This window comes from Rutidosis leptorrhynchoides, chromosome 1 (genome assembly GCF_046630445.1).
Source record: "Rutidosis leptorrhynchoides isolate AG116_Rl617_1_P2 chromosome 1, CSIRO_AGI_Rlap_v1, whole genome shotgun sequence".
In the NCBI taxonomy this organism is placed as follows: Eukaryota; Viridiplantae; Streptophyta; class Magnoliopsida; order Asterales; family Asteraceae; genus Rutidosis; species Rutidosis leptorrhynchoides.
The window spans coordinates 19,240,608-19,312,696 of record NC_092333.1 but is presented as its reverse complement, the minus strand read 5'-3'; the positions used below and the strand labels follow the sequence as shown (position 1 = coordinate 19,312,696).

Here is a 72,089-nt window from a genome sequence, read left to right as displayed (position 1 = left end):
TAAAGGACATAGTGATGATCGGAGGGCCATAAATCCTAAACCGTAACTCGGATTAAGACGAGTCCTATATGAAAAGTTATCTACTCGAAAAGATCTATTTGAAAATCATAATCACAACAGCCCAAGTCTAATGGTATGTTACAGAAACAGCAGAACAGTAGGTAGAAGACAGAAAGCAGTAAAATAATGGGTTCCAGTGAGTTTGATGCTTGATGCTTATCACGGTTCTCATCCTTGATGTGTATAGCTTCAAGTGTACAACTCGTTGATGTGTTTGCATCATCTTGACCAAGATTTGACCATCATAACCCAAGTGCAAGTCTAAGACATGAAGCACAACTCACTTAAGTGTTGCAAGTGTTTTGATGAACCAAAGTTACATCAAAGTCTTAGATCTAACACATACATGAACTTTAAAACTAATAATAAGTTACAAACTTGAAAATGAACTTATGAAATCAAGATATTAAGACGTAGAACATAGTTCTTAGTTAGATCTTGAAGATCCAAGACTCAAAAGTCTAGATCAAGCATAAGTATACAAAGTTATATTTAAAGAAAACTTATTTACATGTTCTTGAACTTTTAAGTTAACTTTTAGTTCCAAGAGATATGAGATCAAGACTAACTTGTAGTACTTGACCAACAACAACCAAAATCATAAAATTAAAGTGCAAGTAACACTAAATAAACAAGTAAATGAGTTCATGGGTTTCATATTTTAAAGATTCAAACCAAAGTTTGATCTTTAAGAAAGTAAACTTTAAAGTTTACTAACATGACTTACAAGTATGTTTTCACAACACATGAACTTAAGTCTTTGAAACTTTAAAAGTAGAACATAAACTAGTAAGTTTATGTTCTTAAATGTTCTTGTAAATACAAGATGAATGAAGAATCAAACTAGTAAGTTTGATCTTGTAACTAGTAAAGAACAACAACAACAAAGTAAGCAACTACAACTAACAATTATAAGTAAGTAAACAATAATCAAGTAACAAAAGATGATGATGATAAAGAGGTGTTGGATTTCGGTTTAGGGACAAAGAAAGAAGAGAGAAAACTTCAAGTTACTTACAACTTGAGAGAGAAATGAGAGAAAGAGTTTGAGAGCAAATGAGTGTGTGTGAGAAATGAGAGAAATGTGAGTGAAGTAGTAAACAAAAAATGAAACAAAACACTCCTAAAGGGAGCTTAGGGCTACGGTTTTTACAGCAGAAAATGGGGGGAAGGGTAAGGTTCAAAGGTCACTAGAATGTAAAGCTTCAAAAGTGTGGTTAATGGGTGTGTTTACATGGGAATGGCAAGTAACTAGATTCCAATCTTCCTTAATCAAACTAGTTCATTCTTAAAATGATACTTACATGTATGTATGGGCTAACTAGTCCACTTAAAATGTAGGGTGGGCTTATAAAGTCCAATAACACTAGTAAAAGCCCAAGTAGGTATGTAATTAACAAGTTAATCCAATTAAAAGCCCAAGTAATTAACTAATAGCTTTAGTTAATTAAAATGATTAATAAACTTAATCATGAATGTAAATAATACTCAAAAATATTATTCGTGAAAGTCTCGGGTGTCACAAAGACGTTTCGTGCAATTAAAGTCAAGTACGTGCATTCATGGCAACATGTAAATGTAATAACATACATTTGTTTTATCACAAGTATTAATAATAACAATTATTAATAAATAAACGTTGAAAAATCCAGGGTCGTTACATTACCCACCTGTTAAAGAAAATTTCGTCCCGAAATTTAAGCTGAGGTAGATGGAGGAGTCGGGAAAAGGTGAGGATACTTCCGCATCATTTGATCCTCTCGCTCCCAAGTAAACTCAGGTCCTCGTTTGGCATTCCATCGTACTCGGACGATCGGAATCTTGTTGCGTTTCAAAGTTTTGATCTCACGATCTATAATTTCATCAGGTTCTTCCACAAAGTGGAGTTTGTCGTCAATCGTAAGTTCTTCCAATGGTATGATAAGTTCAGGTGCAGCAAGACACTTCTTCAAGTTCGACACATGGAAGGTAGGATGAACTGAGCTCAATTGTGCTGGTAGATCCAAACGGTAAGCAACGGGTCCAACACGTTCTAAGATTTCAAAAGGACCAATGTATCGTGGGTTTAACTTTCCACGTTTTCCAAAACAGACCACACCTTTCCAAGGTGCAACCTTTAACATTACACGATCAACAACGTTGAATTCAAAGTCTTTACATTTAAGATCAGCATAACTCTTTTGGCGATCACGGGCAGTCTTAAGTCTAGCTTAAATCTGTGCAATCTTCTCCGTGGTTTCATGGACTACCTCAGGTCCGGTGATTTGCTTTTCGCCTACTTCAGCCCAACAAATAGGAGATCGGCACTTGCGGCCATACAATGCTTCAAAAGGTGCAACATTAATGCTCGAGTGATAACTGTTGTTGTACGAGAATTCGGCTAGTGGCAAATGCCTTTCCCAGGCCTTTCCAAAATCAATGACACATGCATGCAACATGTCTTCCAACGTCTGAATCGTTCGTTCACTTTGCCCGTTGGTCTGAGGCTGATAAGCAGTACTCATGTCGAGACGGGTTCCCATGGCTTCTTGCAAAGAACGCCAAAATCTAGAGGCAAAACGGGGATCGCGATCGGAGATGATCGATAAAGGTACACCATGATGAGATACAACCTCTTTGATGTATAATTGAGCAAGTCTTTCCATTGTATCTGTTTCCTTCATCGCTAGGAAGTGTGCAGATTTGGTAAGGCGGTCGACAATAACCCAAATGGTATCGCACCCGCCCACTGTCTTTGGCAGCTTGGTGATAAAATCCATTGTGATCCTTTCCCACTTCCATTGTGGGATCTCCGGCTGTTGAAGTAAACCAGAAGGTCTCTGATGCTCGGCTTTAACCTTCGAGCATGTCAAACACTTACCAACATAAGTCGCAACGTCCTTCTTAAGATTCGGCCACCAATACTGTTCTTTAAGGTCGTGGTACATTTTACCCGCTCCAGGATGAATCGAATATCTCGATTTGTGTGCTTCATCAAGTATCAAGTTTCGTAGATCTCCATAAAGAGGTACCCAAATTCTTCCGGCATAACATCGGAGTCCAGACTCCCTAACCTCGAATCGAGAGACAAGTATGTTCAAATGTCCGTGAGATATATTCTCCTCCTTGAGAGCCTCATCTTGGGCTACTCTGATCTGGCTGTTGAGGTTCGAATGGATGGTGATGTTCAGAGCCCTAACACGAAGAGGTGCCGTCCTCTCCTTTCGGCTTAAAGCGTCAGCTACAACATTGGCCTTGCCAGGGTGATAACAGAGTTCACGATCGTAGTCGTTGAGCGTCTCGATCCATCGACGCTGCCTCATATTCAGTTGCTTCTGATCGAAGATGTGCTGGAGACTCTTGTGATCGGTGAAGATAGTGCTCTTAGTTCCATACAAATAATGTCTCCACAATTTGAGCGCAAAGACAACAGCTCCAAGTTCAAGATCGTGAGTAGTGTAGTTCCGTTCGTGAATCTTCAATTGTCGAGAAGCATAGGCAATAACCTTTGATCGTTGCATCAGTACACAACCAAAACCACTCTTCGATGCATCACAATAAACAACAAAGTCGTCACTGCCTTCGGGAAGTGATAAGATAGGTGCGGAGGTTAACTTCTTCTTCAAAGTTTGAAATGCTGATTCGTGTGCGGGTTCCCAAATGAACTTCTTGCCCTTGTGAGTCAGCGCGGTCAAAGGACGCGCAATCAGAGAAAATCCTTCGATGAATCTTCGGTAGTAACCGGCGAGACCTAGGAATTGGCGAATATGCTTCGAAGTAGTGGGGGTCTCCCACTTGCTGATGGCTTCAATCTTGGTGGGATCTACTATGATACCCTGGTCGCTCACAATATGACCCAGAAATTGAACTTCCTTCAACCAAAATTCACACTTGGAGAATTTGACGTAAAGTTGCTCTTGTCTCAAGAGTTCAAGTACTAGTCGGAGGTGTTGCTCATGTTCTCCTTCGCTCTTAGAGTAGATGAGGATATCATCTATGAAGACGATAACAAACTTATCCAAGTACGACTTGCAGACACGATTCATGAGGTCCATGAACACGGCAGGTGCATTTGTCAAACTTAATGGCATCACGAGAAACTCATAATGACCATAACGGGTCCTGAATGCAGTTTTCATCACGTCACTTTCTTTCACCCTCAACTGGTGATAACCGGATCGCAAATCGATCTTTGAGTATACACTCGATCCTTGTAGTTGATCAAAAAGATCGTCAATTCGTGGAAGAGGATACCGATTCTTGATTGTCAATTTGTTGAGTTCACGGTAGTCGACACACATACGGAAGGATCCATCCTTCTTCTTTACAAACAGCATGGGTGCGCCCCAAGGCGAGAAACTTGGTTGGATAAACCCTCGGTCAAGTAGTTCTTGTAGTTGGCTTTGTAATTCTTGCATCTCGAAAGGTGCGAGTCTATAAGGTGCGCGAGCTACAGGTGCAGCTCCTGGCACTAAATCAATCTGAAACTCTACTGCTCTCTGCAGCGGCAATTCCGGCAATTCCTCAGGGAAGACATCAGAAAATTCGTTCACAATTCGAACGTCGTTCACGCTCTTCACCTCAGTTTCTACCGCTTTCACATGTGCTAGGACAGCAAAACGTCCCTTCTTCATAATCTTTTGTGCTTTCACGCAACTAATGAGGTTCAACTTCGAGGTACATCTCTATCCATAGATAACCAGTGGTTCGCCATCTCCTTGTGGTATGCGAAGTGCTTTATCTCCACAAATAATATCGGCCCTTAACTTGCTCAACCAATCCATACCGACGATCACGTCAAAACTTTCCAATTTGATAGGTATCAAGTCAATTTCGAAATCTGCTCCAGCTATGTTGATAATAGCTCCACGACTAATATGGTCAACCTTTTCAAGTTTTCCATTGGCGACCTCGACAAGCATACTCTCTTTTAACGGGACTAATGACCAATTAATCTTATCGCAAAAATGTCTACATACATAACTTCTATCCGCACCAGTATCAAACAAGACAGAAGCTAAAAGATTGTTGATTTTGAATATACCTGTCACCAAGTCGAGGTTATCGCGTGCATCCCTTGCATTAACATTAAAAGCTCTACCACGGGGTGGCCAGCCATCTTTTCGCTTATTTGAGCACGCATTTCTGAAATGGCCCGTCTACCCGCATTCGTAGCACTTTTTAGGTCCATTGGTGTTTGGCTTCCCATTCAAAGTGGTGATCTTGCAATCCTTTCCGATATGCCCAGACCGTTGACACTTCTCGCAGACAACATTGCAATACCCAGTGTGGTGTTTGTAACACCTCTTGCATTGTGGTAAGGTTCCCTTGTAGTTCGGGTTGGTGTTGGTGTTGTTGTTGGGATTAGGGTTTTCACCATTGTTGTGCCTCTTGGCGGGGGTTTGATCGTAGTTTCTCCCCCTGTTGTTGTTGTTGTTGTTGTTGTTGTTGTTGTTGTTGTGGTTGTTGTCCCATTTCCTCTTTTCGCTACTACCAACCTCAAACTTAGCCTTCTCCGGCTCATCAATAAGAATCTGATTCATCAAAGTAGGCGCCATGCGCATCGCTTCGGGAACATTTGGGGGTTTGGATGAGGTGACGTTTCCTTTGATGCTCTTAGGGAGTCCCCAGAAGTATCTCTCCATTCGTTTGAATTCTGGGGTGACCATTGTCGGACACATAAGAGCTAGTTCCAAAAATCTCCTGTTGTAACCATCAAGGTCGTTCCCAACGGCCTTTAGCTGCATGAATTCCATCTCCATCTTTTGTATTTTGGTTCTCGGACAATACTCATCAATCATTGCCGCTTTGAATTCCTCCCATGGCGTAGCATACGCCTCATCAATGCCTTTCGCTTGAGCTAACATGTTCCACCACGTTAGCGCGCCGTCAGATAGCATGCACGAAGCAAACTTGGTCTTGTTGTCCTCCGAACAGTTGCTAACTCAGAATACTAATTCAAGTTTCTCGAACCATCTGGTGAGACCAACCGGTCCCTCGGTTCCCCTGAAGTTATGCGGTTTGCAGCTCTGGAATTCCTTGTAAGTGTGACGACCCGGAAATTTTTGACTAATTTTAAACCAAACTCTTGATATGATATCATATTTCTGGCACGATATGAAAAGTCTGTTAGGTTGAACCTCAAAATTTTTGAACTGTTTCAGATGTCTATTTGACTTTCGACGATTCACGAACCACTATCTGTAATTATATATATATATATATATATATATATATATATATATATATATATATATATATATATATATATATATATATATATATATATATATTAATTTGAAATAGAAACTTATATGAGTTAGTTTATTTATGTAAATAAAATAATACATGACATTACTATAAATATATCTATATATGAAAAATACATTGAATATACATAATTTAGGATTTATTCAATAAACGCTCGTAGTACTCATTTATCATCTAGATGGTTATTAATCAAGTTAAAAACGAACTTATATGATTTTAAAATAAAAGGTGATCCGAAAATGAATTATATAAGTTATAGTCTTATTAAAAATATATTTAGGATCTAATTATTTAATTTTAACATTTTTATATTTCACCCATAAATGAGAGGGACAGTTAATGTAATTTTTATTTAATAGTTAATGATTGAATTTTATATCATAATGACCAAAATAAATAAATATAGTTAATTTAAAAATATAGGGTTTTTCTGAATACTTTTATCTGCCACTAATTAACAATGGAATACGATATAATATTCAAAATAAAACTGTCGGTGTCATTATAACAAGAAATATTCACGAGATGCATTGAACCAATAAAGGTGTTTACACGTTTAAAAATCTTAAATATTTAATTAATATAATTCAATAATATTTTCTCAATCTAATCAATGTTATCTACCAGTCAATTACTGTTACTATCTTTATATATATGGACGTACTTGAGAAGTTTTGAGACCACCTTTCATCATTCTAAACTCACATACAGAGATAAATTAAACCATCCTCCCTTTTTATCTTTTTAATATCTCTATTTACAAACATATATATATATATATATATATATATATATATATATATATATATATATATATATATATATATATATATATATATATATATATATATATATATATATATGAATATGTATATATATGAGATATAGGTTTTATACAAACTACCACCTTCATTATTCCTACTTGATCTCCACCCCATCTATCACCACCCAATCTCGATCACCTTTTATAACCACACCCACCACCATCATATCCAATAAACCACCACCATGTCACCTTTGAAAACCCATGTCACCCTCATCCATGATCAACTCAACCATCACCATATTCAGACCGACACCCACAACCTCTTCTCTCTTTTTATATCTCTCTTCTCTCCCCCTCCCTTGCTTCTATTCTGAAAAACCCAACAAGAACTTAAAACAGATATTGCGTACATTTTTTGTGGCCGACATCTAATGATGCATGAGACCCTTATCAAAGTAGTTAATATAATAAAGTCTCATATTGACTAATGCAAATAAAATTGTTGCTTTTGTCCCATATTCCTTTATCATTAATGGCTGACATTTAAAAGAATAAAGTGGGACAATACAAGATTCGTTGGCAGACAAATGGGAAAACAAAGTCTCGGATGAGATGTGATATTTGTTTTCTTTTCCTTGTTCGATTTCTATTTGAAAAGTACCAGACAACCACAAATTGTGTATATTGGACTTTGTTAATTATTTCTTGGGTCAACTTGTTTTGGACTGCAAAATGTGATCGGGTTTCGATTAAACTATTTTGTATTGTGGGCCGAGGCCTGTTGAATCTTTTTCTGATTGGTCTGTTCTATTTTTGGAACCGAGTCATTTAACAAATGATTTGGAACGTGTTCTATTTTTTTTTAAAAAAAAAAACGAAGGAAAGTGATAATCAAGATGATGACTAGCATGATGTGGTGAACAAGGATGTTGACACGAAGTAGAATGATGATGATTGCCTATTTTTTTTTTTACACTTCTATTGCGGTTCGAATTCAGTTAGGCCACAAAAGCTATTGGGTTTAATGAATTGATAAATGGGTTCCCATATAAATAAACAAGTTGGGCTTATGAAATTGTTGCGTTTATGAAACTGTTTTGGGCCTGGTTCCTTTCTTGTTTCTGCTGGGCCGAGATTTTTTTTCCTGGTGGGCCGTACTTGTAACAAAACTATCGAATATGTCTGGTTCTCGTTCTTTTGCAAAACTAACATACACATTAGAAGGTTCATGAATCCGAGGCCAACCCTATACTTGTTCAATGTCGTCCTATGTATTTTTACTACAAAATACAGTATGGTGAGTTTCATTTGCTCCCTTTTTAATTGCTTTTGCAATACACTTTTGGGCTGAGAATACATGCGCTGTTTTATAAATGTTTTACGAAATAGGCACAAGTACTAAAACTAATTCTATGTGGGTTTAAACCAGAAATATACCCTTAGCTTGGTAACATTAAACTACTTGTCTATGTACGGTAGGCGCGAATCCTAAAGATAGATCTATTGGGCCTGACAAACCCCATCCTGACTATGGGATGCTTTAGTACTTCGAGGTTATTTTAAACACACCTGATCTGGTGTACTTCAGAGGGTAAAACATGAACGTTAAGGCTTGTTACCGGGTGCCTACAACTTATAGAATACTTTTATACACTTGCGAGTGTACATATATTTATAAACGGAAATCTTGTGGTTTATTAATATATTGAAACGATTGTTATGATAAATCTATGAACTCACCAACCTTTTGGTTGACACTTTTAATCATGTTTATTCTCATGTACGAATTAAGTCTTCCGCTGTGCATTAGCTCATTTTAAGGACAGTACTTGGAGTCGATCATCGCAATGGGACCAAATGTTGATGACTTCGTCCAGGTGGATAAGGACGGGGTATTACATATGGTATCAGAGCGTTGGTCCTAGCAAACCAGGTCTTGCATTAATGTGTCTAACTGATAGTTGTTAGGATGCATTAGTGGGTCTGGACTTCTACCTTAGCTGCATATTATAAGTTTTGTTTATCATTCCTTGTGGAAAACTTCCTGCTTAGCATTCCTAAGTCTAGACACATCTTACTGCCTTTATTGCATAGATAATGTATAGACAGATTCATATCTTAGCATATCTGTTACTATAAACTTTGCCTGACAGCTTCCGAAGATTCCTCCGTGACTTATGGGATTCTGGTATTGTATATACATATGTAAGTTATGTATTGAAGCATACCAAACTAAATTCTATAATCTATTACCTATCGAAAATACTTTATCTGACCGTGCAAGATGAAACCCGCAACTAGTTCAAATTCCTCAAATTCCGACAGCTATTCCGACATGGATGTTCACCTAAGCTCCGAAAGCAGCGTCACCAGAATGAGTCAACCAATCAGCCATCCCCAACTCATCTGATAGGTTCGTAGTCGACTTAATCAATGGAGATGAGAAGAAGACGATCCTCTCTACCCACTATATTGCCCTATTGGCGAAGAACCTGAAGCCCTTACCAGTGAACCTATCCGAAACACCATTTTTAGCCTCATCTCCAGGGTAGCTCGTCACAATTATCTTCTATCTAAAATTTTAAACTTTATTCATCCGCTCATTCCAACCGACAACCATCCCGGAATAATAGAAGAAGTCAACGAACTTCGCGCTCGAGAAATCAATTTGGAGAATATGGTGCAAAATTTACCAGCTTCAGCAACATCACCGACACCAACATTACCATCAATAACAACACCAGTACCACCAACAACCCAAGTTTCAACATCACATGCCTCAACATCTCATTCCGTACCTCGAGCATAATCATCGTTCTACGTATCGTTCTATCTATACTTTATCTTCGTTCTACATATCATTCTACATCGATTATCTTCGCTCGACATGTCGATTATGTAATTTCTAAAGTTTTAGAGATTATGTAATCTAGTACTAACGATAATTCAAATGAGTTTAATATCTTATTGACTCATTAAATCCATGATTATATCTGAAGAAAATATATATGTATGTATATTTTCATAAATATTGTAATTGGAAATTCTTTCGTACAAATTGTTAATGGTGAAAATATTTTAACGGGTAGGTAATACCCGAGGAATATTTAGATTTTACATTAATGAGTTACACTGTACATTCTTCAATTCAGATTCAGCAGTCATTAACAATACTGCTCAAATCTACATATATACGTATCCGTTCACCAAAGAACAACTATTTCCATTCAAATTCAATTTCATATTTGGATTTTGACCTATCAAAATTCAACAAGTGGCATAATGAAGAAAACATTGAACAAATAAAAATTTATTAGAAACAAACAAATTAACTACGAGAAAAATATTGTTAAGAATCCACGCTAACTGTTCCTAGCTAATTGTTCCTAGCTAACTGATTACATTTTATTTACCGCAATTTATTTATCGCAATTTACATTCTCGCAATTTTATTTATCATCATTTAATTTCTGTTATTTACTTTACGCACTTTATTTATCATCATTTAATTTCTGTTATTTACTCTACGCACTTTATTTATCGTCATTTAATTTCTGTTATTTATTTTTACGCACTTTAAATATCGGGACACGTATACAAGGTTTCGACATATCATATCGACGCATCTATATATATTATTTGGAATAACCATAGACACTCTATATGCAGTAATGCGGGAGTTAGCTATACAGGGTTGATAATGCTAAAAACGAACATATATTTCATAGCATTATTCCCCAAGAAAGACAAGATTTTAGTTGGTATTGTTCGATTTACAAGCAATATTCGTTTAAATATTAAAAAAGTGTAGACAAAAGGCAGATTCGACAAATTGAAGACAAAAAGGTCCAAAGAGCTAAAAAGTACAAGATACAACTAAAAAGGTTCAAAATATTGATGAGGAACGTCTCAAAATGACAAGAGTACAAGTTACAAGACGCAAAGTACGCGATTTAAAATAATACGCGAGGACGTCCGAAAATTCGGAACCGGGACCTGAGCCAAGAAGAAACGCCCGACGCAACGGACCAAAAATATCTAGTCTACTATGCACAAGAATATAATATAATATATATATAATTATATATAATTATATATTATTTTATATATTATTATTATATTACGTCGGCAAGAAGAAAACAAACCAATTTGGCTGGATCCAGGGTGGCCATGCGACTCGCATGGCCAAAGGCACAAATCCATGCGAGTCGCATGGAGTGAGATTGCTGGTCAGGTCCTATATAAAGCCAGTTTTGTGCCGAGTTTTATATCTATCTTTTTTTTCTTCCTCTTCATACGTAAATATATTTATATTTATAATTTATATTTTAATTTTAATTATAATTCTAATAATAAGGGTATGTTAGCGAATGTTGTAAGGGTGTAAGTCGAAATTCTGTCCGTGTAACGCTACGCTATTTTTAATCATTGTAAGTTATGTTCAACCTTTTTATATTAATGTCTCGTAGCTAAGTTATTATTATGCTTATTTAAAACGAAGTAATCATGATGTTGGGCTAATTACTAAAATTGGGTAATTGGGCTTTGTACCATAATTGGGGTTTGGACAAAAGAACGACACTTGTGGAAACTAGACTATGGGCTATTAATGGGCTTTATATTTGTTTAACTAAATGAAAGTTTGTTAATGTTAATATAAAGATTTACAATTGGGCGTCCCTATAAATTACCATATACACTCGATCGGACACGATGGGCGGAGTATTTATATGTACGAATAATCGTTCATTTAACCGGACACGGGAATGGATTAATAGCCACTAGAATAATTAAAACAGGGGTGAAATTACATTCAAGGGTAATTGGTGTAATTGTTAACAAAGTAGTAAAACCTTGGTTTACACGCAGTCGATAACCTGGTGTATTCATTAAACAAAGTATTAAAACCTTGTTACAATTCGAATCCCCAATTAGTTGGAATATTTATCTTCGGGTATAATAATAATTTGACAAGGACACTTGCAATTTATATTTATGACTGATGGACTGTTATGGACAAAAACCAGACGGACATATTGAATAATCCAGGACAAAGGACAATTAACCCATGGGCATAAAACTAAAATTAACACGTCAAACATCATGATTACGGAAGTTTAAATAAGCATAATTCTTTTATATCATATTTAATTTCCTTTATTTTATATTTAATTGCACTTCTAATTATCGCACTTTTATTTATTTTATTTTATCGCACTTTTAATTATCGTACTTTTTAATTATCGCAATTTATTATTCGCAATTTCATTATTGTTATTTACTTTACGCTTTAATTTAAGTCTTGTATTTATTTTATATTTTACATTAGGTTTTAACTGCGACTAAAGTTTTAAAATCGACAAACCGGTCATTAAACGGTAAAAACCCCCCTTTATAATAATAATATTACTTATATATATATTTGTATTTTTATAAAAGTAAACTAATATAGCGTTGAGCTTTGTTTAAAGATTTCCCTGTGGAACGAACCGGACTTACTAAAAACTACACTACTGTACGATTAGGTACACTTCCTATAAGTGTTGTAGCAAGGTTTAAGTATATCCATTCTATAAATAAATAAATATCTTGTGTAAAATTGTATCGTATTTAATAGTGTTTTCCTAGTAAAATAATAACTATTTTATATTCACCTCGCTTCGCATCAAGTATATTTTTGGCGCCGCTGCCGGGGAACGCCGAAGCGAAACGCCATATTTTTAATTTTTAAGTTATAATTAGTTTTTGTAAAATTTATATTTTTGTTTAAAAATTAAAAAATTAAAAAAAAAAAAAAAAGCTTTTAAAATTGAAAAAAAAAAGAGTATTTTAAATATATTTTTAAGTTTTTCTTTTATTTTTACAAAATTATAAAGTATTTTAAGTACATTTTTAGTTTTTAAAATTAAGATTTATTTTAATTATATATATATTTATCTTTTAAATATAAAACAGAAAAATATAAATAAATAATAAATATTACGTGACCTGTCATTTGAACCAGTCCAATTGAACCAGTTCAGGGTGTCCATGCGAGTCGCATGACCCACCCCCTTAAACCATGCGACTCGCATGAGGGGTCTGACAGGGCCACAACCAAACCCTAATCACGCATTTATTACGGATAATTTATTATTATTATTATTATTAAACCCTAATGTTTTTATTATTATTATAATTAAGTTTTTACTTTATTTTATTTATATTACTTTTAAACTAGTTTTATATATTATAAACTTAATACTTTTATTATAAAATATAAAAATAATATTTTTATAAAAATTATATTTTTACAACTTTTTGTATATTTTTATATTTTGTCCCTTTTTAATCGTTGTAGCGTAATATTTGTATTTTTTAGCTCATAATTAATTTTAAACTTAGTTTTTGCTATAGTTATTTTTACTCCTAGATTTTTAGGCTTTGCCGTAGAATTCCTTAAGTGCTTTTTCTTTAGACTAAGATTTAGGTGCTTTAGAATTTTGCGACGCCTTTTTAAGTTTTAGTTTCTTTTTAAGTTATTTCCATTTGGGATTTAGTTTTTCCTGTAAGCTTTAATATTTTTAGACACCTTTTACTATGTATCTATTATCATTTCAATTAGTAATATCAATTTGCGATTATAATTTTAAGTTAGTTGTAGTAATAAGGTTAGGTTAGTAAAGTATTTTTAAGTTTTTATAAGTTTCTTTTATTTTTCCGTCACCTTTTATTTTTCAACCATTTTTTCTTTTTCGACCTTTTTTGACGAACTCTTTTTCTCTCTTATTTCTCGCCATTCTAGTTTTTAGGACTTAGAATTTTTTTTTCTACTTCTTATCTAAATTTCTTAAAATTACGAAAATTTATTTTAAGTGGTTAAATTAATAGACATCAAAATTTTCTGGTTCGTAGTAATAGTTGGATTTGTACGTGGACCGGGTTATTGGAGCCAAACAGTCCTCAATTATATTGAGACCAAACGAATCCTGCCCCTCTGCTGCATCTTTTGGCTATTCGAAACGTGGGCAAAATCAGAAAAGTCTATTGATTGGATAACTTATTATAATTTTTCTTTCCTTTTAAAAACTAATAGGATATTCAGTGAATGCACCGAGCAAGACGTTCATCACCTTTTGTACGTTCACCACCTGTAACTCGATCAAGACATCGTTTAACAAATATAACCGCCGTTGATTTTTCTTTAGAATCGTCATCCAGTCAACCAAGTACTTCAGTTCAAATTTCCGATAATCCATTTTTTGAACCCGACCTCACAATTGAGAATCCGGAAAATATTCAGGAACGGTTCGTAGATCCTGAACCATTAAACTTTCCTCCGGAACCACCAATCATTCAAACAGAGATTGTTGAGGAACGAACCATTAAATCAGAATCATCTAGTGATTCCGATTCAACAAATTCAATTATGGAGAATCTGGAACCTTTAAGTATGGAAGACCGAATGAGAGCTAAACGCACTGGCCAAGGTCACGCAATTACTCATCCAGACATTAATGCGCCAGATTATGAAATCAAAGGACAAATTCTACACATGGTGACTAATCAATGCCAATTTAGTGGTGCGCCGAAGGAAGATCCAAATGAACATCTACGTACCTTTAATAGGATCTGCACACTATTTAAAATACGAGAAGTGGAGGATGAACAGATATATCTCATGTTATTTCCCTGGACTTTAAAGGGAGAAGCCAAAGATTGGTTGGAATCGTTACCTGAAGGGGCGATCGATACATGGGATGTTTTAGTTGACAAATTTCTTAAACAATTTTTTCCTGCATCTAAAGCCGTAAGACTTCAAGCAGAAATTGTTACGTTCACACAAAAACCAAATGAAACTCTATATGAGGCGTGGACAAGATATGGAAAGTTGTTAAGAGGATGTCCGCAACATGGTTTAGACACCTGTCAAATAGTACAAATATTCTACCAAGGATGCGACATCACTACAAGGAAAGACATAGATATAGCAGCTGGTGGTTCTATTATGAAGAAAACCGAAACTGATGCTTACAAAATTATTGATAACACTGCTTCCCACTCACATGAGTGGCACCAAGAAAAAGATATCATTAGATCATCTAAAGCAGCTAGAGCCGATTCTAGCCATGACTTAGATTCCATTTCGGCAAAGATAGATGCTTTCGAGAGACGAATGGAAAAGATGACTAAGGATATTCATGCTATACGAATTAGTTGTGAGCAGTGTGGAGGACCACATTTGACAAAAGATTGTCTCAGTATTGAATTAACAATGGAACAAAGAGAGAATATTTCATACATAAACCAAAGGCCTGGAAATAATTATCAGAATAATTATCAACCGCCAAGACCGATTTACAATCAAAATCAGAACTATAACCGAAATATTCCATACAATAACCAACAAGGTCCTAGCAATCAACAAGTATCCAATAATACTTACAATCAGCAAAGACCTAATTTTCAAAACAAACCACCACAACAAACCGATGATAAAAAGCCGAATTTAGAAGATATGATGACGAAGCTAGTTGAAACTCAAACGCAGTTTTTCACATCTCAAAAACAAACCAATGAACAAAATGCTCAAGCATTTAGAAATCAACAAGCTTCTATTCAAAATCTGGAACAAGAAGTAAGTAACCTAGCAAGGTTAATAGGTGAAAGAAAACCGGGAAGTCTACCAAGCGATACTAATGCTAACCCCCGGAATGAAACAGCTAAAGATATTACCACAAGAAGTGGTACAACACTTAAACCACCGGAAATACCTGTAACTTCTGATGAAACCATTCCTACTCCACAAGAACCACAACCTGATCAAGATAAGGAAAAAGAACCGGTAGTTGAAAAGGTTAATGAAGATAACACAGTTAAGGATAAACCTTATGTTAAACCATACCAACCACCACTTCCTTACCCGAGTAAAATGAAGAAAGAAAAACTTGAAGCCGAGCAATCCAAATTCTTGGATATGTTTAAACAAATAAATGTAAATCTTCCTTTCATTGATGTAATTTCAGGAATGCCTAGATATGCTAAATTCTTGAAAGATCTAATCACGAATAGAAAGAAAATGGAAGAACTCTCGGCTGTTACTATGAATGCTAATTGTTCAGCAGTGCTGTTGAATAAGATACCAGAAAAATTATCTGATCCAGGAAGTTTCACAATTCCATGTTTTCTGGGTAGTCTTAGTTCAATAGAAGCATTGGCAGACTTAGGTGCTAGTATAAATCTAATGCCGTATTCACTATACGCTAAACTAGACCTTGGAGAATTAAAACCAACCAGAATAAGCATACAACTAGCCGATAGATCAATAAAATATCCTAGAGGGATAATGGAGAACATGCTAGTTAAAGTTGGTACTTTAGTATTTCCAGTAGATTTTGTTGTTTTGGACATGGAAGAAGATTCTCAAGTTCCTCTCATATTAGGAAGACCATTCTTAAACACGGCTAAAGCAATGATAGACGTGTTCGGTAAGAAACTGACCCTAAGTATAGAGGATGAGAGTGTTACCTTTTCAGTTGATAGAGCCATGCAACAACCACAATCTGCAGATGATACATGTTATTATATTCAAACTATAGATGCACATGCAGAATTATTAGAAGAATTTCCAGAATTACAAGGAACGGGAGAATGTTCTTTAGGAGAAGGTAATGAACCAATTGATGAAGCTGAAATGTTAGCTACACTTATAGCTAATGGATATGAACCAACAACAGAAGAAATTCAAATGCTAAAAGAAGAAGACAGATATCGATATAAATCATCGATAGAAGAACCTCCAAAATTAGAGTTAAAGCCACTTCCAAACCATTTGGAATACGCTTATTTACATGGTGAATCTGAATTACCTGTAATAATATCGTCTTCTCTTACTGAAAATGAGAAATCACAACTCATTTCTGTGTTGAAAGCTCATAAACCAGCCATTGCATGGAAGATTCATGATATTAAAGGAATAAGTCCTTCGTATTGCACACATAAAATCCTTATGGAAGAAGGTCATAAAACGTATGTGCAACGTTAACGAAGACTAAATCCTAATATGCAAGATGTAGTTAAGAAAGAGATTATTAAACTGCTAGATGCAGGTTTGATATATCCAATTTCTGATAGTCCATGGGTAAGCCCAGTTCAATGCGTGCCTAAGAAGGGTGGCATGACTGTCATTACAAATGAGAAAAATGAGCTTATTCCTACTAGGACTGTAACAGGATGGCGTGTATGTATTGATTATAGAAAATTAAATGACGCCACCAGAAAAGATCACTTTCCCTTACCTTTCATAGATCAAATGTTGGAAAGATTAGCCGGAAATAGTTACTATTGTTTTCTAGATGGATTTTCCGGATATTTTCAAATTCCAATAGCACCCGAAGACCAAGAGAAAACCACATTCACGTGCCCTTATGGTACTTTTGCTTACAAACGCATGCCATTTGGACTTTGCAACGCCCCTGCAACCTTTCAAAGGTGTATGATGGCGATTTTTCACGACATGATAGAAGAATGCATGGAAGTATTCATGGATGACTTTTCAGTCTTCGGTGATACATTTAAATCATGTCTAGTTAATCTGGAACGAATGCTAATTAGATGCGAAAAATCAAATCTAGTACTTAATTGGGAGAAATGCCATTTCATGGTTAAAGAAGGCATCGTTCTTGGACATAAAATTTCAAAAGAAGGAATTGAAGTGGATAGAGCTAAAGTAGATGTAATTACTAAACTTCCACATCCCACCAATGTTAGAGGAGTTAGGAGTTTTCTAGGGCATGCCGGTTTTTACCGACGTTTCATAAAAGATTTTTCTAAAATTGCCACTCCTATGAATAAACTCCTAGAAAAGGATGCGCCATTCATCTTTTCAGATGAGTGTATCAAATCTTTTAATATTCTTAAAGAGAAACTCACTAATGCACCGATCATGATAACACCAAATTGGAATCTACCATTTGAACTAATGTGCGATGCAAGTGATTTTGCAATGGGAGCCGTTTTAGGACAAAGGATTGAAAAACGATTTCAACCTATATATTATGCTAGTAAGACATTACAAGGAGCACAAACGAACTATACAACTACTGAAAAAGAACTCCTTGCTATTGTCTTTGCTTTTGACAAATTTCGATCATATCTCGTTCTAGCAAAAACGGTGGTCTATACCGACCATTCTGCTCTTAGATACCTATTTTCAAAACAAGATGCTAAACCAAGATTAATCCGTTGGATCTTACTCTTACAAGAGTTTGATATTGAAATCCGAGATAAAAAAGGAGCAGAAAATCTCGCCGCTGATCATCTTTCTCGTCTTGAAAATCCCGAATTAGAAGTTCTGAATGAATCGGCCATACAAGACAACTTTCCTGATGAATATCTATTGAAGATAGATTATAAAGAAATCCCATGGTTTGCAGACTATGCAAACTACTTAGTTTGTGGATTCCTTGAAAAAGGATTATCGTACCAAAGACGAAAGAAATTCTTCAGTGATATAAAACACTATTTCTGGGAAGATCCACATCTGTTTAAAAGTTGTCCCGATGGAATAATACGCCGATGTGTATTTGGAGATGAAGCTAGTAAAATTTTAAACCATTGTCACACAGGACCAACAGGAGGGCATTATGGGCCTCAACTAACAGCAAGAAAAGTTTATGAAGCTGGATTCTATTGGCCTACAATTTACAAAGACGCACACCTTCTTTGCAAATCCTGTGATGCATGTCAAAGGGCCGGAAAAATAAGTCAACGTGATGAAATGCCACAAAATGTCATCCAAGTATGTGAAGTATTTGACATTTGGGGTATTGACTTTATGGGTCCATTTCCAAAATCTCATAATAATCTATATATACTCGTAGCCATTGATTATGTATCTAAATGGGCGGAAGCACAAGCTCTCCCAACTAACGATGCACGAGTTGTAGTCAACTTTTTAAAACGTCTTTTTGCAAGGTTTGGAACACCGAAAGCTTTAATAAGTGATCGGGGTACTCATTTCTGTAATAATCAACTTGAGAAAGTTCTTAAAAGATATGGAGTAACTCATAAAATCTCCACCGCATATCATCCACAAACAAGTGGACAAGTTGAAAATACCAACCGAGCTTTAAAACGTATTCTAGAGAAAACCGTAGGATCAAATTCGAAGGAATGGTCCATTAAATTGGAGGATGCACTCTGGGCTTTTAGAACAGCCTACAAAACTCCAATTGGAACCACACCTTTTAGACTTGTGTATGGAAAAGCATGTCATCTTCCAGTAGAAATTGAACACAAAGCATTTTGGGCTTTGAAAACATGTAATCTTGATTTACATGAAGCCGGACGTCTACGATTAAGTCAACTAAACGAATTAGAAGAATTAAGACATGAAGCATACGAAAATTCGTTAATCTATAAAGAAAGAACGAAGAAATGGCATGATAAAAGAATCAGAAGTTCAAAAGAATTTAAAGAAGGAGACAGAGTTCTTCTTTTCAATTCACGATTCAAGCTATTTCCTGGAAAATTGAAATCAAGATGGTCTGGACCATTCATAGTCAAAAGAGTTTTCCCATACGGAACAATAGAATTGATAAATTCAAATGGGATTGAATTTAAAGTTAATGGTCACAGAGTTAAACATTACATACATGGTCCGATGGAAGTCGACAACGAAGTTAATCACAATTTCGACACCACAGCTAACTAAGTGTGGGGAGAATCAAGTCTTTAAAGGATAATATATATTTCTGTTAGAGTTAAATTGTCTGTTTTCATGTAGTTCTCGAAAATGGAACACGTATGGTCTTTCCCTAGCAGACCCTAAAGAACTAGTCTTCTCCCCCCATTCTGAATTTTTATTTTTTTTAGGTTTTTACGTAATGAAGACTGCCTGTGAACTAAACCATGGTCTAATGCTACACGCTTTGATCACTAAAAGAAATAATGACATACTACCGAGTGAATTAGTATCAGTAATCAGAGAAAGAATGGACGGAGTTAGAAAAGGATCCAGATGCGAAGATAATAAGTTACAATTTGGTAAAGGAAAATCAAAATCCGCAGCGAAAATAAGAGCACGACACCTAGAACGATGTCACAAATGCGGAAAATGGTCACATGGAGGTAAATGTTCAAATAATCAAACCTATTCAAATACCGAATTTGTTACTTTATGCAGAGACGGACCGTTCATATGTTTAGAAGAAAAGACAATGAATGCTCGAGGTTACGCCTATGCAGCCATGGAAAACCAATTAAACCGACTATCTTATGAATATAATAGATCATATAACTAAGAAATCTATTTCACAGGTATGTCTGTACAGTTTTTATTTTTATTTTTATTTTTAACCTTTTGATAATAAACGCTAATTTGTTCGCTAAAAAGTATTAAATTGGTATTAAATAAAATTAGGTTTGGCGACCGAAATTATTGATATCATTCAAAAATTTATTACATCACTGCGAAATTTAACGTTTATTCTTAAGGTATAAATATCTTTAATCAATCAACCCAAAATATTTCAAAAATTCGTCATGAGTTAAATTAGGTCTTGGAACCGAAATTACTTTACCGAAAAGAGGGGCGCATATTTTTGATAATATTTGATTGATTAAAGTGGGATAAAAAGACAAAAAGATTTTTAATTTTATTTTTACCATATTTTTAAAATTAATATTTAAATCTTAAATTAATATTGTAAATTTTGTAAAAATAATATATTTAAAATTGTAAATATTTGAAAAATTAATATAAGTTTGGTATGAATTTATAATATGAATTTTTAAATTAAGTTTGGTGTGAATTTTTAATTTTTAAAATATGAAATTTTAATTTTATGCATTTCAAATTTTTAAGTTTGGTGTGATTTTTTTTTAGTATTAATTTTGAATTTTATAATTGTATGAATTTAAAAACAAAAATTTACTTTATCTCATTAAGTTAAAAATATGATTTTTAAAATTCGTCGTAAGTTGAAGACTAGGTCTTTGAACCGAAATTACTTTACCCGAGGGAGGGACGAGAACTTTTATTATCATTATTTTTAATCTTATTGATTTAAAGTATGCCAAAAACATTGAAAAAATCCAAAAATCTAAGCTTTTAAAACAATCGCTTGAAAATGACAAAATTTTAAAATTTTGTCGAGGGACGGACTAGGGCATCGTCCCGAAACGACCTCGTCCTAAAAAGAAACAAAATTTTTAAAATTTTATTTAATTCTATGTTTTAAAAGTATAAGGTTTTTATAAAAAAAAAAAAAAAAAAAAAAAAAAAAACCCTGGAAAATACCCCCATGCGAGTCGCATGGGGATGGGCACAAAACCATGCGACTCGCATGGATCAAAAAAACTGGACAGGATCAAATTTCCAGTCGACCTGCTTCTTTCTCACAATACACATACACAAACACGAAAACCTCCCAAACTCTCTCAATTTTTCACCAATTTTCACCAAATTTCTTGCAAAAATTTCACAATAATCATGCCTAGATTCAGTAGTCTCAACCCCTTCAGGAGAAAGGTAAAGATTTCACCCATAATCTCTTTAAATTCGAATTTTTGTGTTCTTGAGCTAGAAATTTTATATTTTGATTTTGTTAAATTTAGGTGTAATTAGAGCTAAATTGTTGTTATATTATGCATGTATATCCTAGAAAGAAGCTATTTAACATGAATTGAAGCTAAAAACTTCAAATTTTTAAGAATCTAGGGTTTGTGTTCTTGAGCAATTTGGGGCTTTTTGATATAAACAGGTTATGGCCGATTTTTGTCATGAATTATTGCTAAATTGAGTAGTGTAACATGTCTAGGTAGTTAATTGATCCAAACTTTGAGCCTAAACATGTTTTTGAGAATTAAAGTGGACTTTTTAAGTCCAAAAATTCATGAACTTGGATAAATTGATATAAAGGCCATTTGAAACTTGTTTCATTGCTAGTAGTGATTATTTTGGCATGTTATTTGAGATAAATGCTTATGAACCTGATGTACATTTTTCGTATATGCTTATTTGATAAAGTGTAGACTTGACAAAAATATGAAAATGAGCACTAGTTTGATTTGAATGCCATGTAACAAGTGTTTAATTGCTATAATGATTATTGTTGACATGTTTAAGAGTTTAAATGTGATAAAACATTGTATACATTTTCGTATGTAAAAATGTAGAATTGTTATTGTTAAGAAAATGTGTATAAAATGTGTTATGAATTGAACATGTCATCATAATTGTTTCAAGTTATTATTTTGCTAACACTAATGCATATTTGGATGCACAATTTTTGTGTTTAATGTGTTTTACAGAAAGCCGATACTGGAGGTTCAGGAGCATCATCGTCCAGACAACCAGAGCCCGAACCGGAAATGTTTCATGAACAAGAACAACATATGCAACAAGAAGAAGAAGAACATGAGGAGCAACATATTCCTTATCACGATCAAGATCAATTATTCGTGAATCAGTTTCGTCAATTCGCTCCACATCAAAGGATTCTGAGCTTAGACATTAATGAAGATCAGTTACACCCAAATCTGAGATTTGATCGATGTTGGATAGAGTATCCAGATTATCAAAAGAACATGCACATTCTCTACTTTAAGGTTGTTGAAATGCCAAGGGCAATTGACTGGGTACCTTTGGAAACAGTTGACCTTGCCGAACCGATTCGGGAATTATTGGTGCAAAGGTATGGTAATTCTCAGTTTAACGATTGGATGCGCCTATTTTCCATTCGTAGAACCATATATAGGGAATGGTGTATAGAATTACTTAGTACTATTAAGTTAAACAGTGATGTTAGGAGGATAGATGATAGAAGCTTTATTAGATTTCTGTTAGGTGGACGCATGTACAGAATGTCCATGATAGATTTAGCTAGGGCCTTACAGATTTACACCCCTGCTGAACTTTTGAGCCCCGACTGTAATAGCCTGATTGCCCAAGGAGAAAGGGTAGATAGGGAATTTGATATTAACGCTGTCTGGAGGCGTATGTCCCACTTTAATGAATTTCACGCCAGTGGAAATCATACATACTTAGATATAGACAGAGCTGAACTCCGGGTGATTCATAGATTCTTAGCAAACACAATTACACAAAGGGGAAGAAATAAGGAGAAATTGACCGTAAACGATTTGTTCTACCTCAAGTGTATTAGAGACCCGAGGAGTTTCGTTAACATTCCCTATTGTGTTGGTTATTATCTCGCTAATGTAGTTTCGGGGATGAAATCGGGGAGTATTATAGGTGGTGGTATTTTCATTACTCTCATTGGAGAGTATTTAGGTGTAGATAAGCACCAAGGGGGTCCAATGAACGAAATAGAGGACGGAGGTGAAACTATAAGTTCAAACCTTTATCACGGTGCAAGGGTATTATTAATGAGACGTGGTCGGGTATATCGATACGAGGGACCTCAGCGACAGGTAGAAAGAGGTTCGGATGACGAGATGGAGGATGCGAACAACATTATAGGAGTTGTTCGGGAGACTGCTCTTGATTTAGGCGTTCGTATGGAGGATGAATACATGACGAACTATGATAGGCATATGCAGTACGAGGCATGGCAACGTCGGAATGACTACGAGCATTCCCGGCAACGAGAGCATGGCCGATGGGATTATCATCAGCGCCAAATTATAAGCCAGTTGCAGCCTGGCGAGATGTATTATCCGACCCGACCCGCATACTATCCCGCACATCAGCCAGAAATGAGACCACCCTATGATTCATATGATTATGACGCAGCATACCAGTTCACCTATAATCAGCCATGGAACCCGGACGCGAACATGAATTGGGATCCCTATCCTAATTATCCTCCTAACCCACCTCCTGATCAGTAGAGATAAGTTGGTAATTTTTATTTTTATTTTAAACGCTTAACATTTTATTACGTTTATGTAATGTTTGATATTCTTATTATTATTGTGTACTAATATTTTTCTTATAGTTTGAAAGTGGGATGCCAAAGTTCCATTTCAAATTGCATGTATGATTATATTTGTATTGTATGTATTCTATTTTATGCACAAAACAGGGTAAAACAACGCATTTTCAAAGACTGGCATTAAGTTCAGCAAAAGCAAGTAATTTTGACGACAATGATGCAAAATGTATGTGAAATAACAACAAGACGGAATGAACAAATGACGTGCACCATTTATCATTCAGCAAACAAACGCCAATATATTTGGAAACTTTGGTAAAAATTTAATCATTTTCACACTAATCACCCTCAATAAATTAAATTGTTACTGATTTCTTGCAAATGAGGGCATTGCAAGATCTTAAGTGTGGGAAGGGGTTAAATTCTTTCGGATTTTAAAATTTTTATATTAAACACTTGGTTACTATTAAAAATACTAGTAAAGCAGTAGTTGTATTAGAATCTAGTGCTCTCTGATAAAAAAGAACAGCCCTAGTCTTATATACTGACTACCCAATTCTAGTAAAATTTTTCAAAATTTTTAATTAAATGAATTCAAATCATGTTTATACATATTTATGAACGATAAAACTAGGTTTTAACACCGAAATTATTGTTACCTCGGAAAGGACATAAATTGAGAAACAAACGAAAATGTTAAAATTCATTTAAAAAGGAATAGAGGACGATAAAAAGGAAAATAAAAGCCAAGTGTGGGAAAATTTACCAAGTTATTTTAAACATATGTCACATATATCTGTAACAAATAACTAAAAATACTTTTGCTTTGGACTAAACTAAACTGTTTTACCCGATGAAAGAAAAGAAGAGATGGATCTACACGATGAATCAATTCCATCACTAAAAGGAAGTAAAGTCTTCCGAAAAAGACACGCGCTTCTTGATTTAGGTCATGAAGTTGTCGTCCAGACCAGCTGTAGGTTGACGAAAAATCTAGAAAAGTCATCACTAAAATCAGCAGGAAATCCACGGACCTCAGCATTAAACAGGGTCGCCAAGTGGTCAGATTTATCCTAACCATGAGAAGGATTTATCTCGTACAATGGGGGGGCACCATGCAAATTAGCTGGATAAGACTAATGAATCAGATCCCCAGAAAGGATAATCTCCTTAAAGATTAAAAATCAGCTTTTAAGACTGATATTACTCAATCCTAGAGATTGACCTTAAAGATTGAGAATTACAAACTCATGGAATTCAATGATATCTAAACTCGAGCTTGAACGAGAAAATATTTTGATCAAAAATACAAACCGATTTGTTTTCTGAAAACCCTATTTTCAATGCGTTCATTACCATTGAACGTAAAATCCTAGGAATTCACCTAGAATTCATTAGGTCACCTGAACTAAATCGGGTGTCAACCGTAAGAACGGTGGTTGCATAACATGGTCAAAGACAGGACCTTGTGCCAGACCGAAAAATTATAAGGGTGAGCTTTACTATTGCTCCTACCAAGGATAGTAATTGCGTCCGACACGTTATAGACCATAATCAAAAGCATGTCACGGGACATTGCCTTAACAGTTGCTTGTTCAACGCTTTCCTTTACAACCGGACGGTAGTTTGCCGAAAGGTAATATACGGAACAAGTAAACTGGACGTGTTGCTTTCCTAATACAAGGTTAGCAAGTGGGTGACACAAAACCGCAAGTTTTGAGCTAAAATTTTCAAATTTGAAACCCACCAAACCCACAAAAATATTTTGCAAACACCGGTAAAGGGTTATTCCGGAAAACTTATCTAGGGTAAAAACTAGATTTAATTTTCAAAAAGATCAAATGTTTTCATAAAGATCCAATTTCCTTAATGGATCTAAATTTTTATAGTCATGTGGAACTGTAAACCATATCGTTACTACCATTGTTTATACTGCCGTATAGAAATCACTGATGTACAAAGTGTGAAGAATAAAGAAGTGATTCTAGTATTTCAAGACAATATTGCTTGAGGACAAGCAACGCTCAAGTGTGGGAATATTTGATAATGCTAAAAACGAACATATATTTCATAGCATTATTCCCCAAGAAAGACAAGATTTTAGTTGGTATTGTTCGATTTACAAGCAATATTCGTTTAAATATTAAAAAGTGTAGACAAAAGGCAGATTCGACAAATTGAAGACAAAAAGGTCCAAAGAGCTAAAAAGTACAAGATACAACTAAAAAGGTTCAAAATATTGATGAGGAACGTCTCAAAATGACAAGAGTACAAGTTACAAGACGCAAAGTACGCGATTTAAAATAATACGCGAGGACGTCCGAAAATCCGGAACCGGGACCTGAGCCAAGAAGAAACGCCCGACGCAACGGACCAAAAATATCTAGTCTACTATGCACAAGAATATAATATAATATATATATAATTATATATAATTATATATTATTTTATATATTATTATTATATTACGTCGGCAAGAAGAAAACAAACCAATTTGGCTGGATCCAGGGTGGCCATGCGACTCGCATGGCCAAAGGCACAAATCCATGCGAGTCGCATGGAGTGAGATTGCTGGTCAGGTCCTATATAAAGCCAGTTTTGTGCCGAGTTTTATATCTATCTTTTTTTTCTTCCTCTTCATACGTAAATATATTTATATTTATAATTTATATTTTAATTTTAATTATAATTCTAATAATAAGGGTATGTTAGCGAATGTTGTAAGGGTGTAAGTCGAAATTCTGTCCGTGTAACGCTACGCTATTTTTAATCATTGTAAGTTATGTTCAACCTTTTTATATTAATGTCTCGTAGCTAAGTTATTATTATGCTTATTTAAAACGAAGTAATCATGATGTTGGGCTAATTACTAAAATTGGGTAATTGGGCTTTGTACCATAATTGGGGTTTGGACAAAAGAACGACACTTGTGGAAACTAGACTATGGGCTATTAATGGGCTTTATATTTGTTTAACTAAATGAAAGTTTGTTAATGTTAATATAAAGATTTACAATTAGGCGTCCCTATAAATTACCATATACACTCGATCGGACACGATGGGCGGAGTATTTATATGTACGAATAATCGATCATTTAACCGGACACGGGAATGGATTAATAGCCACTAGAATAATTAAAACAGGGGTGAAATTACATTCAAGGGTAATTGGTGTAATTGTTAACAAAGTAGTAAAACCTTGGTTTACACGCAGTCGATAACCTGGTGTATTCATTAAACAAAGTATTAAAACCTTGTTACAATTCGAATCCCCAATTAGTTGGAATATTTATCTTCGGGTATAATAATAATTTGACAAGGACACTTGCAATTTATATTTATGACTGATGGACTGTTATGGACAAAAACCAGACGGACATATTGAATAATCCAGGACAAAGGACAATTAACCCATGGGCATAAAACTAAAATTAACACGTCAAACATCATGATTACGGAAGTTTAAATAAGCATAATTCTTTTATATCATATTTAATTTCCTTTATTTTATATTTAATTGCACTTCTAATTATCGCACTTTTATTTATTTTATTTTATCGCACTTTTAATTATCGTACTTTTTAATTATCGCAATTTTATTATTCGCAATTTCATTATTGTTATTTACTTTACGCTTTAATTTAAGTCTTGTATTTATTTTATATTTTACATTAGGTTTTAACTGCGACTAAAGTTTTAAAATCGACAAACCGGTCATTAAACGGTAAAAACCCCCCTTTATAATAATAATATTACTTATATATATATTTGTATTTTTATAAAAGTAAACTAATATAGCGTTGAGCTTTGTTTAAAGATTTCCCTGTGGAACGAACCGGACTTACTAAAAACTACACTACTGTACGATTAGGTACACTGCCTATAAGTGTTGTAGCAAGGTTTAAGTATATCCATTCTATAAATAAATAAATATCTTGTGTAAAATTGTATCGTATTTAATAGTGTTTTCCTAGTAAAATAATAACTATTTTATATACACCTCGCTTCGCATCAAGGGTTGAGGTTGATTCTACAATCATATATATAGTTTGAGTTGTGATCGAGTCTGAGACGTATACGGGTCACGAAACGTATTAATTAATTCGAATATTATAAATTAAACTATATATGAATTATTGGACTATTAACTGTGGACTATCGACTGTGGACTATCAAGATTGGACAATTAAAAATGAATTAAAATATTGATTATAACATATGAAACTAAACAATTCTTCAAGTTTGCCACTTGATTTCTTCTTAAACCTCATCTGAATCTTGACGATTCCAATCCATGTTCAAATCTTTCATGATTCTTAAAAACACCTCAATTAATAGGATGAACCAACTGCACTTCATCTACGAAAGAAAAGGTTGATACATATAGTATTGCACCTGGAAAACTCTCAAAAACTGAGTAAACGTTTAACACATAGCTGTGCTAATTCCTTAGTGTTATTATTAACCAAAATAACATTTCCATTTTTTTTTTTCAAATTAGACAATTTTGTCACAGCTCCAGCAAGTCAATTTCGACTTTTCATTCGAAACAACCTTATTATAACCTTGATGTATATGCGTGCTCTTTTATTGCTATTGGAGAACCTTTTATATTCCACCATACTACCATCAGCATTTAATCATCTAAAAAAAAAAAATACAATTCTCCTGAAAATACCTCGATTTGATAATCAATGATCCAGATCCGTTAACTTTGAAAATGCTAACGAAGCAACATGTAGTAAATGGTCTTAATGGCCAAGAGTTGATGATCAAGAATGGAGTGTTGGAAACACTCAATAGGAAATTTAGTACCGAAAAATGGATTATGCAAAACTATGAAGGAAGCCATGGACAAATCACAAAGAATAAGTTGGACTTCAAAGAATCCAGGTAATTGATCTGATGAAATCTTTAGAAAATACCTTGCTCCGAAGTCATGTTAAAATCTTGCGAAAAATTTTTCCTCATCAACTTTCGAACTTAGAAACTCCAAAATATCATCATAAATATCTTCGATATTTCTGAGGATATTTAATAGATATTCTTGTCCGAAATTTTCTACCTCTTCGTGCTTTCTGTATTCCATTATATTGGAAACTTCTGTAAAATCTAAGTATAAATTATGAATGAATTGTGGATAAGTGTTGGGAATTGAAGCATGGGTTAGTATAATATAATGACGCCCGACCAACGTGATTATATTACAGTAAGTCATGCTGAGTTTCTAATGAAACGTGATGATGGTTCACAGTAGATCATACCATTATCATGTGCTATGTTACATAACTCTTTCATTCTACTTAACTTCTGAACATATCAAGGAAGTATAATTTTGATAGTTCTATCCTCAGTGATTCTGGTATTTTGACAAATCAAATCGTGCTATTACGTTCTTTCTTGCTTAGAACATTAAGTTCATTCGAAACTCCATAGTTACAAATTATGGACCATTATTCGCTTGACTTGAAGTCGGGAAGAGAAAACAAGAGCTTGGATCTCCGAAATATAAGGGAGAATATAAAGCCCGACAACAACACCGAAATTACAAACCTTGTGTATCAATGTTTATCGCAACATAAAGACACGGGAGAATTAAAAACATGATAACCCCAAGGGCGAAGTAGAAGAAAACAGATTCCTCCGGTGGTAATTGGAAAACGAGAATGATTGTTGCGATAGTCAGAATGAGAACAAGGATTAGAACTAGATTAAGTATTTTCAAAATCTTTTAGAAGTATGAACTAAGAAAGAAAGTATAGGAATGGTGAGAATAATGAAACGGAAAAGTTTAATTTATAATGGAAATACCAGACAGAGCAATCAAGGCAGATCTCCGCATTTAATTAGAGAGATCCTGATTTCCTTATTCATCGAAGAATCAGATCTTATAAATTTTCAAAGATTTTCTTCAAATCCCTTAAATTTCGGAATTCAACCAAGACAACGTCAAGAGTTAAGACGCATCTTATTTTCTAAATTCAAACGTGACTACGTCAAAAACTAAGGCGAATCTTTATTTTCTCATTTCACTCTTTTGTGACAGCTTCACTCTTATGCTTCACAAAAATCGAATCGTTATATATAGATATTACTCAATAATGATGAAATTCTATTCATCAACTCATATTTGTCATGAAAACATTTTTATTGTTAGCCATGACGACCTCGATCAAATTTCGGGACGAAATTTCTTTAACGGGTGGGTACTGTGACGACCCAGAAATTTTCGACTAATTTTAAACCAAACTCTCGATATGATATCATATTTCTGGCACGATATGAAAAGTCTGTTAGGTTGAACCTCAAAATTTTTGAACTGTTTCAGATGTCTATTTGACTTTCGACGATTCACGAACCACTATCTGTAAATATATATATATATATATATATATATATATATATATATATATATATATATATATATATATATATATATATATATATATTAATTTGAAATAGAAACTTATATGAGTTAGTTTATTTATGTAAATAAAATAATACATGACATTACTATAAATATATCTATATATGAAAAATACATTGAATATATATAATTTAGGATTTATTCAATAAACGCTCGTAGTACTCATTTATCATCTTGATGGTTATTAATCAAGTTAAAAACGAACTTATATGATTTTAAAATAAAAGGTGATCCGAAAATGAATTATATAAGTTATAGGCTTATTAAAAATATATTTAGGATCTAATTATTTAATTTTAACATTTTTATATTTCACCCATAAATGAGAAGGACAGTTAATGTAATTTTTATTTAATAGTTAATGATTGAATTTTATATCATAATGACCAAAATAAATAAATATAGTTAATTTAAAAATATAGGGTTTTTCTGAATACTTTTATCTGCCACTAATTAACAATGGAATACGATATAATATTCAAAATAAAACTGTCGGTGTCATTATAACAAGAAATGTTCACGAGATGCATTGAACCAATAAAGGTGTTTACACGTTTAAAAATCTTAAATATTTAATTAATATAATTCAATGATATTTTCTCAATCTAATCAATGTTATCTACCAGTCAATTACTGTTACTATCTTTATATATATGGACGTACTTGAGAAGTTTTGAGACCACCTTTCATCATTCTAAACTCACATACAGAGATAAATTAAACCATCCTCCCTTTTTATCTTTTTAATATCTCTATTTACAAACATATATATATATATATATATATATATATATATATATATATATATATATATATATATATATATATATATATATATATATATATATGAATATGTATATATATGAGATATAGGTTTTATACAAACTACCACCGTCATTATTCCTACTTGATCTCCACCCCATCTATCACCACCCAATCCCGATCACCTTTTATAACCACACCCGCCACCATCATATCCAATAAACCACCACCATGTCACCTTTGAAAACCCATGTCACCCTCATCCATGATCAACTCAACCATCACCATATTCAGACCGACACCCACAACCTCTTCTCTCTTTTTATATCTCTCTTCTCTCCCCCTCCCTTGCTTCTATTCAGAAAAACCCAACAAGAACTTAAAACAGATATTGCGTACATTTTTTGTGGCCGACATCTAACGATGCATGAGACCCTTATCAAAGTAGTTAATATAATAAAGTCTCATATTGACTAATGCAAATAAAATTGTTGCTTTTGTCCCATATTCCTTTATCATTAATGGCCGACATTTAAAAGAATAAAGTGGGACAATACAAGATTCGTTGGCAGACAAATGGGAAAACAAAGTCTTGGATGAGATGTGATATTTGTTTTCTTTTCCTTGTTCGATTTCTATTTGAAAAGTACCAGACAACCACAAATTGTGTATATTGGACTTTGTTAATTATTTCTTGGGTCAACTTGTTTTGGACTGCAAAATGTGATCGGGTTTCGATTAAACTATTTTGTATTGTGGGCCGAGGCCTGTTGAATCTTTTTCTGATTGGTCTGTTCTATTTTTGGAACCGAGTCATTTAACAAATGATTTGGAACGTGTTCTATTTTTTTTTTAAAAAAAAAACGAAGGAAAGTGATAATCAAGATGATGACTAGCGTGATGTGGTGAACAAGGATGTTGACACGAAGTAGAATGATGATGATCACCTATTTTTTTTTTTACACTTCTATTGCGGTTCGAATTCAGTTAGGCCACAAAAGCTATTGGGTTTAATGAATTGATAAATGGGTTCCCATATAAATAAACAAGTTGGGCTTATGAAATTGTTGCGTTTATGAAACTGTTTTGGGCCTGGTTCCTTTCTTGTTTCTGCTGGGCCGAGATTTTTTTTCCTGGTGGGCCGTACTTGCAACAAAACTATCGAATATGTCTGGTTCTCGTTCTTTTACAAAACTAACATACACATTAGAAGGTTCATGAATCCGAGGCCAACCCTATTGTTCAATGTCGTCCTATGTATTTTTACTACAAAATACAGTATGGTGAGTTTCATTTACTCCCTTTTTAATTGCTTTTGCAATATACTTTTGGGCTGAGAATACATGCGCTGTTTTATAAATGTTTTACGAAATAGGCACAAGTACTAAAACTAATTCTATGTGGGTTTAAACCAGAAATATACCCTTAGCTTGGTAACATTAAACTACTTGTCTATGTACGGTAGGCGCAAATCCTAAAGATAGATCTATTGGGCCTGACAAACCCCATCCTGACTATGGGATGCTTTAGTACTTCGAGGTTATTTTAAACACACCTGATCTGGTGTACTTCAGAGGGTAAAACATGAAGGTTAAGGCTTCTTACCGGGTGCCTACAACTTATAGAATACTTTTATACACTTGCGAGTGTACATATATTTATAAACGGAAATCTTGTGGTCTATTAATATATTGAAACGATTGTTATGATAAATCTATGAACTCACCAACCTTTTGGTTGACACTTTTAAGCATGTTTATTCTCATGTACGAATTAAGTCTTCCGCTGTGCATTAGCTCATTTTAAGGACATTACTTGGAGTCGATCATCGCAATGGGACCAAATGTTGATGACTTCGTCCAGGTGGATAAGGACGGGGTATTACAGTAAGTACACCCATTTCGAACGGGTGGGATAACTGGTGGTGGTGGCGGTGGAGCTTGGTGATTTCTTTATGCTAGGGCTGCAGCGACACGTTCTTGGATCATCTCTTCAATTTGAGCAGCAGTAGGTGTAGATCGACCGTTAGCCATGATGTTCTATACAAACATTTTGACTCAAGTCAAAATCCAGCATTCAATATAGTAATAATATAGTATATAGTAACCAACATGGAATCAAAACATCACATGCTATTAAATAACGCATCTAGGTACAAATACCACAGAATCATCGTACAGTAATGTAAATAGAACATCGTGCAAGAATTAAATAACGCAAAGTTCCATTCATTAATAATAAGTTTCATACATCTGAATAAGTTCGTACAATACATAAGTAATACAAGAAGCTACAACTAGATTACATCATGAAATCTAATACAAAAGTCCTACGGTGAAGGTGGGTGTAGGATGTCCAAAACCTGAGCTAACTGCTCCTCGAGCTCAGTAACCTGAGCTCGGAGGATTCCCACCTCCCTTGTCAATTCCTCGACAGTAGGAGTTGGTGGGGCAGGCGGTGCTGGTGGTGCTGGCGGTGCAGGTGGTGCCGGTGGAGCGGGTGGTGCTGGTGGAGCGGGTGGTGCTGGTGGAGCGGGTGGTGCAGACCGCACGAAGCGGGGTGCAGATGTCCCGGCTCCAGAAATAGTCAGCACGTAACGAGGTGCCTTACGTATGAGTGGGTCGGCAGGGTACGGCACAAGCCGCTTACGGGCAGTAACCCTTCGACGCCGACCAAAAGCGTCAGTGAAAGCACGACCTCCATTCACCCCTGGAATGACGGTGCCATCAGGACGGTACCGCTTCTTCGGTGGGGTGGAGGGTGCCTGTATAGGTATATCAGCAGGCTCCTCGTCGTCACTGGAGTCTGATGAAGAATCGACGGATGATGAGTCATTCGAATCATGTGGTGGTGACACGGGTGGCTGAACTGGTAGTCCGAAGGCGGCCAACATCTGTCTGTGTCTGCCTGGCGGAATCGGCACTAAACGTCCGTCGGGAGTTCGTCGGCAAGGCGTGCACATATGGTTACGAAATGGCCCTTCCCCGAACTCCGCGGGAATCTCAATCCCACCGATGCGGGGCTGTGACCCCGAGGGTCCGGGAGCAGATGGAGCTGGAATCTCCGTAGGGTCCACGTGTCCATCAGAAGTAGCCACTGGTGCAGGAGGCTGGCTCCTAGTCCCGGAAGATGAAGCGCTGGGGTCACTCGTGCGTATCGGGATCGGTGGATCGGCAACGGTGGTAGGTGGTGTAGCTGAAGAGTCTAAATTGCCCAAAACGCTAGCAGGTGGTACATCCGACATCTGAACAAGGAAAATAAATTTTCCATGTCAGTAAGTCATAAAGCAAGCACGTATTAGGCCAACAGTTTAAATCATGTATAATAATAAGTAGCATGGCAATAATAACGAATCGTACGGAAGTATCATGCAATCGAAAGCAAGTAATATCATACGGTAGTGAAATCATGTAGTAGCATACGGCATATAGCAGTAACAGTAAGCAGCAGCATGCAGTAAGTTCAGCGGAAACACGTAAACTAGCAAGTTGTAGATTAGTCCTATTAGTGAATCCTACTCGGGTCGGTCTTAGACTCACTAATGCAACCTAATTCCCTACAACCAACGCTCTGATACCAAATGTGATGCCCCATACAAAACCATCGTGTACGAATCATCAACAACAGGATCATTACAAGGTTAAGTACTATATGCGTTTTCAAAAGAGTTTGCATTCATAATAAAGTGATGTCTAAACCAACATCGAATGTTTTACAATCCAAAAGCATGCTTCACTAAGTAGAAGCAAATAATAAGTGTATATGACCACAATGGTCGTTACAAGTCATAGTTCAAAAGTACTAAAGTTTGAATGCAAGGTAAAGTAGCTCATGCGATGACAACTCTAAGCAGCGGGTGTCTACAGCACGACTAGTACACAGCGGAAGCTAACCTCAAGCACCTGAGAAAAACATGCTTAAAACGTCAACACAAAGGTTGGTGAGCTATAGTTTAAGTATAACAGTAAGTAAGGTAGGCCACGAGATTTCAGTGCTACAAAGAGCGTTTCAAAATAGTATGATAAAGTATATGTTAACCGTGGGCACTTGGTAACTAACTTAACGTTTATACCCCCTGAAAGTACACTTGGAAAGTGCGTATGTTTACGAAGTATTAAACACTCGTTAAATGCTAGCGCTACTAGCCCGAGTGGGGATGTCAAACCCTATGGATCCATATCTAAGATTCGCGTTCATGGTTCAAAAACCAATGATTAAACGTTACCGAGCTAAAGGGAATGTTTATGCCGTTGTATAATCCACACATATATAAGTTTAAGTACTCGTGCCTAGTATGTAAAACATAAAATCCGCATGTATTCTCAGTTCCCAAAATAAGTTAAAGTAAAAAGGGAATGCTATAACTCACAATGATAATGTAGTCGTAAAGTCGGTTCGGAAAAGGTGTGCAAGTAATCGGTCCGAAGGTCCTCAACCTAAGGCAAATAGTACTAAGTCAGTAAATCGTCTTAATAGGTTTAAAAGTATGTAAATAAGGTCTTAAGGGTCATCATCATTCATCATCAAACAAAAGGCGTAAAGTAAGTTTCGTTTATGAAAGTAGTTTAAAACAAAGGCTGACTTCAGTCAGTCACCACGGCCTCTACCCTTACTGAATTAAGGTGAGACCAGTGGCCATGGCTCCGTATATGAGTCCTTTAAGTGTGGTAAAATTTAAAGAATCAAACTCGTCTTCGTTTGACCATGGCGACAGTCTAAGTGCGAGTAGGTCAGAAATTTCTGCACAACGTTGAAGGACATAGTGACGATCGGAGGGCCATAAATCCTAAACCGTAACTCGGATTAAGACGAGTCCTATATGAAAAGTTATCTACCCGAAAAGATCTATTTGAAAATCATAATCACAACAGCCCAGGTCTACTGGTCTATTACAGAAACAGCAGAACAGTAGGTAGAAGATAGAAAGCAGTAAAATAATGGGTTCCGGTGAGTTTGATGCTTGATGCTTATCACGGTTCTCATCCTAGATGCTTATAGCTTCAAGTGTACAAATCGTTGATGTGTTTGCATCATCTTGACCAAGATTTGACCATCATAACCCAAGTGCAAGTCTAAGACATGAAGCACAACTCACTTAAGTGTTGCAAGTGTTTTGATGAACCAAAGTTACATCAAAGTCTTAGATCTAACACATACATGAACTTTAAAACTAATAATAAGTTACAAACTTGAAAATGAACTTATGAAATCAAGATCTTAAGATGTAGAACATAGTTCTTAGTTAGATCTTGAAGATCCAAGACTCAAAAGTCTAGATCAAGCATAAGTATACAAAGTTATATTTAAAGAAAACTTATTTACATGTTCTTGAACTTTTAAGTTAACTTTTAGTTCCAAGAAATATGAGATCAAGACTAACTTGTAGTACTTGACCAACAACAACCAAAATCATAAAATTAAAGTGCAAGTAACACTAAATAAACAAGTAAATGATTTCATGGGTTTCATATTTTAAAGATTCAAACCAAAGTTTGATCTTTAAGAAAGTAAACTTTAAAGTTTACTAACATGACTTACAAGTATGTTTTCACAACACATGAACTTAAGTCTTTGAAACTTTAAAAGTAGAACATAAACTAGTAAGTTTATGTTCTTAAATGTTCTTGTAAATACAAGATGAATGAAGAATCAAACTAGTAAGTTTAATCTTGTAACTAGTAAAGAACAACAACAACAAAGTAAGCAACTACAACTAACAATTATAAGTAAGTAAACAATAATCAAGTAACAAAAGATGATGATGATAAAGAGGTGTTGGATTTTGGTTTAGGGACAAAGAAAGAAGAGAGAAAACTTCAAGTTACTTACAACTTGAGAGAGAAATGAGAGAAGGAGTTTGAGAGCAAATGAGTGTGTGTGAGAAATGAGAGAAATGTGAGTGAAGTAGTAAACAAAAAATGAAACAAAACACTCCTAAAGGGAGCTTAGGGCTACGGTTTTTGCAGCAGAAAATGGGGGGAAGGGTAAGGTTTAAAGGTCACTAGAATGTAAAGCTTCAAAAGTGTGGTTAATGGGTGTGTTTACATGGGAATGGCAAGTAACTAGATTCCAATCTTCCTTAATCAAACTAGTTCATTCTTAAAATGATACTTACATGTATGTATGGGCTAACTAGTCCACTTAAAATGTAGGGTGGGCTTATAAAGTCCAATAACACTAGTAAAAGCCCAAGTTCAAATAAAAGCCCAAGTAGGTATGTAATTAACAAGTTAATCCAATTAAAAGCCCAAGTAATTAACTAATAGCTTTAGTTAATTAAAATGATTAATAAACTTAATCATGAATGTAAATAATACTCAAAAATATTATTCGTGAAAGTCTCGGGTGTTACAAAGATGTTTCGGGCAATTAAAGTCAAGTACGTGCATTCATGGCAACATGTAACTGTAATAACATACATTTGTTTTATCACAAGTATTAATAATAACAATTATTAATAAATAAACGTTGAAAAATCCAGGGTCGTTACACAACATGTCTACTATATCAACATGTACGGCGAGTCCTACAATTTCATCATCATTCAATCAGCTTTATTTTAAATGTATTTGGTGTAAATTAGCAACAAACTTGGTGTATAATTTTGTTATGAGTCAAAGCTAATAAAAGTATCCATGAAGAGTGATAGAGTGCTTATTAGAGGTGTTTCATTTATTCAGATTGAGTGTTGTTATGATGCATAAAAGGTGTTTGATGAAATGTCCAAGAGAAATAAAGTTACTTGGTATGATTTATGTTACACAGTTCGCTTAGTTTAAGATTTATGAACTTTTTTGTTAAATAATCCCATGTGGGTATACACCTTATTTCTTAAATGAAGTTTATGTGGATTTGTTGTTGCGGGCTATTCATTTGCTGGCTTTTATTTTGATTCATATCACATGCCTACCTTATTCTTTACAGCACCTCAATCCTCTATATTTCAAATTTCAGGTAATTTTAGTTTCTAGGGTTCTTTTTTTCATAACTTTATATAAGTTTTGAATTGATATTCTTTATTTTCTTGTGTTTTTCTGTCATTAATTTTATGGTTGTAGTTTACGATTGAATACAAATCAAGGGTCTGTAGCTTTTGGAGATTCCAAATTTTTATTGTTATATTTGTATTAGGTGACAACATATCCATTTAGAAGAGGATAATGAGAATTTTGATAAGATCTTGACAGTAAGTATCTATCTTAGTTATGTTAATGTATGCTATTATGTTTTTATCTAGAGTTGCCTTGATCAAACCTTTAATTTCATTATTACAGTGTAACTTAAATTATTATCTCTTACGTTGAGTACATGATTCACATCTTCGAGTTTGTTACTACATATCTTTTAACTCAAATATATGGTTGAATTGTTTCTGCTTTGAGTCAATTCTTAGTACATATCTTATAGTGTTGGTTAGACCTCTTTTTGTATCAAGATACTTATTGACATATTTACTCCTTGTCATACCATCTGGCTAACTTTATATTCAAAATAGAACCTGAATACTAATAAGGATATTATAACTCAAACCGGTAAAGGAGTATAATGAAAGAAGCTCATTAGATAGCTACATTATTAGGAAAAATTGTTCTTTTTTTATTGTTCATAGTATCATATTAAATCAGTTATATATTAATGCTACATTGTGTTGTTAGGTCCATGTTGGAGGTGCAAATCAAAGTCCCACATCGGTCATGGGACAAAACAATGTATGTATATAAGTCTAAGGGGAAGTTCCTCTATCACCAATTGGTTTTAGAAAAGGATGAACTCTTGAACTTATATTGCAGGACATTGTGTTTGGGCTATACGATCCTTACAAGTGGTATCAGAGCTAGGCTATAGCCCCGATGTGGTGGACAGCGCAGTGGGCGCACCCCTTAGCGCACGCAGCGACGTGGCGCGACCCTAGCACGATGAGTTGATCCTGGAAGCCTTGTATCGAAATCTCCTTGCCCTCCCACCAGGTTGAGAGTTCCGAGTTGGCGGCGGTAATGGTTGGATCCGCACTATCGTTGGAGGGGAGGCCCAGGTGGACTTGGGTTTGAGGGGAGGTTTGTTGGAGGTGCAAACCAAAGTCCCACATCGGTCATGGGACAAAACAAATGTATGTATATAAGTCTAAGGGAAAGTCCCTCTATCACCAATTGGTTTTAGAAAAGGATGGACTCTTGGATTTATATTGCAGGATATTGTGTTTGGGCTATACGATCCTTACAGTCCATTAGTTAATATTATTCTAAAAAAGGTCCATTGGTAAATGTTATACGGAGTAAGTAGCAATACGGGTGGATCATAAGGACTAATTAATTGTTCAAAGCATTGGTATTGGTTATGTGACGTGTGGTTCTGTGTTTAACTGTATTTTTAACCTTAGCTTTATTTAAGTTCTTAAGGGTCCAATGGGTTAAGAAACCGTGAAGGAGGCGTGATCTCTATCCAAGTAAGTATTCAAATTAAATTTGGTTCAAGGCTTGATAAATATGAACACACTACACATGAAGATGGTCAAAATAACTTTTTTCTCAACGTGATTTAAATCCGGTTTAAATTTGATCTACTGTTTTTCTTGCTTTATGTTTTTATGTTGATTTGTACGTTGGATTTGGTTTTAAAAATTTAATTCGTATTTGTGTGTTTCCTTTAAAGTTAGCCACTTATTTATCTACTTCGAGTTTGATAAGTTCCTACATTTTAGTGATCAACATGGCAAATACTCCGTGGTAGTTTTAGTTCTTTTTTACCCATTTGACCTTAATGTAAAAATGATATATTCTGTTTGGAACTAGGTTAGGTGGTTTATACCGTATATGTATTAATGTTGCTATGACTTATATAACGTTTTTGCTGTTTTAAGATTTTGTTTTTATATAGTTTATTTATCTAATGTCTCTTTTGGTATAGTTGCATGTATGGTTTGTGGTACATGTCTTCAAATGTTTGCTTTTATACTTGAGTGAGTGACTCAGTGCCACTAGTATTTAATTTGTAGTGTTGGTAGTTCGTCATTATTAAATCTCAACTTCTTTTTCTTATCAAATTTTGTGGTGGCATTTTATGAATTGATGTATTAATATTATGAATTGATGTATTAATCGTTGAGCATTACTTTGGTGTATAATTTAAGCTTGTAGTTATAAATGACCCTAGATTTGTAAAATTATTTGAAAATTATATTAGCAATATGTGTTTCTTTGACAAGTTTCATAGGACCATAAATCTTTTTTCTAATGGGCAAAGAAATTTTCTTTGTTGAAATATGTTCCCTGAAGTCATTGTAAGTGCACCATATACTCTTTATGCATGTCTTTTGATTTATGACTTTATGTTGACTTTTTGTTTTTCATTTGTTGTCAACTCTTTGACCCATGATAATTTCTATCTTATGTGTCTTTAATGTGATCCTCTATGTTATGGGTAGTTTATGCTCCAATAGTCACCACACATTTTTGAATCACTTGGGTTATTTGTTGACAGATTAATACTTGCAATGGTTTTTACTATGGCTATTTCTATCCCAATTCTCAACGGAACTTTCAAACTAAAAATGTGGACGGAAGCATGGACAAAATGGCAACTTCTTCATCAACATGATACCTTCTGTTATATTCTATCGGTTGAAGACTTGATATATTTAGTGTCTAACTTTATGCTCTTCATAAATCGTACTATATGTATTTTCATGATGTGGTAATGGACTACACGTATCTTCTTTCTCTTGGACACCATAAAGAGTGCACGACATACCTATCTAATTTTTGTTTATCACTTCATTGGAATACACATTAATATTTATTCTTTATAGAGTACTAATGAAATCTGTTTTTTGATTAACTTTTTTAAGAAATTAAATCATAATTTGTTTCATTGACAAAACCGTTGAATTTTGCATTAGCTCGACTATATGTTTTACATGAGATCAAATACAACACACAGGAGGTTGCACAAGAGGATGTTTGATTGATGATTCTATTTCAACTTGTAGTATTGATTGAAACTTGCTACGAATGATGACACCGTAGATGAACTACCATTCTTGCTAACAAGAGAATCAAATGTAAAAATATACAAGAAAAGGGCATTATCAAAACATACTTTCTAATATCTATCTATTACACATAATTACATTAATTTAGATTTTTACAAACCAGTGATTTCACGGGTCAATAGTCCAATAATATAAACCCAATTATAACATAACGTGTGTATATGTGTATCTATATCTATATTTATATGCATGTATGATTTTGCCTTTTGGGTTGAGAGTTACACGTGGTTGAAGAAATGAACTCTATTCTAGATAGAGGAAGAATTGTCTACATTTCAACTCTTTCGTACCTAAATGTCTGTATAATAATTAGGACTGTTTAACCTATCTTAGAATAATGATAGGTTAGTTAACCCCAAGTTATATCAACATAACCCGACAAGTTCCTCTTGTTTATGGCTATGTTCATTCAATAAGACATGTCGTTATTCAATCGAAAGATCGATAACGAGGGTTAGGACTAGAATATAACCGTTAACTCGAACTAGTGGCCTTACTTAGGAAAACCTTCTAGGTTTAGTTACACTTCAAATATACGATCCTAGTGACATATCTGTCTTTTTTTTTCTTTTTTTTTTGGTAAGCGAGGAAAACCTCCTATAAACGAGCACATTGGCTCCCCCATAGAAGGTAAAACCTCGGGTAATCAAACCCCCTGAGCGCGAGATCTGGTACCGGGTGAATTGCGCATTATGCGCACCCTCTAGTCACACTCCCTTTTTGTACAATTTGGCATAGCCAGGAATTGAACCCAGGTGGTGTACTTCATTGAACAACTCGGTGTGGTTAGTTTTTGTTATATGAATTTGCCTTTTGAACTATAATTATTTTTCATTATATATATCTATATATATACACATGTGCTTTTTGGACATTTCTTTTTCATATCTTTAATCATAACCTAAACCACAAGTTTCTGCATGAAATATATATATAAAAAGCAAAAGCAAACATGACTTCCCACATAAAGAAAGATGACTCGATCACATTGCATGAAACACTGGACATTAATCAGATGTTCCTAAAAATCTATCTTTTTAAACAAAATTACATCTTTAATACTATATAACATTTTAATCCATATAACTTACACCATGAAACAATCATTTTTATTCTCGATGTCTAATTATATAAAAAAATTTCATTTTTATATACGCATAAGTCCTAAAATACAAGTATTTTTTTTTTTTTTTTTCCCAACACGCCCAATCATACATTTTCCAACATATATACTCAAATCATCAAACTTTATGTACATCAGGAATGTTCCAATCATGATTTATATAATTTCACTAACAATATAATTTAATATCTGGGTGAAAATGGCTTGCTAGAAACGTTTGTCCAAGAATCTAATAAAGTAAAAAAAGATAAAGAGAGACTATTCAAAGATATGCAACTTTGAATCTATACAGACTCATAACACATATAGAAAACCTGTATATAAGTGTGATCAAATCATTACTTGTTTTGCCTGATCAAATTAAATAATAAAAATGGCGCCAGTTGGATTACCTCCAGGTTTCCGATTTCATCCGACCGATCAAGAGCTTGTAAACTATTATCTTAAAAGAAAAATACATGGCCAAGAAATTGAACTTGATATCATCCCTGAAGTTGATCTGTATAAATGTGAGCCATGGGAGTTAGCAGGTTAATTTGCTTTCTTAATTCTCTTATATATCATATACGCATTAAGATTAGTGTGTGTTTAGATCATCATATCAATGTATATGCTATCAAAGTATTGATTATGTGCTTCATCGAGTTGTTACATACTTACATACGTTACTGATTTTGGAAACCATATAACAAAGTAGTTCTTATACTCTCTTTACTTTAATGATGTGGTGTCATTTTGTAAACCGATCTTTACAAATGTTGAAATTTTCGTGATAGAATTATCATAAATTAGAACTTATTGTGTCCTAGTCCGACCAAGGCTACATTGGTGCATACCTCGTATCAAAACCTAGCTAGGTTAGCCAGCTTTTTGTTCCTTGAACTTAAAATTTTTGGTATAATCAAGACATCCTATTCAGGCTTGCTGGAGATTATCATGTTACCGTTTTCAACCATATATCCTGACCACCTATAAGATATGTTGTTAATAATGTTCAAATCTCAAACCACTAGTGCGGATATTAAGACCCAATCGTATGGTTATTTTGGGATGAAAGAAATAAAACCCGATTTATTGGGACATATCATAAGTAAACCAGACGTCCCGGTAATCACAAATCAGGTTGTGTTCCTTTCATCAGATAGAATTTGTATAACTTCTAATAATCAATATATATATAAATTTACTGATGAGCAGAAAAGTCATTTTTGCCAAGTCGAGATCCGGAATGGTACTTTTTCGGACCACGAGACCGTAAATATCCAAATGGGTTCAGAACAAATCGAGCAACAAGGGCTGGATACTGGAAATCAACAGGTAAAGATCGAAAAGTTACAAGCCAAGGTCAAAACAATGCGATTGGAATGAAGAAAACATTAGTGTATTATCGCGGACGTGCACCTCAAGGAGTTAGAACCGATTGGGTAATGCATGAGTATCGTCTAGATGATAAAGATTTTCATGACACATATGGTGTTCAGGTATCGTTTCATCACCATATCATATTCAACTAATTTACTGTACGTGAACTGGCTAGGGAATGTAGAATATTATTAGTACGTTTTAAAAGAGTATAAAGTATAAAAATAATAATAAAAAGCAATCATATAAATAGTCACTACATGTCTACATAATGATTAACCATCAAAGTTGGAGATCATTAGATCATTTTGCGTTTATGCTTAAAAATTTTTGTTGTAGACTTGTAGTAGTAACTTCGGTTTTCTAAAGTTGTCTTTGGCTTCACCCAAAAATTAAAATCAGAACTAAACTTTGTCAAAAATGGTACTCCATAACATAAAACTTGTCATGTTTGCAACATGGTAAAAGCTTACATGTCGTCATCATTATCATCTTAATCATGAATACAAGGGTCTTAAAAGACTTTAGTCAGGGTAGTCGGTCAATACCTAACTAATCGGTCAAGTCAAAGACTAGTTGTGTACTAGTCGAACGTTGATCAACTTTGAGTGTATTTGGCCTACTTTATCGATATTAACCAAATAAATACGACTTTAAACTAATAAATTCGACTTTGACTGGTCAAACTACATTGAACTTTTGACAACTTTGACCAAGTTAATCGGTCAAGTTGAAAACTAGTCAGGGGCCACTAATAGATCCCGACTAGTCGGCTTAGTCGGGGAACTTCTAAAATCATGAATCATGGTTTGGGATCAGGATCATGAGAATATAGATATGCTAAGTTCAAAACTTTATAGTTGTGAACAAAAAGTAGTGTTGTATTGATGCGTAGTGTGATATTCTTTACTTGTGATGATGATGAATCATAGATCTCCTCGGTCACCAAGCAAAGGGCCTTGACTTACCTTTTGTCATTTACTCTAATCGCACAAAAGTATCATCATCCATCCCCATTATAAAGGGACCACATCTACTTACCCCTTTTACTTTTTTACCCGAATACTTTATACATATGCAACATAGTAACTATATGTGCTACCATCTCCAATGATATTTATATCCAACCTATATATGACATGTATGATCCTAATTATAAAAGAATTTGTTGTGTATATTAGCAGGATTCTTACGCATTATGCCGTGTTTTCAAGAAAAACGGTGTATGTGTTGAACTTGAAGATAATGGACATACAAGCATGCTAGTTTCACAATACTCTCCAACGGTTAATAATGACTACGAAACTATGTCACCGGATGTTCCTGTGGCATCATCGTCATCGTGCTTAGAAGAAGAGGATAAAGATGATTCTTGGATGCAGTTCATCACTGATGATCCTTGGTGTTCTCCAAATAGTCCACAAGCAACATTGACAAATTAAAACATTTTTAACAAATAAAATTATTAAAAAATATTGTTCGACTCGTATACTATTGATTGTTGATAAAAGTAAGATTTGGTCACTAAGTTATAAACCAAACTTACTTTATACTGCAACTACTTTCACTCAAATTAATTGTTTGAGAAATTTGACCTTATGTAACTTGTAAACCATATTTTGTCAATGCATTGAATTATTGAAGGCAAAATAACTAGACTATTTGCCAGCGAATAGAACAATCTCAGCCACAAAAGCTTTAATAACTGTTAAGTTTCTGCGCCAAAGTTACTAGAAGAGTAATGTGAGCAAACTAGACGATCACATATGCGTATAACATCTTGCAGCTTTGTGCAATTCTAAATTCGTCAAGAAAAAGCCAGATAATCACTCGTCTGGAATAGCTACAAGTATCAAGCAAATGACGTATCTTCCTTGGTAAGAAAGAAAAACGACATAAAGTAACAACTACAAAATATAGTTGCCAAAATTGTAACTTAAATAACCGACTTTTCTACTCCGTTGGTCCCTGTATTATACCCCATTTTGCTAACAACGTTCCTTGGTTATTAATTTGGCATTTAGAATCCTTTGTATATCCAAAACAAGGGACGCTGTTAGCAAAATGGAGTATAATACAGGGACCAACGAAGCAAAAAAGTCTAAATAACCTGCAAAAACCAAAAATTTGAAGTTGAAACCTAGGTAGCTTTAAGGTACTCATAGCTGCACCTGTCTGTATATCCAAAACAAGCATTTTAGTAACGCCCAACTCCCCAAATGCTCACAACTCCATCCGTATATCCACTGAATAGCGTGCTTCCATCAGCACTCCAGCATAAGCTTGTGCAATAGATGACCTGCACAATCATTGTACACCAAAAACACCAATTACACCCATGTATACATCAGAGATATCAGTAAGCTCTCAACTTACAACTCATAAAAAAGCAGTTACTTTATTAATAAACTTAGGTTACTTTCATGTACTACAATCACTTCGATAAACAAATAAGTAGCAAAATTAGGATCAACAATCTTATTTTTGTTAGTTTCAGTAGCAGTTCCATCAGCGGCCATTTCAGATTCTTGTTTCAAATCAACCTTCAAATCCACAACAGCACTCTTACTCTCCAAATCCCGCACCTTGATACTACTCTCAGTAGCCGCACACAACCAATACCTACTCGGACTAAAACACAAAGCGTTCACAATCGAACCACCATCATAAGAATACAACTTCTTCCCTTCACTTAAATCCCACAACTGGCACACAATGATCGATCCATCAGGTGAAACCGCAAGCGTATTCACATATCCATTATGTCCACTCAAGCTAGCCCTAAGTTTACAATTACTCAAATTCCAAATCTTCACACTTTTATCCCATGATCCGGATACAATAATCGGTTCAGTCACATTTGGGCTAAACCTAACACAACTCACCCAATCATCATGTCCATTTTCAATAGTGTACTTACATTCACCCAATGTATTCCACAATTTGATAGTTTTATCACGAGAAGCAGAAACAATCTGACGATTATCAATAGAAAATGCAACGGAGAGTACATCGTTACCGTGACCGACGAATCGGCGAACAGTCGAACCGGTGTTGAGGTCCCAGAGACGGAGCTCGCTGTCCCATGAACCGGATAAAGCGAATTGGCTGTCGGAGGAAAGAACGACGTCTTGAATGAAATATGAGTGGCCGGTGAGCAACGCCGGAAATTTCGTCGGAGTTTTTGAGGTGCCAAACGATGAGGGATTTATCGCGGGAGGATGTTACGACTGTTTCGGAGTTGTCTATTGGGCAAGCGATTGCTGTAACCCAATCGGTGTGGGATCGTAATGTGCCGCGAAGGATTAAGGTGTCCGCCATTTTTAGGGTTTGGAAATGGATGTCAGATTTGGAGAGAAAGGCCGAGTAAGTGATGAAGTTAGGAGTTTGTAACGTGGGTTTAGGGTTTTATTTCATGAAAATGGAACTTGTCGCTTTAAAAAAATAAATATTTATATTCATGATTAACATTCATTTGCATCACTAAATTAAGTTGAGATCTAATGGATTAATCCTACCCTTAGATCAATTGCAGATGATTTCTTCTTAATTTAAGAATAAGTTCATCGTGAATAAGTTCAAGTTCATCTGTTCATTCGTCATTTAATTTTGCCAAAACTTTAATTTAAATCATGATGAATTGAAGCTTGAAATCGACTGAAATAGCTTACTAGAGCAACGATTAAGGTGTTTTGAGAGGAAATTCGATCAAAAACATCATCAAATTTCTAAAAAGTCGATGAACAGGGCTGTTGTTTATGAAGAACACTTTGAAAATCAAACTTGAGATTGAGAGCGTTTTGTGTATCAATTCTTTCATGAAAAGTACACCAAATCACTCACAATGACCGAATTTGTACCACCTTTGACATTACGAATTGAAGCTCAAATTGAAGTGTATGAATATGAGAATCTGCACAGAGATCCACGACTGCTCTTAAAGTTATATGTACATTTTAATAACCGCAATCGAAAATTCAAGATGATCGTTACGTACAAGCTTTTAAAGTACTTTCACGACAGCCTTAAAGACTGTTGTTAGAAAATTCTTAATGTTAATAATTTAAATTCCATAAAAAAATTTATTTTTTTAACAGCGATATTGGAATCACTTACGGAGATCATCAAAGAAGTTCCCACCACCCGATTATATTTGTTTCACGTGTCAACGGCCATTAGGAAACACCCCCTGAACAACTGCCATAGAACATGTTCAGATAGCGATGGTCCGGAAACACCCCTGAATTCAGAGGACTCCATGCCAATTGCATTATAAAATTCCCAAACGAAACTCGAACTCGAGACCTCACGGAGGGCGGTAACCACTCAACATTAAGCTAAATGGATATGGATGAGAAAAAAAAAATCATTTTGAAGAATAAAATGAGTATGACCCGTTTAATTTCGACTTACTGAACTTAATAATTCGAAGCTTAAAACAGTCATTGTGTTAGTTTTGAAGTTGTTAAATAAGATACATCGCAATCAAATAAATCACACTCCTCAACGCGATCCGATCATAAATAGAACCATTTCGATGTCTCATTTCATCTTTAGCAATGTTTCATGACTCCTTATTCACCATCGTTTATTTTGTGCCACCTTTGATAGGAATGTTAGAACAAACAATAAAACATGTACTAACAATGTACATCAATGGAAGCAAGAGTAAAATGTCTTAACAAAATCGTTGTTTTCATCACCTTCCAGATTCCAACATACCAACACACTTCGAGTATAAGACTGTTTATGAACAAGTAAATTATGACCATGATACAACACAAATTTACAAAACATACAAGTGGAAAATTGAGATGGCCACATGACCAGGCCTAAAAATACATAAAAATGACCATATATTGGAACAAAAGAATTGGCATCGTTTAAACAGGGTGTGTGCGTGTATGGTGTATTCATAGCCATATCATCCAATACAACCTTCTCACATATTGAATTGAACGGCTACATTATTCTTCAGATTATGAACACAAACCTTTTGTCCAATTTGCCTACTCTTGATTTGTTTTAGAATTTGAATTTGCATTTGATTTCAGAAGTGGCTTCAAGGCAGCCATGATTTCAGCAAACGTTGGCCGTAGCTTTGGATCCCTACAACATAAAAAGATAAATTACAATGAGATTCTTATCATCATAAACTCACCTTGAGAGAGGTTGCAATAAGAACATAAATAACTGTAAGATCATTTCAAAATTAGAATATAGATGCATATGCATCTATTTTAGATGCATTGCATTTAAATTTCACACTTCCATCTAATAATGGTTAGTCAAATTTAGTCCGTATGGTTATATCACGTAAGTCGCATATGTTTAAACGGGAAAAGCATATTATAAGGTTTTCCTATCCAAATTAATTTATTAAAATTTAAGAAATTAATTTATTATAAATTCTAAGATTTGGCAAGTAAAGAAGAACTAACGTTTGCCAACATCTTGTAATGATGTCAGCAATCACGGGATCCAAGTCGGTTGGAATATCAAGACGACGATGTTGAAAGCCAACAGCACCAACAACTTGCATTGCATTCATTCCACACCATGGCTGTTGCATTGTGCAAAGCTCCCATAATATCACACCAAAGCTATATACATCACACCTGCATTGTATCGTTTAAGGAAACGGGTCAATTTCACAAATGGGCAAACAATTTCCCAGAGTTGTACATCCATAAAATTCCAAATCATTTTATTTTATTCAGATCATTATAATAGACTAATAGTATAGAAATTGTTTATTTTCAGTAATCATATTTCCCACATTACTTATTATATACACACAGTTAAAATATTTGGAAAAATATAGTTAACGTTAACCCAAACTGCCCAGGCCATTTCAAACAGCAACAAAAATTACCCATTTTATCCCGTTACCCCCACTCATCCGATATTTAATTACTTCATAAAACAGCAGTTGTGAAAAAAATGAAGAAGAAAAGAAACTAACTTTTCATCTGAAGGCTCGTTTGTTAGGACTTCGGGAGCCATCCACTCTGCCTGAAACATAAGCATACCACATAAGACCTTATTTAGTGGTGATGGGCGTGATGGAGGGTGATGGGGTTTTTTGAGGTTTTTGTGGGGTATAGTGTTGATGTGGCAAATGTGATGGGGTGATGGCGTGATGGAGTTTGTAGTGGGATGGGGTGATGGTTATGTGATGGGGTATTTGGTCCCACTTTTGTATAATAAATGGGGTATTTATAAAATAAAAAGAAAAAAAAAAACCTGATTGGTGGAGAGCCCCATCACCCCCATGTGATGGACTCATCACGACTAGCTTTTTTTCCCTCCATCACGCCCGATAGTGGCTTGATGGGAGCGTGATGGGGGGGTTTTTTTTTGTTGATCACGCCCACTAATAAGGGTCTAAGTTGGTCAACTGACATCATTCAGCATTACACGTATATCAGCAAAGGGATGTATATATTTGGTAACGACAGAAGTTCAGACCCATTCGATAAAATTCACCAGTTTCATGTTTGATAAATTCTAGTAAGTATATTTTACCCAGTTTAACTTGTTAGGATTAACGCATACCTATTGATACATAAATGGGTCGAATTTTCCACATTTAGACACACTAGATAATACATACCGTTCCTGCAGTGGATCTTGAAGAAAGGAACGTGCTGTTCTTCATTCTCGATAACCCAAAATCACAAACCTGAATTTTAAAATGTTAGCCCCATTATATAATATATGAACTTAGTGCCATTATCGTTGTACCATTTTTCTTAAACTCGGTATAATACCTTGACGACCCAATTCTTATCAACAAGAAGATTCGGAGACTTCAAATCACGGTGAACTATAACAGGCGAGCAGTTGTGCAGATAATTCATACCACGAGCCTGAAATTTCAATTCGAAAAAAGATTAAGATACTGTAATTATATAATGTTTGAATCCTTCAAAGAATAGGCTAACTGTCTGATAATGTATCGAACTTAATCCAACATTTGATTGTACGTATCTAACTTTACAAGATGCTACTTTATGTATCCAACTTTCAATTACTGTTATTGTATGTACGCGCGGACTTATTCATCGGTAGCCTTTTGTTGATGTGGCAGTCATATAAATTGCCATGTCACCAAGTAACAAGAGGTCAGATACATACAATAGCAACAACTGAAATTTGGTACATAACATAGAAATCTTTATAATAGGATATATACAATGGAATATTGGATAAAGTTCGTAACGTTTTCCGACACTTAATCCTTTCAGAAAAAGCATCAAATTTCTATTGAGATAAAAAAGATTAATTAGGGGGCGCATGGATGTGCGGTTCCGAAGTGCTTATTCGAAATAGAACCAAATAACAGAGAACCGGATTATCGATTGCATATCACAAGGGGCAGTTAGGTAATTTTACATTTTTCGTACAGCAACTTCTTACCTGATTATCCGAATGTGATAATCAGAAAACCAGAATCACAACCGGTTTACCCAAACACTCAAAACTGATTATTGTATTACAATAAGCAGTCTTAAGTGCACATCCAAACACCCCCTAAAAGAGTGCATACAGTATCAAGTGCCATCCTCAAACGCCGACGATAATCGAGTTGGTTGTTGGGCCGACGTAGTAATTTATATAAACTACCTCTGCAAAAGAGAAAATATATACGATTACTCCATAAAAATAAAGAAGATAATAATAGGAGGTTTGTATATACTCCACAATAGTCATAAAACATACGGGATAATAAATATGTTAGTTAACATATGGGATGCAATTTCGGCCCATTTACTTTGGACATACCTAGGAAGAAATTCGGTAACGATTGAAAGATGTGGTGCACGTGTTACAGCCCCCATGAAGAGTACAACGTTTGGATGCCTAACTCTTTTCATGATCCTGACCTTTTAACCCAACAAATTATCAAGAAATTAGTAAGAATAATCATTTGAAATAGTAGTCAGATAAAAGGTGGTCAAATACTAATAAGTTTTGATCGCAAAAAAGTAAAGCATACCTCACTTCTGAATTCCTCAAGGGACTCTGGTGTTATTTCTTGGTTAAGGAACTTTTTAACAGCAACATCCTGAAAATTTTATACTAATAATTAAAAATATACAATAATATTTATGTTCAGTCACTGAATAATGGTTATACATAATAGCATTTATAAGCACAACAAAATGAACTTACAGTTCCATGCCAGTCACCTCGGTATACCTCCCCATAAGATCCTGAAACAAAGAGATGTTACAAATTAAGTACATTTGTTAATACGAATAATAGATTACTTTATATGTTGAAAAAAATAGAACAAAAAGATGTCAGTAGTATTTAAGAATTTTATATATCCGTACTTCTGTCACATACTTCGGTCATTTTTTTGTTTTGTTTTGAACAGCGCATATTTCGGTCATCTAAGATAGAGAATTTGATTTAATATAGACGATAATGTTGCAACTCATATGTTTGTAACATCCCGCGTTTTTCCGTTAAATTTATTTTTAACACCGTCTTTTTTTTTTTTAATAATATCTTTCGCTATTTAAATTCCCAATTTCCGTTGACTAACGTTTATAATATTCTCGTTATTTAATTATAACATCTCTCGTTAACTTGCGCTTTCAAAATTATTCGATCGGTTAAATCCCGCACCCGCTTCTAAACTCGAGGGACTAAAATTGACACGGGGCAAACTAGTTGACTAGGTCAACTAGTCCACCCCAATCACCACCATTCAATCCCTCCATCTCTCTCTCTTTCTCTCTAGCAAGAACACACACACACAACACCCAATTCAATCATTCATCATCTAAATTCGATCTAGGAGGCTTACAACAAAACAAATTACATATTTGGAATCCTCTCTTCATCCTCTACAATTTGATACCAACTTCATCTCGTTTGGGTAACATTTCTAAAACTCTAGATTTCTCTAAATTCGTGTTTTTGATTTGAAATGGTGTTAGTTAGTGTCTATGGCTCGAGTCTAACATGAATATATGTTTGGTTTGCTCGATTTGTTGTTTTTGGAGTAACTAGCATGAACTTGAAATGGGTGTGCTTAATCTTTGATTTTGGATGAGTTAATGTTGTTAAATTGTTAAAGTTCATGTTTTAATTGTGTTACTAGTATCACTAGCTTCGTTTTGATGCGTAGGTTGATTAAGAAAACTTCAAAAACATGAATATTGATTTTTGCGGATTTTGGTTAGGGTTTGATAGACTTTGAAATGAACTTTTGATGCGTTGAATGCTTGTTAATGTTGTTAGTAAGTGTTTAGATGCAATGTATGCTTAATTACCTTCGAAACGGCATATCGTATGTGTAAATTGGATTCCCGAATCATGAAATACGTTTTACGAACTTGAAACTTTGAAAATAAACCTTTCTTGATCAATTGACGAGAAATCGGTTATGGAAAATGTTGTTTTTGTTTGATGAAACATGTTTAGTTGTGTTCCTTGTCAAAAGAGCTTTCCAACGGTATAAGATACGCTTTCTAATTGTTTACGGTTTGAGTTTTGCGTTTGTTTGAAATTTTACCAAGCCTTGAACAAGTGAAACAGGCCTGGGACCAGGCCACGGCCATTGTCGCGGCGCGACAGGCCTGGCCGCGGCGCGACATAAGCCGCGTCCAGATTCTGTTTCCCTTGACTTTTTTACTAAAAATGTTTGACATGTTCTAGACCTCCAATTTACATGCAACTTGTTTTAACATGCTTATATATGAATAACTAGCATAGAAAAATAGTTCGGGACCCGACCCGAACGTGTTGACTTTTTCGTTGACTTTGACCAAGTTTGACTTTTAGTCAAACTTAACCAAACTTTTATACAATCGTTCTAACATGCTTTTATACTTGTTTCTTGTATGAAACTTGACAACGTGATTCACATGCTATACTTAATCGAGTCGTAACGAGCCATAGGACTAATTGAACACATTTCACCCGACCTTGTGTCGTAACCGGTTAATTGATATAACTTACTTGTTTAGGTCAAGGCTAAGCAACTTTCATGCACACGTTTACTTGTTGAAGTACCTTTATACTCGTGCACTCGAGGTGAGATCATAGTCCCACCTTTGCAAATACTTTTATACTTTAAAATCGTGGGCTGAGAAACATATACTTTATATACATTTATACGGTTTATACTTTCATACTTTGGATACAAATGCGAATACAAGAGCAAAGATACAGACGAGTTAGAACAAAAGTCCTCAATCCAATTATCATTAGTTCCACTTGCAGGGTGTAAGTGTAAGCGAGTGATTATGTTGTGTGGCCATACGGGTTTAACGAACCCTCATTCAGACGGTTCGCTACCGTTAGTGGATGAAATATAATTTCAACGTGCATAGTGTATGTTCTAACACTATATTCAAAATTCAGAGGGAAGATTCAGTTAAGTTTTGGTAATTGGGTGCTCGTGATACAGACAACATCTTTTGGGATGTATACGCTTGATATTCACTTTATACTAAATCTTATGGTTTACAAACACATCTTTAGAGATGTATACGCCTTGATACTAAACCTTGTGATTCAAAAACATACTTTCACAAATACATTTATGATCTCACCAACGTTTTTCGTTGACAGTTTTCTACATGTTTTCTCAGGTTCATACTTGGCTACTTGATACATGCTTCCGCACTCTTGATTACTTGATTGGAGTCAACCATGCATGCATACGCTAGGGATAGCACTTTTGGATTCAAACTTTTGTTTACATACTTACGCTATTTATAGCAACTGTGTTTTTAAACTAATTATGTCGCAAGTTATTTCATTTATACTTTATGACTTTTGTAAACTTAGACTTGCTGTCGAACGGTTTTGTAAACTAAACTTGCAAGTCTTGTACCTTTTAAATGAATGCGACATAATTTTGGTCAAACGAGTCTCATATAGGGACTACGACCACGCAACGGGACCTAAGTTAACGGCGCCGTCAATAACGGCTTTGGTCGGGTCGTTACAGATGGTATCAGAGCGTTGGTTGTAGGGAACTAGGACGTGCATTAGTGTGTCTAACAGAGTCGTTAGGACGCATTAGTGAGTCTAGACTACAACCGGATAGTTAGCCATTGCATTCTGACATACATTTGCTATAGATAGCACTTACTTGACTACTTGTGCATTATACTTGAATCATTCTTAATCAAACTTTTTAATGGTACCCAACCTTCATCATACGAACTCGTATTCCGCCACTTTTTGGTAACACACGTAAATTCATGATTCATACCCGTATGGATGACGACGACTTCATTAGTCACACTTGTTCGGGAACTCTGTCTCCCGGATTGTTATTTGCCACCGTTTCAACTTACTGTCGGTTTCCCACTGGTGTTTCTTACTATCTACTTTTTGGTGTTACTACCATCACTACTCTAGATGAGTATCGTCATCACTATTTATCGCTACGGTTGCGTACTACTCGCTATCATGACTCGTTACTCTTTTCATACCTAACTACGTTATTGTCTGATTCGAACCGCATTGACGTGAACAATCACTTATACACTTCCCTCTGGGAACGCATCTTTAGAGTTGCACTAATTCTTTCGATTCAATACGAATCATGTTTGAGACGTCGTTACATTTTGTTCATTTTAGATTTTCGCGATTACACGAACTTGAATCTATAGAGTGATGTGGGAATGGAAGTATGAGTTAGCGTAATATAACGACACTCGATCAACGTGGTTATATTACGGTAAGACATACCAAAGTTCTAGTGACGCGTGATGGTGGTTAGACTCGATCAACCTAAACACCACCATGTGCCATGTACATGACTTCATCTTTTCAGGTTTGGACATCCGAAAACTCCGAGAATATTTATAACAACCATACCGGGGACACACCTTCAATTATTGTCAAATTATATTTATGCTTCCGAATGAATTGCCGATTCCATTCGATTTCAACCGTATGTCACACGGGTATACTAGCTCGTCCTCGCACAGTCTTATTGACTAACTACAACTTACTCGTTATGCTCACATCGGGGCGGAAACTTCTTTTGCATCACCCTCGTACTTCCGGTTCAGGAGGTCCTTATTCTAAATTCCCAATGGAGAGAGACTCTCCACGTTATACTAGTATTCACCTCGAGGGTGAATAGTTCCGACGAACGTTTTTCTTTCAGAAACCGAGGAGAACTTGCCCCGACGAACGTTTTTGGAAACCGATAAATCTTCCGCGACGCGAATTTTCTTGAGAAACTTGTCCTAGCTAACATTTTCAATTCCTAGCAAACTTGTTCAATATGCCTTAGGGAAATGTACCCCGTTTCGGATCGAGATCCTCGTTTCACTTCTAGATTTTGGAGTACCTTACAAAAAGCCTCGGGACCGCGTTTAGACATGAGTACCGCGTACCATCCACAACCCGACGGACCAAACAAACATGCGATTTAAACCTTGGAAACCATAATACAAGTTTGTATTACCAACTTCAAATTTACTTGAGAAAAGTATTTTCCTTTAGCTTAATCCTCGTACTACAATGATTTTCATTCGATTTTTAACGTCACTCCTTTTGAAACCACATGTGACCGGAAACGTCATTCTCCTTTGTCGAACCAAGTAAACGATGATCAATTCACCGGGGCCGAGGTTATTCATGAGCAACCGAGAAAATTTATTCATATTCAGGTAAAACCCTACGCGACTCGTAATCACCAAGAGCTACGCCAATGTTAGACGTAAACATTTCAAATTCCACGTGGGAAACCGCGTCACGTTAAGAGTCGCACCTTGGGAAGGTGCAATCCGTTTCGGGAAAACGTAGGAAGCTAAATCCGCGATATTTTGATCCTTTAAATTCTTGGGGTGTTTTGGACCCGTCGCTAGCCGTTTAGACTTTTCCGACTCATTTTGGGTCTCCGTTTATCCTACATTCGATGTATCAACTCAAAGACGTGTTTTGCGAAACGAGAACTTGTTATCTCCTTTGATGAACTCACTATCGACGATAAACCTCACTTCTTAGGAGGACCGGTTGAAACCATGAATCATGGAAGCCAAACCTTAAAACAACATATGATCCCGACCGTCAAAATTCGTGGAAATACTCAAGGACGTACCTTCACTTATTCGTAGAATTTACAACGCAAAGTCTCGAGTAAGATTCAACAACTACTACTTCCAACTAAATTTCGGGACGAAATTTCTTTTGAGGTGTGGATAATGTAACATCCCGCGTTTTTCCGTTAAATTTATTTTTAACACCGTCTTTTTTTTTTTAATAATATCTTTCGCTATTTAAATTCCCAATTTCCGTTGACTAACGTTTATAATATTCTCGTTATTTAATTATAACATCTCTCGTTAACTTGCGCTTTCAAAATTATTCGATCGGTTAAATCCCGCACCCGCTTCTAAACTCGAGGGACTAAAATTGACACGGGGCAAACTAGTTGACTAGGTCAACTAGTCCACCCCAATCACCACCATTCAATCCCTCCATCTCTCTCTCTTTCTCTCTAGCAAGAACACACACACACAACACCCAATTCAATCATTCATCATCTAAATTCGATCTAGGAGGCTTACAACAAAACAAATTACATATTTGGAATCCTCTCTTCATCCTCTACAATTTGATACCAACTTCATCTCGTTTGGGTAACATTTCTAAAACTCTAGATTTCTCTAAATTCGTGTTTTTGATTTGAAATGGTGTTAGTTAGTGTCTATGGCTCGAGTCTAACATGAATATATGTTTGGTTTGCTCGATTTGTTGTTTTTGGAGTAACTAGCATGAACTTGAAATGGGTGTGCTTAATCTTTGATTTTGGATGAGTTAATGTTGTTAAATTGTTAAAGTTCATGTTTTAATTGTGTTACTAGTATCACTAGCTTCGTTTTGATGCGTAGGTTGATTAAGAAAACTTCAAAAACATGAATATTGATTTTTGCGGATTTTGGTTAGGGTTTGATAGACTTTGAAATGAACTTTTGATGCGTTGAATGCTTGTTAATGTTGTTAGTAAGTGTTTAGATGCAATGTATGCTTAATTACCTTCGAAACGGCATATCGTATGTGTAAATTGGATTCCCGAATCATGAAATACGTTTTACGAACTTGAAACTTTGAAAATAAACCTTTCTTGATCAATTGACGAGAAATCGGTTATGGAAAATGTTGTTTTTGTTTGATGAAACATGTTTAGTTGTGTTCCTTGTCAAAAGAGCTTTCCAACGGTATAAGATACGCTTTCTAATTGTTTACGGTTTGAGTTTTGCGTTTGTTTGAAATTTTACCAAGCCTTGAACAAGTGAAACAGGCCTGGGACCAGGCCACGGCCATTGTCGCGGCGCGACAGGCCTGGCCGCGGCGCGACATAAGCCGCGTCCAGATTCTGTTTCCCTTGACCTTTTTACTAAAAATGTTTGACATGTTCTAGACCTCCAATTTACATGCAACTTGTTTTAACATGCTTATATATGAATAACTAGCATAGAAAAATAGTTCGGGACCCGACCCGAACGTGTTGACTTTTTCGTTGACTTTGACCAAGTTTGACTTTTAGTCAAACTTAACCAAACTTTTATACAATCGTTCTAACATGCTTTTATACTTGTTTCTTGTATGAAACTTGACAACGTGATTCACATGCTATACTTAATCGAGTCGTAACGAGCCATAGGACTAATTGAACACATTTCACCCGACCTTGTGTCGTAACCGGTTAATTGATATAACTTACTTGTTTAGGTCAAGGCTAAGCAACTTTCATGCACACGTTTACTTGTTGAAGTACCTTTATACTCGTGCACTCGAGGTGAGATCATAGTCCCACCTTTGCAAATACTTTTATACTTTAAAATCGTGGGCTGAGAAACATATACTTTATATACATTTATACGGTTTATACTTTCATACTTTGGATACAAATGCGAATACAAGAGCAAAGATACAGACGAGTTAGAACAAAAGTCCTCAATCCAATTATCATTAGTTCCACTTGCAGGGTGTAAGTGTAAGCGAGTGATTATGTTGTGTGGCCATACGGGTTTAACGAACCCTCATTCAGACGGTTCGCTACCGTTAGTGGATGAAATATAATTTCAACGTGCATAGTGTATGTTCTAACACTATATTCAAAATTCAGAGGGAAGATTCAGTTAAGTTTTGGTAATTGGGTGCTCGTGATACAGACAACATCTTTTGGGATGTATACGCTTGATATTCACTTTATACTAAATCTTATGGTTTACAAACACATCTTTAGAGATGTATACGCCTTGATACTAAACCTTGTGATTCAAAAACATACTTTCACAAATACATTTATGATCTCACCAACGTTTTTCGTTGACAGTTTTCTACATGTTTTCTCAGGTTCATACTTGGCTACTTGATACATGCTTCCGCACTCTTGATTACTTGATTGGAGTCAACCATGCATGCATACGCTAGGGATAGCACTTTTGGATTCAAACTTTTGTTTACATACTTACGCTATTTATAGCAACTGTGTTTTTAAACTAATTATGTCGCAAGTTATTTCATTTATACTTTATGACTTTTGTAAACTTAGACTTGCTGTCGAACGGTTTTGTAAACTAAACTTGCAAGTCTTGTACCTTTTAAATGAATGCGACATAATTTTGGTCAAACGAGTCTCATATAGGGACTACGACCACGCAACGGGACCTAAGTTAACGGCGCCGTCAATAACGGCTTTGGTCGGGTCGTTACAATGTTCATGTAAGGGATATTAACTTTAGTACTTTACATTGAAAGCTCGGCGACCACATTTATCTACTTTGCCTAAAAATACTAAAGGTAGCAGTTTTGACCCATTTACTTTTAATATGAATTAGTTTTCGTTGTGTTTATCTCTAAAGGTAGCTTGAACAATAACATATAAAATGGGCCGTAAATGTTCCAAAGTGTATTTTCAAGCATCAAAACTTCTAATTCATTTCATTCACTAATATATCGAAATGATGTCACTACTTTTCAAAAACACATTTTTGGTCCAAAATTTACCCAATCCGGTCACCAAACCCGCTTGATCAGCCAATTCAACACAGCTAAAAAACACTTGGCTTGTGAAATTATGATAGAAAAAAAGCTGAGTACCCAATCCGATACGTTCACCCAATGTGATATCCTCCCAAGCTATTTCACAATCCGCCACATCATCAAGGGATACTTCTGATAACGTGCTTTCGTTACCCGTTGACCTATCCGATATCCTCTCCCCTTCTTGAAATATCCCATATTGTTCTTCACTATCAACCTCCCTTTTCGGGGAATCCAAATTATTATTAGATGTATTTTCATTATGTAAAACACCCGACATTTCGTATTGCTTTGCAACAGTAGCAGTGGTTGTTGCCACAACAACTGCCGCCGTCACAGTAGCCGCCGCCGCCACCGGTAGTTGTATATCTTGGTCCTTCATCGTTCTGGTGGCAGCCACCACCATCGATGACGCAACTGCAGCGGCGGCGGCAGCTGCCGCCGCCGCAGCCGGAACATTTCCTATGTATTGCACCGGATTTGGTTCATGTCTTTGCGGGTAGGGCAGTGGTGGTAAGAAACGAGGTTGACTTAATTGACTTTGACTTTGACCATCACTAGTCTTGGTTGGCAATTCTTCCTCATATACTTCGGTAAAAAGGTCCGGGGGAGCATGAACGCCACTTTCGAGTAGTACATCGTGTAATTTTTGTGCTAATTGTGGATTCTCTTTTGCAGCTTCCATCATGTATTGTGAAACATCTTTAACTTTCATTTTACGTACTGCGGGTGAACTTATACCTTCGGTCCATGAAGGTGATCTTGCATGAGTGTAATGTGAATTTACCTTTTTATCCTTGGGTACTTTTTGATGAGGTAAGGGTAACGAGTTCTTCGGTTCTAGTTCATCTTTCATAGGTTGTGATAAGCTCGATGAATGTGTATATTGTGCGGTTTCATTGTTGTTGTCTTCCATGTAATCGACAGACGAACTAGTGTGACCACTCATCAAGGAAGATAAACGAGACGAATCTTCGTCACGGGACCACGGGCTCGATGAAAAAGATTCATCATAAGTTGCGCTTGATCCTATGTCAGATGGAATGAGTGTTCCGGGATCAGCCATTAAGTCAACAATATATTCCCTGTTAGTCACATTAACAAATATATTATATTATAGTTATATAATAAACCCTAAATTATGAAGTTGAAAATGATAATATCCCAAGCAAAAGGTCGAACCTTCCATCACCAAGTTTTATATAGCTCATCGCAACATTGTTGGAACCCGTGTATTGCTTTCCTTTAACTAAGCGACAAGGAATGCCCAAACTATCCGCCAAAACCTACGAAGACATTATCGTGTTACATATATACTCATCACAATTCAGAATATACATATACATATACATACAAAATTCAAACAAAGTGTTTTCTGATAATTTACTCACTAATGGATAAGATTACAAAAGTTTCAATCTTTTTAAAGTATAGTTGCAGATCCTTGTAGAGTTATTTGGATCTATTTATTATCATATCATGCTCTAATAATTCCCATGCTAAAATTATGCTCATAATACTCAGCAGAAGTACTTTGACTATGATTATTACAACTAATTACCTGATTATGATTATTCAAAAGCACATAATCACTTGAAAAGCTAGGCTTAATGACACGCAGATGAAATTATTACCTTGAAAAGCAAAGCTCGATGACAAGCTAATCCAACTTTTAAAGAGCCAAGGGGCATAACTATATTTCCGAAAGTTTCCTTTAACCGTGAGCTAAAATCTCTCCAAACTAACAACATCTTGTCTGGGTCACCAACCGGGCCCCCCATATAATCGGAAACCATAACTGCAAGTCTCTGCACCAAATATTGATCTGCAGAACTAACAGATTCCGATATCGACTTAACAGCCATCTCTAAGGCCGTATTTTCAAGTACAAAAAGGTTAGAATCTGCAGCTTTATTAACAAGAATGGCTTCCCATGTAACATTATCTGACACGGGTGTTTCTTGTAATTCCAAAAGGGTGGGCATCTTTGGTGATTCGGGTCGGGTCAGAATCCCGTAAAGATCGTAGAACCCGTCAAGAATCTTGTCATCGTAGCTAAGAGCGCTGTAATTCTGTGAAGTATGAACGAGTCTAGGGCATGAGAAAAGTTAAAACCCAATAAGCACATTTTTGTTCAAAACATGCTTATTATAAGACCTGTAATCATGTTAGACTCATTATTCACAGTTAACTACTAGAAACAAAGACCATTACCTAGGTAATTATACAAATAGATACATGAGATATCACTAAATTCTTTTGACGTGTACACCAAATTATCATTTTCTTAATTCACATGGTACAACCTAAATGATCAAAAGTTCAAAACTTTGGTGCATATTTGACCTTCGTTTAGTATCTGCATTTGGCATACAATTTGCATTCAGTTTATGCACCGTGATATTATAATTAAACTATCATCCTATCAATTTCATATGTTCTAACACTTATACACACAATATAGTTATATAAAGTCTGTAAAGAATTTTAAAATTTTCCCTCTTGCTTCATTAACAGAAATATACTCTTCACTTTTACCATATTATTACTTGCAAATTTAGACAAATATGGAAACATTCTCAATGGTTTCCATGATAGAGACATCTTTCACTTCTGTCTTACTGACTAAAATAAATATACAAACAGTACAAATGGTTTCCATAATTAGTATCTCCTCACCCTGTACCCTAAACAGTAAAATAATAGACCACCATAACCATAGTCCATAAGTGTCTTACAAAGTAGGTTCATAACTAGCTATTGTAGTTAATATGAAGTCCAAATATGTATAACTTTCAAGATTCTAATTTGATGTAGCAAACTGAAATAAGAAGACAACTTACCCAATATCTGTACGAAACAATTTCAGCAGGAGTATTAACAGGATCACAAGAGCCTAAACTGATCTGTTTAACAGCTTCAATCTGAACAGCTTCTGGATCTTCTCTTGCACTTAAGTCTAAAGCTAATTGAATTTGATACTCTTCTTCAACTTCTGGATCCCTTGAATTACCAGACCCTGTATCATAAACCCTAATTTCATCCATAACAGCATCAAGTTGACTACTTGTAACTGAATCAAACCCTTCAAGTGACTTCAAATTTGAAGAAGATGCAGGGCTTATACTTTTCTTATTAGTTACTGAATTTAACCATCCTGTAATCCCAGATTGTGAATTTGAATCTGATGTTGATGATGATTGACTTGAATTAGGCTTAATGTGTAGTTTCTTTAAAAGACTTTTCATACTATTTAATAAATCATGTAACTTATTAGATCCAATAAAGCTACAAACTTTGATCCAAATTAGTAATACCCAGATGGTGAAATTTATAAGATTGAAACTTTTATTCTATTTTACTCTCTTATTTTATTCAAGAAAATTAAAGCTACGAACTTTGATCCAAACAAATAATAATATTAGTACCCAGATGGAGAATTAAACAAAGATCGAAAGCTTCCTGTTTTATTGGTGAAATGATGATTATAATATACAAAAAAAATATGTATTTATTTTAATTAATTGCGCGGACAAAGAGACGATAGAAATATTATAATCAGTTAATATTAAATAATGAAAAAATGGTAATGGGAAAGAAGAAATAGTGGAAGTAGGACACCAACAAAATATGAAGACCCACTCCTGGAATTAAGGGGATGATTCTCACACACTGTTTTTTGATCCTCACACACCAATTTACTTGAACTCCTCCCTAATAATAGGGTAAAAGGGTGTGTGAGGATCAAAAAACAGTGTGTGAGAATCACCTCCCTGGAATTAAAGGAGGACAATTTGGGTTTTTTTATATAAATTTATTTTTTATTTTTTAAGGGAAATCAAAGTGGAAATGATAGTAAAATTATTTTTTATTTTTTAGATATAGCAGCAAGCATGGGGTATCGGCTGGCGAGCTGTTGTGAACTACAAGGAGCTATTGCTGTACACAAATAGGAAGGGTTGACCGTTTTCTATATAAACATGACATGTCATCATTTTAAATGACACGTATCTTGTTAATCAATAAAAACTTTACTTTATTAAAAATTTCAATACATTAAAAAACTTTTAGTACTTATAAATTATTTTTCTGTTACTATTACAATTGCTTCTGAGTTCATGTAACTACAATAAAAGAAAAATTAGAAAAATTGATTGATTCATAAACTCGTATGTGATCACTGAACGGCACTGCTTATACAGTATTTACTGCTTAAGATGTCTCTTTGATATCTTCTTGTCTTGACTTAGCATAAGCACGTCATACGCATATATATAACAAAAATTTTAATTTTAATATTTAGTTTATTATGATGGAATTCAATGAGTTCATAAAACATGTCAATAAGTTTAACATAGTTACAAAACCAACTTGTAATTGTTAAGAAAGCGGAAGCAAGATTATCAATAAAACAAGTTTATATAATTAACCATTTATAATGAATTCCATATAGTTTAAGTATTATTTTTAATTTAACAATCAATACCCTTTAAATCCAATTGATATTTATTAAATTTTAGAATCCAACGGTAAATCAAATTTCGGTTAGGTGACCTTTATCTCGTCATTTGATTTAGCTAGGTAGTCATTATATGACAATTGCAATCCTTTTGCAACTTCTAAGTTATGGAATCATGCAATCCTTTTGCATGGCATATTTATTCCATCAACGCCTATTTGTTCCTCATGCTTCGGTGACCCTAAGTTCATGATTCCCAAATCAAGTCGTCCTACTTGTGTAAACGTGTAAATTTAACATACAAGTGGTTAGGTGACCTTTATCCCACAAGTGTGCGAAATTCACCTTAATCATATTAGTTTGCTCATAACGGTTAGGTGACCTTTATCCCATTATGAGTTCCCTAATAATTTTAAGTGTTGCACAAAAGGATGGCGTTAAACTTGTTTACCTTGTTAATAGAAGGGATTTTAAGTTTCCATTAATTCTAGTTTAAGAAAACTTTTATGTCATACACCAACATGCATTTAGTGTATGGTTTATTTGAAATCCATTTTCAAGTCTTGTAATTTTAGCCAATTACTTGATATAAACCATTTTATGTATGATCCTTATCATGTTCTTATTGCCATTTCAATTTAACCGATTAAATTGTGGTTTGGTAAATTTCATGTTGTTAATAATTTAAACAATTAAATTTTAGTTTTGCTTGTTGTTAACTTGTGTGATAACTTGTTGTAGTAACATGCACAATCCACAATCATACAAGAAATTAAAACAACCATGCATGCAAAACAAATGTTCACAATCAAGCCTTTTAGTAGACATTTTGTTTAGTCGAAAACAAAATGTCACCGGTCAATGGGTAAAACACAAAGTAAGAGGTTTTAACCTCCCACTTAACCTTGCATCCACATGCTTCTTGTGTTCTTCCTTGTGATCTTAATGCATCTTCATCTTGTTACAAAATATATCCTAATACATTTTGTTTAGAAAATGAAAATACATCCTAATCTATTTTACATGTCAAATATAAAATAAATTACATAACCAAAATTAATATTACATACCAAATGAATAATTAATTTTACAAACCACATTGAATGAATATTACAACCATTCAACCAAATAAATATCCATTCAAGCATACATGCATACATCATAAGGTCAAGGCATTGATTGTGAACTACGATATACAACAAATATGACCAATTTGCAAGTTCTAAACCCACTTTTGAAACCCTTAAAATTCGGCCAAAATCATGAACCCACCCAAACCCGAATATTTTTACATTCTACTTTCATGCATGTACATAGAATGCAAAGTTGGTGGGTTTTAAAGACCATATATAAGAAGCATATTTCATAGACTTCGGCTCTGATACCATTGATGGAATTCAATGAGTTCATAAAACATGTAAATAAGTTTAACATAGTTACAAAACCAACTTGTAATTGTTAAGAAAGCGGAAGCAAGATTATCAATAAAACAAGTTTATATGATTAACCATTTATAATGAATTCCATATAGTTATCAAGTCATGAAATAATGCTTATATATAATAGCAAGGAAGTAAATTGTACCTCCTATAAGTTGAGTTGGAAGCTGAATTTTGGACAACAAATTGATGATGAAAAAGATGGAACCTAGCCTCTAACTTGAAGCCTCAGCCCTCAAGAGAGTGTTATACCCACAAGCCATTTATGCACCAACACCACCTTTGTTTTAGTTAGGATTTAGACACCAAATGAACTAGTTTATCAAGCTCAAAACACCCTCTTTTTCTGTCCTATATTTCGGCCAGCGGCTATCAAAGAGAGGGAGAGAGTATTTTGAAACTTATCACTTGAATTCCTTAGTCCATTACTTGGTTAAAGAGAAGCATGCATATTGAATTCCTTAGTCCATTACTTGGTTAAAGAGAAGCATGCATGTACATAAGGAGTGTGCACATAGAAAGCAACAAAACAAAAGCATGGGTGGTCTTTCTTGATCATATAAAACCGCCACAACCCCATTATTTTATACAAAATCAGTTTTTTTAAAACTTGTAACAAAATATCATGCTTATATTATGTTACTTGCATTTTATTTTGTTTTATAAACCAATTTATAAAACATAACACATCTTAATTATTTATACCTATAAATAATTAAACCCTTTGTAAATTTAAATTATCCAAATAATTTATCTCAAGTGATAATATTTTAGAAAACCGATTTTCTAAAGTTCAAGTGTCGCGTATTTACTTAATGATCCAATCGTTAAGATTAAATACATATAAAGTGTCGGTAAGCTTGTTATTGGGTATGACCCGACTTGGATCATAACACATTAGCCACATTAATTTAATATGTCTCTCGGGCATACGAAATACCTTCATATTAATATTGTATTATTTATATTTGTATTTATTTTAATTTTAATATACTTATAAAAGAAACCTCATAACATCTTAAAAATGATATACACTTGAAATGTTAGATAGATAAAACCATAAACAGAAAAATTCCTACAACGAAAATGAAATGTTAAAAAAAACATAAATCGTATGGCTACTATGAATTCTTATATGCACTTTTACACCTATGTCTTGAGCCCTTTAGTCATCAGTATCAATCAGTTATAGTTGATGTTGGAAGGTCAAATATATAATATTTATATTACTTATAATATTGATACTGATTTTTTGATATATTAATAATTATTGGACGGTAATACTCTCTAGAATATACGTATTTTTTAAATGGTCATACAAGTCAAGACTACTTTGAAAACCATAGATATGAACTGATTGATGGTATTATGAAGATTTGGTCATGATTTACGATGGAACTTAAGCATCGTCAACGGAGTGTAACCATCACTAATTAATTAACTCAAGTTTTTGATTAAGTAAACCAATAAATAAATGTTGATTTCGTATTTGTTAAGTTAGGATTAAAAACTACGATCACCACTTCTATCTTTTTTATTATTATTAATTATTATATTTCGTAAACAAAAGTTGTAGTAAAGTAAAAGAGACGTATGGGTACGAATTTCGGTTCGATGTTAGCAAAAGCATGTAGAGTTCATTTTTTCTTCATCGTTTTAATTATTTTATATTGGTTCTCATTCAATGACCCCAATGGCCAATGCAATCATTTTTTCTAGCGGCACGTGTAGTCATCTTGAAGTATTATATAATATTATTACTTGTAGTTGCAGATTTTGAATTTGATCCGTATATGAAGAAAATGATCTAGTAGTTTTAATTTTCAGTAATAACAACAACAATAAAATTCAATTCTATGTAGGTGGAGTATGCAGAAAGTGATGTATAAACAATCAGTTTTAGCTTTCAAGTTCATTGTAATTGTAACAAGCAATCAAACATAAAACATGACCCAATGTCATGATCTAATCTATATTCTATATATGGTATGATATAAACTAAAAGTCAACGATTGAAAAATATACATCTAATCAGATTGAAAATATATTATTGAAGTAATACTAAAATGACAAGGGTATCGTGGTCAGGGGCGAATTTAGAGGGGGGGCAGGGGCCCTCAGTCGATTTCGAAATTTTAGTGTAAAAATTTGGATTTTTTTCATTTTGCCCCAAACTCAAAAGCCATTTGCTCCAAAACCTACATATTTTGCCTCAAAAACCTTCAAATTTTGCCCACAATTCTCTAAATTTTGCCCCAAAACTTTCAAATTTTGCTCACAAACCTTCAAATTTTATCCAAAAACCTCAAAATTTTGCTTAAAAACCTCCACTTTTTGTCCCAAAAACTCCGTATTTTGCCCAAAAAGTTGCTACGGTTTTAAAAAAAAAAATTCGCCCCCGGTGAAGAAAAATCCTGCTTCCGCCACTGATCGTGGTTGGCGATGAATATGAAAAACTTGGATAAACTCGATCACCCAAATAATTTTTTAATCGATTGAACAATTATGTTGACATAGTTGTTAGTTATGATTTTGATAATATGTTAATAAAATATTATAAAAAATATATAAATTATATTAATGCTACTTAATTGAATTTTTTAACTATGTATTTAATTCAGCTAAGCATTCCATGACAACTCAACAAATTTATGACCACAACAACAACAAAATCCAATAACACATGAGCGGTATATGGAGGAGGTGAGATGTAGACAATCTTTCTCCTATCCGAGAATAAAAACTAGTTATTTCTCCACCCAGAGTGAAAACACTCTCAAAAGTAAAGAAACTCATACCTCTCTCTATTCGACGGATAAAGAGATTGCTTCCGAATGGATCTCCGGCCAATAAGTAGAATTTTTTAAAAAAAAAATAGTAAAATAAAAATAAAATTGAGACGACATGAAAATGGTAGAATCAAATTTCCATGGGTTTTAAATCCTGCATATAATTTAATGATACCGCAACCCGCATGCGCACCTCATATGCATGCGGGCGCTTAATAGTGTGCGTATGCGTGTGCTTGTGTGCGCTATGCGGATTGTATCTGATTCCTTTGTTCCCGGTACGGCGGTTGCTTAGCTGTCAAGTAAATATCTTTTCCATAATTATATTCGTGATTCGGGAGAGTCAGTTATGGATGAGATTAACGTGATCTGGGACGGTTCTAGAATTAGGGTTTGCCTATAAATACAACCCTAATCATCATTTACCAGACACGGCATATTACGTAACTATCACACACGAGATACATTACGCAAAACAGCATCATTCAGCATCTCTTCAAGGTAACAGGTTAGTCTTTCGTAAGCTAATACCTACGACCTTATTTGGGACCTCTTGATCGACGACCGTTATCAGAGGTGGACTTAATCACTTGGCCACCCCGCCGACATCATCATGTCGGCCAGGGTTATTCACGGTAGCCGGACCGGAGAGCCACGTTCTAAGATCCTTAAACCCCTCCTTATGTATTGAGCAGGCATAGTTGTCTTGAAAAATTGCACCGCGAGAGCAAGATTAAAGAAACTACCTATGTGAACATGAGGTTAAGTCGCCTCAAGAAAGCTTGGGACTTAGCTTTTGATATGTTCATGAGAGGATTGGAACACATGGCTTATAATAGTGTCGGGTTAATTGTAGAAAGCATGGAGCTAGTGTGTATATTATCGACAGGTTTTCAAATGAATTGATGGGTTCAAACTATTAGAGCACCCTGATTTTCGAATTCTTGCACGTGTAATATACTATGTGTAAATTCAATCCATGTGACATTTACACTTATGCACTAGTTATCTGTTAGTTGGTATTTTAGTAATCAAGGATCATACTAAAATGGGGGGAAATTGTTGGTGATTTTAGCATGATCCAACGTCATTTTAGTTGATTGGATTGCTAAGTTGAAAGTGATCGAACCATTGAAACGCTACACGGATTTGGGGAGTGTGGAGTACACGTTCGTAAAGCGTAAAATGGTTTGAGGTTATGTTAGTGAGCTTGGAAATAACATTTGGAACATAAAGAATGCGAAACGAGACTTAAAAAGGCCATACGCGCGAAAATCCTTAAACTGGAAATTTGATTTGCTGGGTAGTGTTAGGCCGCGGCGCGGCCTCATCCCCCGCGGCGCGGCTTAAAGCTTGGTTTTGAGGTCGAGCTTTTTGGCCTGTTTTCAAGTGTGATTCTTTGTTAGCCCGCGGCGCGGCTCTCAGGCCCGCGGCGCGGCTTAACACTGGTTCGCTGAAAAGGTGTCTTTTCAATCCAAAAGGCACATTTGAACCCCAAATGTTATGGGGTTGTTCCAGGGCATTTAAGGACGGTGTTTATATGTATTTGGACTTGTTTAAGCACAAATACATGGGTATTATCTTCCAAACATTGTATGGGTTCATATGAAAAGGTGTGACTTTTCAAAGACACCTTTTGACCCATTATAAATATATGGATTCATTTCCATATGAAGGGTTAGACTTTTTTCACAATGTTCCAGATTTTTGGACATGTCTAACACACTTTCAACACAAAACTTACAGATTTATGCAATCTACAATTGCAAGGAACAATTATCTTTTGGTCAAGACGATTGTTCATACTAGTCTTATCCTAATAGTGATTTCGTGTAACCCGTGACCAAGTGGGTCGAAATACTCTATTAAGAAAGTGTTTCACGATTCTAGTATCAATCCGGTTGTTGATTCTTTACCCACTAATTCAATATTTCCCCAACATATATTGGTAAAAGTAATATTCTTTTTATTGGGAAGTTTGATATTATGTTATCTTTCTAAGAAATTTATACTTGTAAACACAGGATAACAATAATTTTAAAATACACTATATAAACATTTAAATTTAAAATTAAATAATACTCCTATAAATTCTAGATCATAAAAACCATGAAAAATCTAATAGCTCATCTACATCTCATTATCGAAGAAGACGAAGATAGTTAATATCTTTGCTTGAAGATGGGACGACACTGATAAATGTGAAGCAACTCATTACTCGTAGCACATTTTTACAGAGTCCTCAATAATGCAACACAAAGCATTCGACCAGAGAAATGGAAGAAAAAAAATGAACGAGAGTAGGTACATGATAAATATTGCAAATGCTAAACGAAGACGAAATGTCGAAATTTACAGTTATTTTCCTCCAATAATAAGAATGTCGAAGTGACATTATGTAGCATGATATTTAGTTATTTACTTTCTTTTATCGCCCTAAAAAAGTGCGTAACAAAATACATTTGTTATGCCTTTGCACCTCGGAACAAAAGAACTTGTCTCTTACCAACTTTTGGCATTCGCGTATAAACGTTAACAGTTTCTCTACACTCATTATTAGTAGCATTAGCTCGTAACATCTAGTTCCATATAATCGTATGGTAAATATTTTCTGTAACGACCCAACTTGTTATCTAACCGAAAACACGCTTATTTTTTTTTTTTTTTTTTTTTTTCAAAAATATGATCTTAGCCAAATGGAGCGCCGCTCCAATACGGGGCGCGCCGCTCCAAAGCCTACTGTCCAAAATGTCATTTTCACGCAAAAAGATCTCCCGCTTTCCGACACTTTTAGACGAAACGATTTTCACCACGCATTATAGTAAGTAAAACTAACATGTTTTCATAATAAAACAAGTTTTACAACACCGGGCCCACATCGACCCAAATTACGACAAAGTGACCAATTCGACCCATTTTAGTTTAATACAAACATAGACCGAGAATGGTGATTGGGGATACGCTACCCAATCCTAATCAAATCCAACAGCACGCCTTCTAAAGCAAACTACGCAAGTCCACTAGTCCCCACACTTACCCGAGCCATCACCTCCACGCAAATCTATAAAAATGTAAACAACGAGAGGGTAAGCAAAACGCTTAGTGAATGCAATAATTATACATATACATATATAATTGTGACGATCGCTCCAAATCCATATGGACGAACACGTCATTCATTGATTTCATTGCGAGGTATTTGACCTCTATATGATACGTTTTGTAAATATTGCATTCTTTTGAAAAGGCACACCATAAATGAATATTTAAATCAAAGGTTTTCGACATCTGATGATTTCTACATATAGTCAATCACCATAAATAATAGTTTACAACAGCATTTCTGTTGACAATGCAGTCAAAATAAGATACATGGTGATGATTTGGTAAATGCAACGTCTCCTTGAAAAATATGTCATGTAAGACTCCATGCACATAGCTTGTTTAACATCTAAGCAAACAGCGGAAGACTTCTAGGAAACCTGAGAATAAACATGCTAACAAGTGTCAACACAAAGGTTGGTGAGTTCATAGTTTTAATGTTGCGCATAATCTGTATATAAAGGTGGATCACAAGATTTCAGTTGTTTCATCCGAAACGTTTATCAAAATATTCTACAAAACAGAGCACCCTGATAACTAAACTTAACGTATATATAATTTGTACCCTTTGTATAATCATCTTAA

The 72,089-nt window shown here is 34.9% G+C and overlaps 2 protein-coding genes and 1 pseudogene across 2 annotated transcripts; 1 reads left to right on the top strand and 2 right to left on the bottom strand.

Annotated features, from left to right (window-relative positions):
- The first annotated feature begins 42,688 nt into the window (after nucleotides 1-42,688).
- On the top strand, nucleotides 42,689-45,157 carry LOC139857327 (NAC domain-containing protein 54-like). The gene is made up of 3 exons (XM_071846069.1): nucleotides 42,689-42,845; nucleotides 43,513-43,796; nucleotides 44,862-45,157. Exons 1-3 carry the CDS (start codon nucleotides 42,689-42,691, stop codon nucleotides 45,117-45,119), a joined length of 699 nt encoding a protein of 232 aa, XP_071702170.1. The 3' UTR covers nucleotides 45,120-45,157.
- Nucleotides 45,158-45,874: 717 nt separating this feature from the next.
- Nucleotides 45,875-46,998, bottom strand: LOC139857318 (small ribosomal subunit protein RACK1-like; annotated as a pseudogene).
- Nucleotides 46,999-48,686: 1,688 nt separating this feature from the next.
- On the bottom strand, nucleotides 48,687-63,098 carry LOC139845418 (probable serine/threonine-protein kinase SIS8). The gene is made up of 13 exons (XM_071835704.1): nucleotides 62,559-63,098; nucleotides 61,350-61,787; nucleotides 60,898-61,001; nucleotides 59,773-60,800; nucleotides 51,856-51,896; nucleotides 51,680-51,748; nucleotides 51,466-51,566; nucleotides 51,230-51,308; nucleotides 50,451-50,549; nucleotides 50,294-50,362; nucleotides 49,643-49,692; nucleotides 49,119-49,295; nucleotides 48,687-48,786 (listed from the first exon to the last, which is right to left on the bottom strand). The coding sequence occupies exons 1-13, from the start codon at nucleotides 62,961-62,963 to the stop codon at nucleotides 48,687-48,689; spliced, it is 2,760 nt and encodes a 919-aa protein (XP_071691805.1). The 5' UTR covers nucleotides 62,964-63,098.
- Nucleotides 63,099-72,089: the final 8,991 nt, after the last annotated feature.

Coding starts and splice junctions, on each gene's coding strand:
- LOC139857327 (XM_071846069.1), top strand. CDS start 42,689: ATGGCGCCAGTTGGATTACCTCCAGGTTTCCGATTTCATCCGACCGAT. Junction 42,846..43,512: donor TGAGCCATGGGAGTTAGCAG/GTTAATTTGCTT, acceptor ACTGATGAGCAG/AAAAGTCATTTTTGCCAAGT. Junction 43,797..44,861: donor ATGACACATATGGTGTTCAG/GTATCGTTTCAT, acceptor GTATATTAGCAG/GATTCTTACGCATTATGCCG.
- LOC139845418 (XM_071835704.1), bottom strand. CDS start 62,963: ATGAAAAGTCTTTTAAAGAAACTACACATTAAGCCTAATTCAAGTCAA. Junction 51,749..51,855: donor GAGGTGACTGGCATGGAACT/GTAAGTTCATTT, acceptor TAAAATTTTCAG/GATGTTGCTGTTAAAAAGTT. Junction 50,363..50,450: donor ATAAGAATTGGGTCGTCAAG/GTATTATACCGA, acceptor TTTAAAATTCAG/GTTTGTGATTTTGGGTTATC.